The sequence below is a fragment of the Lithobates pipiens genome, unplaced genomic scaffold (genome assembly GCF_037356315.1).
Source record: "Lithobates pipiens isolate NorthernLeopardFrog02 unplaced genomic scaffold, aLitPip1_a1.2 Scaffold_8, whole genome shotgun sequence".
In the NCBI taxonomy this organism is placed as follows: Eukaryota; Metazoa; Chordata; class Amphibia; order Anura; family Ranidae; genus Lithobates; species Lithobates pipiens.
In genome coordinates this window covers 634364457-634435782 of record NW_027507903.1, presented here as the reverse complement: position 1 = coordinate 634435782, position 71326 = coordinate 634364457, and the positions used below count along the sequence as shown (strand labels likewise).

Below are 71326 nucleotides of genomic sequence, written 5' to 3'. Positions count from 1 at the left end.
ATCGATGAGAACCCCCTTTCTCCAAAACTAGAGGAAGTGTCTGAAACATTCCCCAGGGAAACAAGAGTAAGGCATCAAGGTTCCACCTGTCAGTACTGAACAAGGGTTTAAAGTGACAAGTGGGCAGTTACACCTGCCCTGGAGCCTGCTATTGCGGTTTTGGCAATTTGCCAGACCTTGGGGATGTGGTCCAAATAACCCAAAAGCATTCTTGCTGGTTAAGCCTGCTGCATTGTACTATTGTTGACGGGTTGTCTGAAGTTGAAATAAAAAAATGTTTAGCTAGGATCCCAATCTCTAACTGTTAAATCACAAATCCTGGACTTTCAAGTCCAGACCTCCATAAAAATCCTCATGGTGAAAGGATGTCCCCACTTTCCAAAGTTGGGGTACTTCTATTAGCCTTTGAGAATGCCTGTGCCAACATCTCTGATGCATGGTTCAATGACAGTGTCTAAGGGCTTGGCTCTGCATGATTAGGCTATTACCCGAAACGCGTAGAATCCCACCGCTATGTAGCCAATAAAGCCTTGAATAAGGATGTTCGAGTTGCTGACTCTTATACTTTCTTACAGTTGTCTACTTTCCACCTTATTCAGGAAATTGTTATTCAGTCTCGCTGTCTATCCTAAGGAGCTCTCCCTCTATTGCTCAGAAGTGTTTAGAGTTGTTTGGGTCTACCTATCTACTACGTCTTTTCTATCAGACAGACTCATTCCTTGTCATTCCAGAAGGTCACCATATGGGGCAACCTGCATTGCATTCCACTATTTCTCATTGCCTCAGACAGGTCATTTTTTTAAAATAAATAGAAAGTTCAATCAGCGTAAAAAAAATAAATAATAAACCCCCCAAAATGCAAGCTGAACACTAAAAGAATTTCACAAAAATCAGTAACAAATGATAAAAATATGTAAGAAGTGCAGCGCAATAAAAAAAAAATATATATATTAAAACACATTCCAATATGCTGGTGAACATCAAGTCCCAGGGAGATGAAAAGATGTCTCCACTGGTGAAGATCAGCAATATCAATGAATGGTGACAGACCCATACCTCCAGACTTTTTGTGAAATGGGAATTGAGGGAGACCTATCGGCAAAAGCATGCAGGCATAGGACACACCCCCTGCCATGCTCCCTTTAGGGAGAATTGTACAAAAAAAACAAGATTGGTTAAACCCACAAGTGCTTTTTTTTTTTACTACTATTCCTTTATATTGGCTTTTGGGATTTACAAATGCAGCAATTTAGAAATCAGATGAAAGGTTTAGCGCTGGAAAACACTTTTTGATAGCTAAAAAGTGCATTTTATATACATCTATATAGATCAGACCAAAATGAGGGAGGAAAGAGGGACAGGGAATTGGGGACAGTCCCTCAAAATCGGGGAGCTATGCAGACCCTCCACTTTCAATCTAAGTTCTATGCTGACCTCAGAGCATGGACTTCTGAGCTAACAGGTAGTCATGCAAGCAGGTCCCACACAAAAGGTAGGTAGCAAAAACAGATCAATTTGAACTTCTCCAGATTGATAATCTTAGTGGGGGCATCAAACCGTATACATAAATAATATAAAGAAAGGTCATTTTTTAAGCCTACTGGCTGAAGAATAAGGTTCCGTCCATTATGCTCAAAGCACACTTCACAGGATCATTAGGTGCCTCTTATGCCGCGTACACACGACCGGATTTTCCGGCAGAAAAGGTCTGACGGTCTTCCCGATGGACTTCCGAACGAACGGATTTGCCCACACACAAACTGACTAAGTCCGTTCATTTTGAATGGGATGATGTAGGACGGGACTAAAAAAAAAGGAAGTTCAGTAGCCAATAGCTTCTCTTGCATCGTATTTGGTCTGTCAGGCCAGTATACAGGCGAACGGTTTTCCCCGATAGCAATTGAGTCCATCGGGCAGATTTGAAACCGGTTCTATTTCTAGGTCCGTCTGATTTTTTTTTTAATGAAAAACGATCGGATTAGGCCACACATGATCAGAATGTCCGACGGACTGATTCCGTCGGACCTAGTCTGCCGTAAAGTTCGGTCGTGTGTGCGCGGCATTAGGCTTTTAGGCATCAAGCATGTTTCCCAGGATTTTGCAAGGCAACCACCTGGTCTTCTATTCACAGGTTCTCCAAGATTCACCAGGTGGATGCTCGGGTATCTGCAAATGCAAGCCCTCCCCTCAGTTGAACTGCTCAGAGACATGCCAATGTTCCCAAATTCTGCTGGTCCTGTGTGCCTTGGTGAACGATTAAGAAAACAGGATTTCTGTAAAATCCTTGTCTTGGAGTTTAAGGGACATACCCATAGGTACCATCCCTCGGTTTATGATCTACTGCTAATACTGCTTTTCCAAACTGAAGGGTAATACTATAGGGAGTCAGTAGAGTGACAGCTGAGTCTGCAGCCATCGTAGCCAAGATGGTGGAGCCCAGCAGCAGTCTTAGAGCTTTTGGAAGTCTACAGAAGGGTTTTTTTTTTTTGTTTTTTTTTTACACGTAAATAACATGCATACTATATGTTAAATTCACATCTGTTATGGGAAGATTGTTGTTGAAATGAATGCTCTGGCCACGGAGTTGGCTTTAGGATCAAGTTATAGGACACTGAACTTCAGAGTCCCAGAGCACATATCTAAAGCATCCTCAAAAAAGTGTCTGTGAAAGGTGATGCACACGGCTACAGCGCAGCTCTCTCGTTCCAGGACCACGCCCCCTGGGATGCGCATCTGGTGTGCTATGTGATCACAGTAAAGGGTCAATGACAGTGGCCCTTTACCATGTGATCAGCTGTGTCCAATCGCAAACAAACTTGGTGATTATTGACATTCATTTCCTCATGCACTGTTACAGTGTGAGGAGAGGGGAGCCAGTGTTCTGCCAAAAACTGTCCCCCCATTGGATAGTGTCTGCCCTGTACTGCGCAGGCGGAGTATTTGCGCAATATGGGGGACAAGGAGACTCTGAAAATCTCCGAAGATGAATGGCGCCTGTGCACTGAGTCCAGGTTCAAGCCCCACCATCCAAGTGGATATACGGTAGCACTTAGTAACAGGGCCCCTCGCGGGCTTTCTTGGCTTGCCACGCTTCGGACACGGCCTTGCTTCGCTCTGCAATTTTTTTTTCTAACTATCTCCACTTGGATGGTGGGGCTTGAACCTGGACTCAGTGCGCAGGCGCTGTTCATCTTCGGGAGACTTTCGGAGTCTCCTTGTCCTCCGTACTGCACAAGCGCACTACAGGGCGGACACTATATGATGGGGAACAGTATTCGACACAACACCGGTAACCAGCAAGTGTGCTGGGGGACATTTACACAGACAATCCGGGCACTGATCACCAGTGCCCATAAGAGCACATCAGCGAAGAAGAATAATTGACTTGCTAAATTGTATAACAAAAACGAAGAAAAACTTTTTTTTTTTTTAAATTTTCCTTTAATTTTTAGTTTGCAAAGATAATTAAAAACCCAGTGGGGAATAAATACCACCAAAAAAAAAGCCTGTCTCAAAAAAAAATTTAATTTGAGTACAGTGTTCCACGACCGTGCAATTGTCATTCAATACATGACAGTGCTGAAAGCTGAAAATGGAACGGGGTGAAAGTGCCCAGTGTTGAAGTGGTTAAGGCTAGGTTTCAACTAGTGTGACTTTTCATGCGATTTGGGACTGAAAAATCGCATGACAAGTTGTATCACATGATTTCCAATGAGTACCGTTCATATCTATGTGACTTCAAGACGCAGCGACTTCAAAGTAGTCCCTGCACTACTTTGGTCCCACTTTGATGCGACTTGAGGTCCATAGACCTCAAGAATACACTGGCATTGCTTCAAGTCTCGGCAAAATCAGTAGTGGAAACATAGCCTTAAAGGACCATTTGTTTGGTTTTGAGGTTATGTTCAGAGTTATAAATTGACTCCGTCTCCATGTTATAACAATGGGACTCCATGCTACCTTCCTTGGAGTTTTCCCCAAGTGGCTTGTTCTTTTGACTCCAATACACTTTTTTTTTTTTTTTTTTGACTCCAATACACTTTAACCTTCAGTTTCTTCTCGGTATGTCTCCAGCCTCTATTTTTTTTTTTTAAAGGGAAATCTTCACTGGCACGCCATAGCCTTCGGTCAGATTGGAGCGAGCTGCTACCCATGACTTGATTATTCATGACTATCTGGGTTATACGCTACCTTTAGGTGATTGGACACTGGCAACCAATAGCAAGAAGTTTCCTCCCTTATAACCCCTCTCATACGGGAATTACCTCAGTTTTTTCGCCAGTGTCTTCAAGGGTGATGGTCATGAACGTTGAAGCTCTTCGATTTTCTTCAATAGACGTCCCAGTGAGGACGTTGTAATTGGATCCATTCGGATGGCACAAAGCTAAAGGGGATGGTACCCGAGCCTTGGTGCAAGAACGAGGTTTTGCTTGTAATGTGTCATTTATGGCACTGGACCCTTGGATAGTGGTATTCTGGTCAATTTTTGCCCAAGATAAACCAAAAGGGTGCTGTACAGGTCCAAGGGTGTGGATCCCAAGATGGGGGACCCGGTCCTTGAAGGTCCAGAGGCACTACCCGCCGTGATGGGGCAAGATTGGGCCTGTTATTTCAGGTCCTGCAGCGTGGAGTGGTGAGTACTCCCTCTGAGATTTCTGTATTTCCCTCTGTTACTGTGTCCTCCTTTAAATGTTACAGATTGTCTCCATGCTGTTTGTTTTAACCGCGGTGCGCTGTTGCCATGGAAGCGTGCGCCTTCTAGTACGGTGCGTCTTCCGGTATGGTGCGTCGTTGCCGTGGGTGCGTGGGCCTGCGCAGCTGATGTATGACGCAATAGATGCACCTCGTGGTATTGGCGGTCTTCAGGCGCGCATGCGCCGTATTTCGGCGCCATGCAGCGGCGTGAGTACGCTGAAGTTTGCGCATGCGGCGTATGCACGGTGGGTTTGGCACCACGCTGGTACTCAAGACGCCTTGTAGAGCCTTATAAAGCTGGAGTTCGCCTGGCATGCACTGTGGAGGCACAGAGCTTGTTTGGGCACGTGCGTCTGCAGGTTTTGGACATAGTTGAAACAGGTTAACGGGAAGTATTTTTAGGCTGTAATAGCTGCTGTGTGCTGGATTACAGCTAGTGGCTTGGAGGGAGTAATGTCTTCCTATACTTGTAAGCAATGTCTTTCAGGAAAATAGGAACTGGGAGCAAGGCAAATGCAGGGGTAAGAATACCTCCTTTAAAGCCAGGAGACCAAACTCTTGAGGATATTGTCCCAGTCTCCCCTGAAGGACCTGTGGCTTCTGGCCTGACTGAGCCATTGCATCTGTCAGGCATTGTGGCCACTACTAGTGTCCCTGCTTCAGCTTATGTTACCAAAGATGATTTGGCGTCTGCCTTAGCTGGCCTTGAGGGTAAAATAGCAGGTATGATTGCCTCAGTAGCACAAGCAGGGAGAAAACGTAATAGATCCCCCTCTCCTGAGCCTGGCCCTAATGGTGAATCATCTGAGCATCAGGACTCTAATAACAAGGCAGGTCCAGGTGACCCAGAGCCAGAATGGAAAGAGGAAGTGGTCACAAAGGATCGGGAAGAGGGAGAAGCTGAGGACTCCTCAACAGGGGAGTCTAGTTCAGAAGAACCATTCTCAGCCTCCCATTCCCAAACATTGTTTGTCCAATCTTTGACAGAGATGGTTCGAGCTGGGTTTAAATTACCCCCAGTTCAGGAGACTGGACCCTCCTGTTCTACGTTGGGTTGCCTGCGACCTCAGCAGGGTTCCCAAGCATTTCCTGTGCATCCATTGTTTAAAACAGGTGATTTACGTGGATTGGGATCATCCTGACAGGATATATTTACCTTCAAAAAGGTTTCCCCTTTTATATCCTATGGAGGAGAAATTCAAGAAGTGGGGTACACCTCTAGTGGATGCCACCATTTCTTCAGTGAATAAAAATTTAACCTGCCCGGTGGATAACGCCCAAGTATTTAAGGATCCAGCCGATAAAAAGTTAGAATCCTTGTTAAAAGCCTCCTTTGCAGTAGCCAGCTCAGCAGTTCAGCCAGCGGTAGCAGCTATTGGCATCTGCCAGTCCCTAAAGGACCGTTTTAAAAGGTTGGTTAGGAACCTACCTTGTCAAGAGGAAACTACCGAGGAATTATCGGAGCTTCCTCGCGCCTTGTGCTTTGCAGTAGACGAATTAAAAGACTTGATTCAGCAGATGTCTCGCTGTGCACTTCTGTTTGTACATATGCGCAGAGTCTTGCGGCTAAAGAACTGGTCGGCTGAAACGCCGTCCAAAAAACTTCTTGCAGCCTTTCCATTTCATGGAGAACGCCTGTTTGGCGAAGATCTGGATAAGTATATCCCAAAGATCTCTGGTGGAAAGAGTGCCCTGCTTCCTGTTAACAGGAATAATAAACGGCCTTCTTTTAAGATTCCCCGTGCTCCAGGACCTAGTTCTTCTTCTCCCAATCAGTATCGATGGCCTCAGCAGTCTGGTTTTAAAAAAACGCAGGGTCAGAAAAAACCCTGGATTTAAAGGTCAGCCAAGCCCAACTCCAAGTCTACCCTGTGAAGGGGCGCCCCCACTCTTACGGGTGGGGGGGAAGACTTCGGCTGTTTTTGGATGCTTGGGAGAGACTGGTTCAGGACAGGTGGGTCATTTTCGTCATAACGTCAGGTTACAAGATAGAGTTTCGGGAGTTCCCTCCAACTCGGTTTATGAGCTCAAGGGTTCCGGCGGCACCAGAGAAAAGGAATTGTCTGCTCCTAGCCTTGGAGCATCTACAAAGGCAGGGAGTAATCATCGAGGTCCCGCACGAGGAAAAGTTCAAAGGGTTTTACTCAAACATTTTCACTGTGCCGAAACCAAATGGGGAGGTAAGGCCCATTTTGGACCTCAAGTCTCAATTTTTTCCTAAACGTCCGGACCTTCCGTATGGAATCAGCTCTTTCAGTGATAACATCCCCAAGAAAAGGGGATTACTTGGCGTCCATAGACATCAAGGACGCGTACCTTCACGTGCCTATCTGCCTGCCGCATAAATGGTTTCTGTGTTTCGCGGTAGAAGGGCACCATTTTCAGCTCGTGGCATTGCCATTAGGTTTAGCCATGGCCCCTCGGGTCTTCACAAAAATACTGGCTCCTATGTTGGTAGCCCTAAGATCCCAGGGAATTGCTGTGGTGAGGTATCTGGACGATCTTCTCCTGAAGGATCAATCTTATCCCATCCTGGTCCAAAACTTTTTAAAAATGGTTCAGGTTTTACAATGCCTAGGCTGGATTCTGTATATAGACAAGTGAACCCTTCATCCAACTCAAGTATTGATGTATTTGGGCCTAAACTTGGACACCGCAGAGAAAAGGTATTTCTTTATCGTACATCATAGGACACAAAGTCTCAAGTAATTACTTGGTGGGTTATAGGCCTACCTTCAGGTGTTGACACTGGTATAACCAATACAGGAAGTTGACTCCCCTATATAACCCCTCCTCCTTCCAGGAGCACTCAGTTTTTTCGCCAGTGTCTAAGGTGTTGGTCACGAGTGAAGATGTGCTCTAAAGGAGCTCCAGGAGGGATCCATGCTGGATTTAAAGAAACCTCCACAATCAGATCCATCCTCGCCACTGAGGCCATAGGATGGTACCTGGACCTCGATGCAAGAACGAGGTTTTGCCTGTAATGCTTCTCTTTGAGAGCTGGACCCTAGGAACCAGGACGCTTTTTGGTATTGTTACATTTCCTAAAGTTGTCCTGAGGGGTGGTATACAAGGCCCAAAGGAGCGGAACCCCTTTTAAAAGTGCCCCATTCTTTGAGCGTGTTTAAACGCAGCCCGCCGTGATGGGTGAAAGTTGGATCTGTCTGTTAAATCAGCAATATCCTGCAGCGAGGACAAGGTAAGGGAAGAAGCTTTGCTTTTTCCTTCAATATACCTTATATGCCAATCAGGTTCCACCTGAGGCTTTATATCACACACTCTCATTTCAGAAAGACTTTTTAACTGAAGAGAGGCAGTCTGTCACACTAATGCCGCGTACACACGATCAAACTGTCCGGCGTACTTAGTCCGCCGAAACGCATTTCACCGGACAAATCGATCGCGTGTGGGCTTCATCGGACTTTCTCAGCGTAAAGTCCGGCGGACTTAGAAACTTGGGTTTCAGCGGACAATACGTTCATCAGTATGCTAGTCCGGCGGACTCAGAAGCAAGTATGAAAAGGAAGCTACTGGCTATTGAACTTCCTTTTTCTAGTCCCGTCGTACGTGCTGTACGTCATCGCGCTAGCAAACGCCAGACTTTCTGTGTCCATGTGTGGCCAAGTCCGTTCGGTAGAAAGTCCACTGGGCTATCCGCCGGATTGTTTGCCGGACTAAGTACGCTGGACAATTCGATCGTGTGTACGCGGCATAAGAGACACCAGAGTGCTGGACACGTAAAAGTGTAAACAGGCATTTCCAGACAGATTGTAACTTAGTAGCAAAAAAACAGTTATTTTGTGTGTACCTCTGCTTGTGCTTTGCACTATGTCTTCCAGACCTACCGTAAAGGTACCTAAGGTGTCACCCCAGATGCCTCCATACTGTCTTCCTCTTCAGAGAGATCAGACATGGCAAGCCAGGGTGAGTTATTGGAAGCTAGCGGTGGTGCAACTGCTTCACACACTTCAGCCCCTGTAGAGGTGACTGAAGATGCATTTTCCTCTGCCTTGCAAGGCTTATAAGGAAGATTCGTGGCTTTAATCGCATCCTCCATCCAGGGTATAGGAAGCGTCCTAGATCCCCCTCCCCCACCTTAGACTCTTTACAGTGAGTGGAGGGTCCAAGAGAATTATGGGGACAGGATGGGGTATTGCCCTCAGATGATCGGGAGGAAAGACATGCGATTATTTCTCTGCAGAGGAAACAATACTTGAAGTTCCCAAGGATCCCTACTTCACAATCTGAAGTACAGAGGCTTGCAAAGATGGTTCGCTCTACTTGCATGCTACCCCTAACAGAGTTAGCTGAAGGGCCAGTCTCTTCCTTGGGTTCTTTGAAGCCTTTACAGCCTTTGCATGCGTTTCCCGTCCACGCATTACTAAAAAAAGCTTATTTATACCGAATGGGATCATCTGGATAAGCATTTTTTCCCTTCCAAAGAGACTCACAAAGCTCTATCCTATGGAAGAAAGATTCACTAAAAAAGGGAAAGTTTCAGCAGTTGACGCTGTGATTTCCAATGTGAAAAACCCAGTGGACAATGCGCTTATGCTTAAAGATCCAACAGATAAGAAGATGGAAGGTCTGTTAAAATCCTTTTTTTCTTAGGAGGTACTGTTGCTCAGCCTGCAATTGCAGCTATAGGCATCTGTCAGTCCTTAAAGGACCAGTTCACAGATGCTCTCAGATGAGCTCCCTGCACAACAAGCACAGGAACTGGCTGAGCTACCTAAAGCATTATGCTTTGCTGTAGACGCTATGAAGGATTCTATTCACCAGGCATCACGCCTTGCTTTTTGTACTTGTACATATGCAAAGGACCCTTTGGTTAAAGGGTTGGTCAGCTGAGATGCCTTGTAAGAACCTTCTAACTAGTTTCCCCTTTAAGGGAGAACGATTATTTGACAATAGTTTGGATAAATACATTCAAACAATTTCCAGCGGAAATAGTACTCTTTTGCCAGCCAAAAGAAAATATAAGCGTCTTTCATTTAAACTGTTCGGCCTCTGCCATCAGACCAGGCATAAAGGAAGACCTGGGGCTACAAGTCTGCAAAGCAGAATACAAGACCTCCTTATGAAGAGGCATCTCCCCTCACCAAGGTGGGGGGGGAAGACTTCTGATGTACTCAGAAGTCTGGCAAAGGGAGATTCAGGACAAATGGACTCTCTCCACAGTGTCTCTAGGATACAAGGTAGAGCTTCGAGAGTTTCCACCGTCTTGTTTTCTGAGATCAAACGTTCCCAAGGATCCAGGGAAAAGGCAATCCCTGTTGCAAGCATTAGACCAATTATTGGCTCAAGGGGTGATCAGACAGATTCTCAAACAAGATCAAAGTTTGAGGTTTTACTCAAACCTAATTACGGTGCCAAAGCCAAATGGGGATATCAGACCAAGTCTAGATCTACGTAATCTAAATCGGTTCCTGAAAATCCGCTCCATTTGCATGGAGTCAATCAAGTCAGTAGTTTCCATCCTGCAAGAAGAAAAACTTCTGGCATCCATCGACATCAGAGATGCATAGCTGCTTGTCCATATTTCCTCCTCACCAGAGGTTTCTTTCTAGAACGTTCTAAGTAGAACAGAACCATTTTCAGTTAATAGCCTTGCCCTTTGGGCTTGCTACGACATCTCGTGTATTCACTAAGGTATTATCCTTACCTCTAGTCAGGTTAAGTGCACAGGGCATAACTGTCTTGGCTTACTTAGATGATCTATTGTTAATAGACCAGTCAGTGGCTTGCTTGAAGCAAGGTGTAGCCATCACAAGCAGTTACCTGGAAGGTTTGGGTTGGATTCTCAACCTAAAGAAATCCTCCTTTAAGCCACTAAGAAGGCTGGAGTATCTGGGCCTGATCATAGACACAGCCCAGAAAAGGGGTGTTCTTGCCTCCCGCAAGGATCAGCTCCATATAGGAGCTGGTGAGGATGATCAGGTCGAAGAGAAATCCTTCAATTCGCCTTTGCGTGAGGTGATGAGGGAAGATGGTAGCTTCATTCGAAGCAGTTCCCTATGCTCAATTCCATTCGAAACTGAAAGCAGTATTCTGTCTGCTTGGAACAAAACGATTCAAGCTATGGACTTGCCAATGTGGCTGTCCCCATGAGTGCCCCAAAGCCTCAGTTGGTGGTTACTATCTTGGAACCTGCTGAAGGGAAAGTCCTTCAGATCAATTATCTGGAAGGTAGTAACAACACATGTCAGCCTTTCAGGCTGGGGAGTAGGAGCCTTGCCCATCGACATCCTAGAGATTCCGGCAGTGTATCTGGCTCTAGAAACCTGGACCTCCAGGTTAAAGAATTGTCCTGCCAGGATCCAGTCCGACAATGCCACGGCTGTGGCATATATCAATCACAAGGGCTCACCAAGAGTCTCTCAGCTCAGAGAGAGGTGAACCAGATTCTAACTTGGACAGAAGAGAATGTCCCATGCCTATCGGCAGTTTTTATTCCGGGAGTAGAGAATTGGCAGGTGGACTATGTCGCCGGCAGTTATTCCCAAGAGAATGGTCTCTTCACCCCAATGTGTTTCAGGCTGTTTGCCAAAGATGGGGGACTCCGGACGTAGACGTTCTAGCATCCAGATTCAACACTAAGCTAGTCAACTTTGCATCCAGTACAGGGGACCCACCCGCATACGGAACAGATGCGTTGGCGACCCCGTGGGATCAGTTTTTACTGATCTATGCACTTTTCCCCGATTCAGTTGCTACCTCAAGCTCTTTGTAGGATCAAGCTAAAAGAAAATAAGTAATACTGGTAGCACCAGCATGGCCCTGAAGGTCATGGTACGCAGAGATCGTAAGGATGGCAGTGGAGGGTCCAGGGCTCTTCCCACTAACGCCAGACCTGCTATCTCAGGGGCCGATATTCCATCCTACTTTACGAATGCTAAATTTAACGGCTTGGCTATTGAGACACATTCTGAATAAACGTGGCTTTCCAGGTCACTTATCTCTACTTTGATTAATGCTAGGAATCCAGCTTCTAGAGCTATATATTATAGAGCCTGGAAAGCTTATGTTTTCTGGTGTGAGTCCAAGGGTTGGTACCCTCGGAGATATATCATAGGCAGAATTCTTACCTTTCTACAATTAAGCGTAAAGATGAAGTTGGCCCTGAGTACTATTAAGGGCCAAGTCTCAGCCTTATCAATTTTTTATTTCAAAGACTGCTTGCTATGCATTCTTTAGTCCAGGGTTTCATGCAATGAATGCTGCGGATTAATCCGCCAGTTAAATCACTCTTAAGCCCTTGGGACTTGAATTTAGTTTTGTCGGTGTTACAAAAACAGCCGTTCGAACCGTTGCAGCATGTTCCCTTAGTCCTTCTGACTAGGAAGCTGATATTTTCGTTTGCTATATCCTCAGCAAGGAGGATTTCAGAATTGGCTGCTCTTTCTTGTAAGGAGTCATATTTGATTATTCATGAGGACAGAGTGGTGTTTCGCCCTTGTCCAGGTTTTTTGCCAAAAGTGGTTTCAGGCTTTCATCTGAATGAAGATATTGTCCTGCCAGGGTTTTTTCCCAAGACCTTGTTCCAGGAAAGAAAGGTCACTACATTGTCTTGATGTAGTGAGAGCAGTGAAAATGTATTTAAGAAAACTGCTCCGATTCGTAAGACTGATGTCTTATTTCTTCTGCCAGAGGGTCCTAAGTAGGGACAGGCAGCGTCAAAATCCACTGTCGCTAAGTGCATTTGGCAAGTTATAATTCAAACTTATGATTTAAAGGGAAAGATTCCCCCTTTTCAAGTTAAGGCGCACTCTACCAGAGCGGTTGGTGCTTCTTGGGCAGTGCGTCACCAGGCCTCCAGATCTCAAATCTGCAAGGCCGCGACTTGGCCTTCAGTACATACATTTGCAAAATGTTATCAAGTGCCTGTAAGATGGAATGAGGATATTGCCTTCGGGCGCAGTGTGCTGCAGGCAGCAGTATAAGTCCTCGGGTCTGGGGGTTACCCTACGGGTTGTGTCTCCCTCCCCTCAAGTAGCATTGCTATGGGACATCCCACCAAGTAATTACTTGAAACTCTGTGTCCTATGATGTACGATAAAGAAAATAGGATTTTAAAACAGCTTACCTGTAAAATCCTTTTCTTGGAGTACATCATAGGACACAGGGCTCCTGCCCCTCTGTTTTATGGGGTAAGAGTATATTACTTATATTGCTTGGCTACAAAAACTGAGTGCTCCTGGAAGGAGGCGGGGTTATATAGGGGAATCGACTTCCTGTATTGGTTATACCAGTGTCAACACCTGAAGGTAGGCCTATAACCCACCAAGTAATTACTTGAGACTCTGTGTCCTATGATGTACTCCAAGAAAAGGATTTTACAGGTAAGCTGTTTTAAAAATCCTATTTTTTACCCCCCGTAAGGATCGACTCCATAGTAGAGCTCATCCGGAGGGTGAAAAAAAAGAAGAGAAGCTGTCTGTTCGGCTTTGTATGAGGTTACTGAGCAAGATGGTGTCATCTTTCAATGCAGTCCCTTATGCTCAATTCCACTCCAGGTTGTTCCAGAACAACATTTTGAAAGCCTGGAACAAGACTACTCGGACTTTTGATCATCCTACGATTCTGTCCCTGCAGACTCTACGGAGCCTATTTTGGTGGGCAAAAACAAGCAACTTAAAGGTGGGAAAATCTTTTCCACCAGTGGCTTGGAAAGTGGTGACTACAGACGCCAGTCGTCTGGGCTGGGGAGCAGTTCTGGAGGAAGCATTAGTGGTCTCAGAAAAGATCTTGCCCATCAATCTTTTGGAAATTCGGGCAGCCCGGCTAGCGCTGCGTTTCTGGACATCCAGGCTGCAGGGTCTTCCGGTCCAAGTTCGAACCGACAATTCCACGGTGGTCGCATATATCAACCACCAAGGGGGCACCAAGAGCCCAATGGCTCAGAAAAAGGTGGATCACATATTGACATGGGCAGAAAGGCATGTGCCGTTTCTCTCGGCAGTATTCATACCGGGGGTGGACAATTGGCAGGCAGACTAAGTCGCCAAAAGTTGTTGACAGGGAAATGGTCCCTTCATCCCAAGGTTTTCCTCCAAATTTGTCAACATTGGGGGACCCCGGATGTGGATCTCCTAGCATCCAGGTTCAATGACAAGCTGGACAAATTTGTGTCCAGAACCAACGATCCTCTTGCAGTTGGGACAGAAGCATTGGTGGTTCCTTGGCACCACTACTCCCTGCTGTATGCCTTCCCTCAAATTCAAATTCTGACGGATCTGCTGAGCAGGATACAGGAAGAACAAAGACTGCTGATCCTGGTGGCCCCAGCCTGGCCCAGGAGGTCCAGGTACACGGAAATTGTGAAGTTGGCAGTAGGGGACCCGTTGCTCCTTCTGTTCCGTCCGGATCTGTTGTCCCAAGGACCCATATTCCATCCTGCTTTACGGTCGCTGAATTTGATGGCCTGGCTATTGAGGCCAGGGTATTAAAAGACTGTGGGGTCAGGGATTCAGTCTTGTCCACTTTGATAAATGCTAGGAAGCCGGTCTCTAGGGACATTTACTACAGGGTCTGGAAATCATACATTTCCTGGTGCAAAGGGAAAGGATGGAACCCTCGTAAATATACAGTTGTTAAAATCCTTGCCTTTCTTCAGGCAGGAGTGCACTTAAAGTTGGCCTTAGCCACAATTTAGAGTCAAATTTTGTCCTTATTGTTTTTTTCCCAGAGACCAATTGCAGCCCATTCTTTGGTGCGTACCTTTGTTAAGGGAGTAACGTGCCTAAGGCCGCCGGTTAAACCACCGTTATGCCCCTGGGACTTGAATTTGGTACTATCAGCCCTTCAGAGGCTACCCTTTGAACCTATTAAGCGTATTCCTTTAGTCCTATTGACAAGAAAATTAGTCTTCTTGGTGGCCATAACTTCGGCCAGAAGAGTGTCGGAGTTGGCTGCCCTTTCATGCAGAGAGCCTTACTTGGTTCTGCATCAGGACAGGGCAGTCTTGTGCCCTCGTCAGGAATTCTTCCCAAAACTAGTTTCCAATTTTCATTTAAATCGGGACATCATTCTACCCTCCCTTTTTTTTTTTTTCCCAAATCCCAAGTCTAGGGAAGAAAGGTTACTTAATTCGCTTGATGTAGTGAGGGCTATCAGGGTCTACTTAAGTATGTCAGCCCCATTCAGAAAGACTGACTCTCTTTATTCTGCCAGAGGCTCCAAAAAAAGGACAGGCAGCTACAAGTTCAACTATCTCGAGGTGGATTCGCCAGGCTATCTTCCAGGCGTATGAGTTGAGGCACAGGATTCCACCTAGAGACCTAAAAGCACATTCCACTAGAGGGGTTAGTGCTTCATGGGCAGTGCATCGACAGGTTTCTATGGCTCGGGTCTGCAGGGCAGCCGCTTGGTCTTCAGTTCACACGTTCACCAGGTGCATTGCTTTAGGACATCCCAGATAGTCATGAATAAATGCTCTGTGTCCCGTGATGTACGATAAAGAAAAGTGGATTTTTGATACAGCTTACCTGTAAAATCATTTTCTTTGAGTACATCATGGGACACAGGGACCCCTCTTTTCTGGGACTTTCAAAACTGAGGTAATTCCTGTATGGGAGGGGTTATATGGGAGGAACCTTCTTGCTATTGGTTGCCAGTGTCCAAACACCTAAAGGTAGCGTATAACCCAGATAGTCATGAAAAAATGCTCTGTGTCCCGTGATGTACTCAAAGAAAAGAATTTTACAGGTAAGCTGTCTCAAAAATCCATTTTTTGTTTGCTAGAAAATTGCTTAGAACCCCCAAACATTATACGTTTTTTTTTATAACACCCTAGAGAATAAAATGGTGGTCATTGCAATACTTTCCGTCACACCATATTCGCGCAGCAGTATTACAGGGTACTACAATTGTTCTGGAACAATTAAAAAATAAGACTACAGTAAAGTTAGACCAATTTTTTTTTATCTTGTGAAAGATAATGTTACGCCGAGTAAATTGATACCCAACATGTCACGCTTCAAAATTACGCCCACTCGTGGAATGGCGACAAACTTTTACCTTTAAAAATCTCCATGGGCGACGTTTAAAAAAATTCTACAGGTTGCATGTTTTGTGTTACAAAGGAGGTCTAGGGCTAGAATTATTGCTCTCTACCAGCCACGGCGATATCTTACATGTGTGGTTTGAACACCGTTTTCATATGTGCGTGCTACTCACGTATGCGTTTGCTTCTACGCGCGAGCTCGTCGGTACGGGGCGCGTTTAAAAAAATAAAAAAAATGTTTTATTCTTATTTTATTTATTTTTTACACTCTTTAAAAAAAAACTGTCACTTTTATTCCTATTACAAGGAATGTAAACATCCTTTGTAATAGAAAAAAAAAGCATGACAGGTCCTCTTAAATATGAGATTTGGGGTCAAAAGACCTCTTTACACTAAAATGCAATTAAAAAAAAAAGTAATTTGAAAAAAAAAGGCCCTTTAAGAGCTATGGGCAGAAGTGACGTTTTGATGTTGTTTCTGCCCTGCAATGATATGGAGAAGGGTGGGGGCCATCTTCCCCTCACTCATCTCCATTTCAGGCCACAGGAAGGAGCCAATCGCCTCCGCCGCTGCCGACGGCTCTGGTAAGCGGTGGAGGGCACCAGATCGTGGTGGGAGGGGGAGGCCCCTCTCCCGCCACCGATAAAAGTGATCTTGCGGTGAATCCGCTGCAGAGACCACTTTTATCTTAAACCGGACCGCCCGCTGAACAAGAGGATACTGGGGGGGGGGGGGGGGGGTTATGGTAGCTAGCTGCTGCCATAACAACATTATCCTCCTTCAAAGTACCGATGTATAAGGATGGAGAGCGGCCTGGAAGTGGTTAAGCCTTAATCTCAAACCACTATGAAAGACCAGTTCCAGGCACAACAATTATCTATGACTATGTTAGGTCTCTGTTAAAAGGGACAACTCTGAATGGACCCTTATGAAATTTTGAAAGTTTATGCATCTCTACAACAGCAGCCCCATTGGTAATTTCCAAGCTACATGTTGTGTTGACAATGATGGCCTACAAGCAGAAGCCACCACTGGAGATGGCCTGGCCTAGGCTAGCCTGGCTCTAAGAAAGCAGTTTTTGGAGGGAGTGATCTAAGGTAGTGATTCCAAATCAGTTCAACCTTAGTCCTCAATTACCCCACCAACGGGTCATGTTTTCTGGATCTCCCTCACCTTGCTTTACATCGGTGGCTAGCAATGTTCACTGTGAAGTCAGATTTTGTTTTAGTCATACTCTTTTGGCTAAAATGCCGTTTTAGTTTGTCGTGTTTTAGTCATCTGAATTGTTTTAGTTGACTAAAATAGTGTTAATTTTTGAAGACACTGGTGGCTAGATATTTATGGTAGACAGCCATTTTATCTAACAGAAATTCCCAAAACACGGCCTGTTAGGGGAGGTACATGAGAGTAGATGCTGGGAAACACTGGTCCAAGGCCTACATTTGGACACACTACCTCTCTCTGTATCAAACCACTACCAGAAGAAAAATGGAAAGTATCTCCTGGTGATGCAGATGTAACTGAAACTGAAGCGCCACACCACTGCTAAGAGGCCCAGATACAACTTTGTTCTGGTAAAAGTCAGGGGGACGATCCACAAAGTAGCCAACGCTTTTCAGATTGGCTGCCAAACCAGCTGCTGACCAGGGCGGTGCGTGCGATCACACTGGAAAAAATACGATTAAAGATCCAGTTGACTTTGTGTCTATTCACATTGTGGTTAATCATGCCCTGGTGAAGGGGGTGCTCTTGGACTCCTTAAACACATTGGCTACTTTTTGGATTGTCCCCCTGACTTTTATCAGAATAAAGTTATATATGTGGGCCTCTTGGCATTGGTGTGGCACTGAGGTCCCTCCCCTCTCCGCGTCCTCTCTGTGTGGTACAGTCCCCCTGTCCTCTCTGTGTGATACAGTCCCCCCCACCCGTGTCCTCTCTGTGTGGTACAGTCCCCCCCGTGTCCTCTCTGGGTGGTACAGTCCCCCCCTCCTCTCTGTGTGTTACAGTTCCCCCCCATGTCCTCTCTGTGTGGTACAGTCCCCCCGTCCTCTCTGTGTCGTACAGTCCCCCCCCATGTCCTCTCTGTGTGGTACAGTCCCCCCCGTGTCCTCTCGGTGTGGTACAGTCCCCCCCGTGTCCTCTCCGTGTGGTACAGTCCCCCCCGTGTCCTTGCGGTGTGTGGTACAGTCCCCTCCCCGTGTCCTCTCGGTGTGTGGTACAGTCCCCTCCCCGTGTCCTCTCAGTGTGTGGTACAGTCCCCCCCATGTCCTCTTGGTGTGTGGTACAGTCCCCTCCCCGTGTCCTCTCAGTGTGTGGTACAGTCCCCCCCCGTGTCCTCTCTGTGTGGTACAGTCCCCCCCGTGTCCTCTCTGTGTGGTACAGTCATCGTCGTCCCCGTGTCTTCTCTGTGTGGTACAGTCCCCCCGTGTCTTCTCTGTGTGGTACAGTCGTCCCCCGTCCTCTCTTTGGGGTAGTCGTCCCCCCCTCCTCTCTTTGTGGTATAGCCATAGACTGAGTATAGCCTCAAATACAAAATATACGTAATACATATAACAGTACCATCATCCTAATTGATAATTGTCAAGAATTGGGAATTCTAAGGATATCGGGGCAGTTGCTGAGGCTGCTCCCTTGATATCCACACCCAAAAATGTTTGTTGAGGGGACTATTGCGGTACTAAATAAATAATTCATAGAAGACTTTGTTATAAAAAATTACAAGTAATTTAATAAAGGCAAAAAAATGAAATCCATCAAAACTTTCATATTGTTAAAATCATATACACCACAATTTAATAAACTACCGACGGGTAACCCCGTAAGGTTTCTATTGAAGAGGGGTATAGAAACATTTCCTCTACCGGTTTTCGCGGCAAACCGCTTCTTCAGGAGGATAGTCTACAGAGTAAATAAAAATATTTGCAAATAATCAAATAGCAGTGAATCATATAATGACATAACAAGATTTACAGTAATTTAAATAGTGAGGGGATCAGCTCACCCACAGAGGAGGAAGCAGTAGATCACAGGACCCATCGGTTTTCTCCCACGGCAGATGCGGGGGATTGTAAAGGACTCTTCAAATTTAAACAGATATATATGATATGAGAGTTAAAGTGAGATGAGACATTAACCTATACACACCTAAAGAGCGATATATAGGTGAAAAGGGATGGAAAATAGACACTGTGCATAGGAGCTGTAAAAAGAGCCTATAAAAAGGAAGTGCTTAATTGTGCATCCTAAGGTGTCCTAAACATCCAAAAAATGACTAAAGAAATTGACCAAATTGGGAAGAAAAGGAAAAAGAAATAAAGAGCCTGTGGAAAAGGGAAACCACCACAAAGAATAGGGTGAAAAGGATATAAGTGAAACAAGTGTGAAAGTAAAGGCCAAACATACCGTCTGGACTGTATTATCCAGTGCACACCACCCATGTTCATAGAAGACACTATACATTTATATTCTTTGGCTACTATGGTGTTGCCCTGTTCGATCTCCCTCTATGAACATGGGTGGTGTGCACTGGATAATACAGTCCAGACGGTATGTTTGGCCTTTACTTTCACACTTGTTTCACTTATATTCTTTTTACCCTATTCTGTGTGGTGGTTTCCCTTTTCCACAGACTCTTTATTTCTTTTTCCTTTTATTCCCAATTTGGTCAATTTCTTTAGTAATTTTTTGCTTGCTTAGGACACCTTAGGATGCACAATTAAGCACTTTCTTTTTATAGGCTCTTTTTACAGCCAATATGCACACAGTCTATTTTCCATCCCTTTCCACCTATATATCGCTCTTTAGGTGTGTATAGGTTAATGTCTCATCTCACTTGAACTCTCATATCATATATATCTGTTTAAATTTGAAGAGTCCTTTACAATCCCCTTCATCTGCCGTGGGAGAAAACCGATGGGTCCTGTGATCTACTGCCTCCTCCTCTGTGGGTGAGCTGATCCCCTCACTATTTAAATTACTGTAAATCTTGTTATGTCATTATATGATTCACTGCTATTTGATTATTTGCAAATATTTTTATTTATTCTGTAGACTATCCTCCTGAAGAAGCAGTTCGCCGCAAAACCGGTAGAGGAAACGTTTCTATACCCCTCTTCAATAGAAACCTTACGGGGCCACCCGTCGGTAGTTTATTAAATTGTGGTGTATATGATTTTAGCAATATGAAAGTTTTGATGGATTTCATTTTTTTGCCTTTATTAAATTACTTGTAAATTTTTATAACAAAGTCTTCTATGAATTATTTATTTAGTACAGCAATAGTCCCCTCAACAAACATTTTTGGGTGTGGATATCTAGGGAGCAGCCTCAGCAACTGCCCAGATATCCTTAGAATTCCCAATTCTTGACAACTCTCTGTGTGGTAGTCGTCCCGCCCCCGTGTCCTCCCTGTGTGGTACAGTCCCCCTCCCCGTGTCCTCTCGGTGTGTGGTACAGTCCCCCCCCGTGTCCTCTCGGTGTGTGGTACAGTCCCCCCCCCGTGTCCTCTCGGTGTGTGGTACAGTCCCCCCCCCGTGTCCTCTCGGTGTGTGGTACAGTCCCCCCCCGTGTCCTCTCGGTGTGTGGTACAGTCCCCCCCCGTGTCCTCTCGGTGTGTGGTACAGTCCCCCCCCGTGTCCTCTCGGTGTGTGGTACAGTCGTCCCCCCCGTGTCCTCTCGGTGTGTGGTACAGTCCCCCCGTGTCCTCTCGGTGTGTGGTACAGTCCTCCCCCCCGTGTCCTCTCGGTGTGTGGTACAGTCCCCCCCGTGTCCTCTCGGTGTGTGGTACAGTCCCCCCCGTGTCCTCTCGGTGTGTGGTACAGTCCTCCCCCCCGTGTCCTCTCGGTGTGTGGTACAGTCCTCCCCCCCGTGTCCTCTCGGTGTGTGGTACAGTCCTCCCCCCGTGTCCTCTCGGTGTGTGGTACAGTCCCCCCCGTGTCCTCTCGGTGTGTGGTACAGTCCCCCCCGTGTCCTCTCGGTGTGTGGTACAGTCCTCCCCCCCGTGTCCTCTCGGTGTGTGGTACAGTCCTCCCCCCCGTGTCCTCTCGGTGTGTGGTACAGTCCCCCCCGTGTCCTCTCGGTGTGTGGTACAGTCCCCCCCGTGTCCTCTCGGTGTGTGGTACAGTCCCCTCCCCATGTGGTACTCTGTCGTGAAATTTTAAAGTGTGACATGTTAGGTATCTGTTTACTTAGCGTAACATCTGTAATACAGCATAATACTGTTTTTTTTTTTTTTATTATTCCTGAACCTCCCCCCCCCCCCCCAAAAAAAAGCATTTGAAAAAGATGTGCTGTACAAATACCACCTGATGTAAAAAGTTGCAACGACCACCGTTTTATTCCCTGGAGTCTCTGCTTAAAATATATATATATATATATATATATATATATATATATATATATATATATATGTTTTGGGGGTCCTGAGTAATTCTCTAGCAAAAAAATAAATAAAATATGATTTTTACATGGAGGAGAGAAGTCTCAGAATTCAGGTGATTAAATAACAACAAAATAAACTTTATTTGCGTGTGTAAAATAATAAACATTACATGTGGGTCCAGTGTAACATGACTGAGTAGTTGTCGTTCAAAGCGCGACAGCTGGCCTGGGCCACGAAAGGGGGTAAAAGTTCCCAGTACTGAAGGGGTTAAACATGTATTACAATGTAAATACTCTTATTGCGGTTTGTTATGACGGGTTTAGCGGTGTACAGATGGTCGTCACCCTGTGTGTTTCCTTCTGTACAGTGTGGTGGCCCCACTTTGTATTGCCCCTGTAAGGCCCCCCCATCCCCCGTCCCACCACAGCTGTTGGCGCTTTAAGGCTCGCGCGCTCCTATATAAGGCGGGCGCGCGGCCACTTCTAGCATCCAAGATGGCGGACCTGCTAAGTTCTATTCTCAGCTCCATGGAGCGGCCGCCTCAGGTCGGGGACCAGGAGAGTCGGCGGAAGGCCCGAGGTGAGCCCGGTGACATGATAGGGGTTGGAGGCGTTCGGCTGGCCCCGGTTATTCGGGTCACTGAGCCCGCAGGGTGGCGCTACACGCTGTTTTTTATATTTTTTTTATTTATTTCTCTCGCCGAACCGGCGCCAGAGCCTCTCTCCATTGGCCGGGCTGCTTGTCCGTCATATTATTCGACCAACCAGAGGGGGGTTTGTTACCTTTCCATAGGTTGGTTGGTCGCTAGGAGGGATTTACTCTGGCTGTTACTATAGGACGATAGCCCGGCCAATCCAGAAGAGACGCTTCTTCCTGTTCATGGCTGATTGGCTAGCTATCTGCCCGAAGCGTGGCGCACTTTGATTGTGATTGGTTGACGCATTGCCGTGTCCTTCAGTGGGATTGGAGGAGGTGTTCTATCAGATAACTACAAGCCAGCATGAAGGGAATCCTTTAGTGACGTTTGGTCGCGGCCATCTTGGCACACCCGATCTTGGCCACGCTAAGCCTATAGTCTGAAGGCGGCAAGCGGACATCTTTTTACACCTACCGGAGTCTTGCGTTTCACAATTTTTTTTTTTTTTTTTTTTAACCAGTATACTCGGCTTATATAATTTAATACAGTATTAAGAAATCTGTGACAAATACATTTTATTTATGTTGAATTTTTAAAAAGCAGCGGTGTGGGAATGGAGGAGAGAGGGCGGAAGTAGGCCAATGTCACCGCCTCATAAGAAAGCGAGCTGCTTCCATATTGGTTGCTGGAACTGCCAGTCCTATATAGTTTAAGGGCCAGTGAGGGAGTTTTAATGGTGGTCATGCAGACAGAGAAGACCACATGGAGTCGAGGACAATCTTATTCAATTTTTATTTAAATTCAAATGAGGATTTTCAGCCTCAAATTAAATTCTGGAGTTGTGCAGCGCCCTGGCTGCGTCCCTTGGACTGCGTGTCCTTCCTGTGTACCAGCAACCACGTGGTGTGGGAGGAGCCCCAACCTTTATTGTGATATCATAATTTTTTTAAATTATTATAAAAAAATATTTATAATGTTTATGTATGTGTGTGTGTGTGTGTGTGTTCGTGTTCATTCTCGCTCTACTGGATGATCCTCTCTGGGCACCAATGCGGGAGCACCCCTGGCTTGCCCTTGACCCACCACCATACCACCCTGGGGCCTTACACCAATAACAGCCTGACCCAGCACCTGTTCATTTCCAGAGGACGCCCCCATCTGGAGGTTAGGAGAAGGAAGAGTCTCTGGCTTGCAAATTTTTTTTTTTTTTTTTTTTCACCCTTCAGGGCAAGGTGTTTAGAATGGCGCGTGGGTGTGTGGTGTGTTTTTTTTTTTTTTTTTTTTTTTTTTTCCTTCCTCGTGACACACCGGTGCTGACAGTTCAAGGTCACATACTGATGATCGGGAGACGGTAGGATGGGTTCCTAATGATCTCAGTACAATGTAGGGTTGCAACTAACCGTTATTTTCATAATCGACTAGTTGGCCAAATATTGTCTTTATTATGTCTTTATCGTATAAAATTAAAAAAAGTAATATGCAATTTCTTTCGTTTTAAAGTAATGAACATTATGGGGCATTATTCCTTCCGGGAACACCGATGATGATGGGGGGGGGGAGAGAGAGACTATGTTCTGGTGATCAGGAGCCAGTAGGATGGGTTCTTGATGACCTCACTTGGCGTTTAATTTTGTTAAGAACCCGTCCTATTGGCTCCTAATCATCAGAATGTGACTTAAATGGCCTCTGATGCCCAAGGCCAGTAGGATGGATTCCAGATCTCTGTACTGTGATTGGTTTCCTAGTATTGGAGTCATTAGGAACCCCTCCTATTGACTCCTGATCATCAATGTGTGACCTAAATGGGCTCTGGTGCCCAAGGCCAGTAGGAGGGGATTCCAGACCTCTCTACTATGAAACCAATCATATAGTACAGACAGACCGATCTGGAGTCCCACCTACTCCTTGGGCACCAGAGCCCATTTAGGTCACATATTGATGATCAGGAGCCAATAGGATGGGTACCTGATGACCTCACTTGGAGTTAATTGTGTTAACTCTGTCTTGCTTGGTCTGCTGGGTTGAGTTGAAATGACATACTTCTCTGACCAATGATTCTGGCACTGTCCTGCCACATCCTCTTGCATGTCCACCCCCCATCTTCCATGGTGAGAAGATCAGAAGGACATCTATCTCTTCCACTTCCTGGCATCCGGCCTCTGACTTCCACTGCACGTGTCCAGCATGCTCAACTTATCCCTGAAGCTTACTGAGATGCATGATGTAGGTATCCCCGGAAACACAGGGTGGGGGAGACTCAGCTGCCCTTGGGGGCAGAGAATGGACACGGGGCAATAAACCTATTCAATGTCATGCAATAACAGTGGGGGAGGGGCGCAGTTCCGCATTCTTGCCCTGGGCGCTAGATGAACCTGTCCTGGTATTGGCTACATTGTCTAGGTGAGAAATCAGAAAAGGGTGTGTTCTCCCTCTCTCTGTGTTGAGGAGCCTGTACCTTTTTTAGGGCATTTGCCAGCAGTCCCAAAAGGCCTACACAGCTTTTATTTCAGTCTTCTCTCCAAGGGGGAGCTTCCAGAGCTGGAGCCTCAAGGCTTACCTTTTTTTGCTGTGGCCTGGTCCTTGCAAAACGTCCCATGGCTACCAACATCGAACTCCCACCAGATTTTTTTTTTTTTTTTTCAGACCCCTGTTCCCAAAATGCCCTGCAGGGGCAAGGCTGGCACTACCTTGCCTTCTATGGTAGGGTTTCTCAACCAGGCTGGCACTAGAGGTCGACCGATATATCGGCCGATATTTGCCGTTTTTTAAATGGTCGTCATCGGCCGATTGTGCTGATAAAAAGCCGATTTAGAACTACAGCGGACTTTGAAATGACTTCTGTAATAGAAGTCAGTGTAAGTTGCCATAGAAACGTCTTCCTCCTCTCTGGGCAGGCTGCCAAGAAAAGAACAGAAAGATGCAATGTTTACACTTCAATGAAATCATCTCTGTGTGTAGAAGTTCTCAGTTTAACCATTTAAAGACTAAATCTTTTCTGACACTTGTTGCTTACAAGTAAAAATCCTGTATTTTCTGCCAGAAAAATCACTTAGACCCCCCAAAAATTATATATTTTTTTAGCAGAGATCCTAGGGAATAAAATAGCGGTTGTTGCAATATTTTATGTCACACGGCATTTGCACAGAGGTCTTTCAAATGCATTTTTTTGGGGAAAAAAATACACTATTTAAAAAATAAAATAAAAACAGTAAAGTTAGCCCTTTTTTTTTTTTTTTTTTAATCTAAATCATACATACAAGTAAATTGGAGGTTTGTTTTGTTTAATAAATGTAAGAAATTTTCTGTATCACTTATGAAGGCCGCTTTCACACTGGAGCGGGCAGGCGTTGATGGTAAAACGCAAGTTTTAGCGGCTCTTTACCATCATTTTAGCGGTGCTATTTGGCTGCTAGTGGGGCACATATAACCCAGCTAGCGGCCAAGGAAGAGGTTAAATGCGCCCATGAAGCACTGCTGCCAAATCGCATTGCATGCGCTTCGGCAGTGGTGCCCATTCATATCAATGGGCAGGAGTGGTGGAGGAGCGGTATACACCACTCCAAACGTGCTGCTTGCAAAACTTTTTTTTTTTTTTTTTTTTTAAGATCCTGCCAGCGCATTGCCTCAGTGTGAAAGCACTCTGTCTTTCACACAGACTGCAGGGGAGCCATTTTGCAGGCACTTTACAGGCGCTATTTTTAGCCCAAAAGCGCCTGAAAAACGCCCCAGTGGGAAAGGTGTGTTGGATCAAGGGGGATTAAAAAAAAAAAAAAAATAAATAAAATCGGCCTAAAAAATCGGCATCATATATCGGCATCGGCCAGAGAAAAACCCATATCGGTCGACCTCTAGCTGGCACTACCTTGCCTTCTATGGTAGGGTTTCTCAACCAGGGTTCCTCCAGAGGTTGCATGGGGGCAGGGTTCCTTGAGCAATATCTACCTCTCCGATAATTTCCCACTGACAGCATTCTGTGTGTGGGGTGTATTTTTTTTTTTTTTGTTCGTTCTGCTATCTGTAAGGGCCGGTTCACACAGCGGGCGATGCGAGGCGACACGACTCGCCTCGCTCTCGCAAGTCGCCCCCGTTCTGTACAATGGAACCGTTCTGAGAGGAGCGACTCGAGTCGCTCCGACTCAGAAAAAAGGTTCCTGTACTACTTTTGGGCGACCTCGGGGCGACTTGCATTGACTTCTATACAGAAGTCATTTGCAAGTCGCCGCTGAGGCCGCGGCAGGTCGCGGCGAGGCAAGTCGGAGTCGCCTCGCCTCGCCTGCAGTGTGAACCGGCCCTAAGAGGATAAGTCTTATCAATGTCCACAAGTGTCAGGAGCAATCGTCCCACTGACCATCACACTAATGTATCATGAGTTGTAGATCTAGTAACTTTTTTTAGCAAGGGGGATCCCTCAGACTAGAAAGTTTATTTCAAGGGTTCCTAAAGGGTTGAGACAGGCAACACCTTACTTGTAACGCATTACTCCCTACTCTGGGGACCTCTAGCAGCTACCTAGGCAACTACATATCTATTCTCACTGCAAGGGATCCTGACCTTGACTGTGGTGGCACCTAGTGGCTAATTTGGGGCTCTACACTGGGCATTCTGGTACGCTTTCCCTAAAGTAGGGGTCTCCAAACTTTTTTTTTTTTTTTTTTGTGCCATTTTGTTGCTCCTTTAGAGTGTCCTGGCATCAGTGGGAGTATAATAAAGGGGGGGAAATGAAATGTTGCCCTGCCCTTGGCGCTGGTGGGAGGGTTGCCCCCGCCCTTGGCGGGGAATTGCCTTATATCTTTTATATTTCACAGAGAACTTGGCGGGGGATTGCCATGTATCTTTTTATATTTCGAAATGGGAAATCAGACTTCTTGTATTCTGTGTACTGAATGTTGTCTTCTTGCAATTTACCACCATGTTTGTCTACAGAGCAAGCTGCTCGCCTCAAGAAGATGCAGGAACATGAAAAGAGACAGAAGTTGGAGTTCAGGAAACGGGTGAGTGACCTACAACATCAACCTACCCTCCTCATGCAGGGTGACACATATATAGGAGACATGAGTTTGACGTCCTGGTGACACGGGCATTTTATTTCTATTCTAGATGGAGAAGGTGGTGTCGGAGTTCATACAGGACAGCACACAGACCAAGAAGAAGCTTCAGCCAATGGGGAAGATTGAGCGCAGCATACTGTTAGTATAGCCCTTTATCTCCCGCTCACTCGCTCCCTTTCTTTCTCGCTCGCTCATGAGTTTTGTTCTCCCTGTACAGACATGACGTGGTGGAGGTGGCCGGTCTGACTTCATTTTCCTTTGGAGAGGATGAGGAGAGCAGATACGTGATGATCTTTAAGAAGGTGAGTGTTTTTTGGTTTAGCTGCTTCTGGTAATGACTGTGTGTTCTCTCCGACCTCTCATGAAGATTTCCACTTTCTAGGAGTTTGCTCCGTGTGACGAGGAGCTGGAAGCGTACCGGAAGGGGGAGGAGTGGGACCCAGCAAAGGCGGAGGAGAAGAAGAAATTAAAGGTATGGTGGAGTCTCCCACAGCTCTCTATAGAAATCAATTGGCTTCCAGGTTTTATTTGTCAAAGTTTTTTTTTTTTTTTTTTTTTTTTTTTTTTTTTGAGCAGCACCTGATTTTGCACTTTCCAAACTTAAGCCCCCCCGAGTGTTTACAAGGAAACTGTTACCAACAGTCACACTTTCTGGTCCAGGTCCTATAGCACTCAAGGCGAAATGATCAAAGTGCCCCCAGCCCCATTACATACTATCCCACCACTTGTCCATCAGACTTGTGACAGTATGGAGGAGCATGTGGCTGCCTCCCCTCTTTCAGGATCGTGGGGGGTGGGTAGTAGAGGAGGAGAGAAGCCAGCAGCACTGAGAGGCAGGGGGAGCCTAGGCAGTAGGGGGAATTGGCACCACACATGGTGATTAGGGTGTGCCCATGCGCACGGGTATGCTCAGAATGCAATTTTGTTTCAGTGGACAATACTCTGGTACAAACAGTCTTATGCAAGAAAGGTGAAACAGACCTAAGGGGGGGGGGGGGGGTCCCATCTTCCCAAGAATGGGGTGCTTGGCTGCTCTCTGGTTTTTAGAATACTTGCTCCCCCTCCTTCTCCACATATAACTGATGGTCCCTGGTGATGCTGATCTTGGTTTTTGGCAGGAACAAGCCCAGAAGGAGGCAGAAGCTGATGCTCTGAGAGGTCCATCCTGCGTCAACCCCAACACTGACTACAAGGACAAATACAGTCACCTGATCGGGAAGATAGCAGCCAAGGATGCTGCCCACACCCTGGAAGCCAACAAGGCCTATGGCTGTGGTAAGGACTGGGGGGAGGGATATGACAACAAGCGTGACTTTTCCAAAATGATCAACTTGTGCGTTTTTTCAGCTAAATTTTAATGAATGAACCAAGGTGCCCTGTGCCGAGCAAAACTTGGGGCTGCCATTGGTCTCTAATCCTCTGAGCTGGTGAAGCGGAACACGAAGTTCTGCTTTCCTGTATATGTAACTTTCAGGTCAGAGTGTTGTAGCTGAAGGGCCAGTTAACATAGGGGTGTGGACAATAAAGATTGGTGAGGACCATATTGATCAGGGGTGATCATGTCATACATGTGGGGTGGGCGGGCGGGTGTGACCATTGTTGATTAGGGAGGGGACATGGTATACAGGGGTGAGGATGGTATCGATCCAAGAAGGCCTGTCCTACAGTTGGGATGACCGGTATTGATCAGAGGGCTGTGGTATAGCAGTATTTATCAGAAAGAGCCATGTCCTACAGGTGTGAGGACAGTATAGACTGGAAAGGGCCACGTCCTACAGTTGGGATGACTAGTATTGATCAGAGAGGGCCCTATCATACAGGTGTGAGAAGAGCTTTGATCAGGGACAGGCATGGCATACAGGGGTGAGGATGGTATTGATCAGAGGGCCATGTCATACATCTGGGGTGACTAGTATTGATCAGAGGTCCCTTTTATTTAAAAAAAAATAAATAAAAATAAAAATACAGTTGAGGTGGCCAGTATGGATCAGAGAGGGCCATGTCATACAGGCGTTAAGCCATTATGGTTATACAGCTATGAGAAGCGTATCGGAGGCCCATGGCATACAGGTTTGAGAACAGTATTGATCAGGAAGGGTCATGTCTTAAAGGTGTGAGAAGAGCATTGAACAGGGACCGGTGTTACATTCAGGGGGTGAGGATGGTATTGATCAGAGGTCCTCGTCACAGTTGGAGTGACCAGTATTGATCAGAGAGGGTCATGGTATACAAGCATAAGGACTGTATTGATCAGGAAGGACAATGTCATACCAGTGTGGTGACCTATTGATCAGGGAGGGCATGGCATACAAGTGATGACAGTATTGGGGAGGAACATGGTATGCAGTTGTGTTTATTGATCAGGGAGGGCATGGCATTCAAGCGTGATGACATGTCACTCCCAGAGGCCCATGTCTATATATATATATATATAATTATATTATGCTGCATGTGTGAGGACACTATTCATCAAGAAGGGCCATGTAACTCAGGCCTTCCTGAATACGTGGAATAAACGGAGCGTCTTCACCCCATCATTGTTTAACTGCAATTCTGTCTTCTCCTCCCTCAGTTCCCGTTGCGAACAAGCGAGACACTCGATCCATTGAGGAAGCTATGAATGAAATACGCGCTAAGAAGCGTTTGAAACACGACGATCGAGAGTCTGCATCCAGCACCTCCTAAACCGGCTCTGAGGATTACCGAGACTGAGATATGAACGTTTTTACCAGCTAGCGGTTTTAATACTCGTGGATTATTTTATTTTTATTTTTTCTTCTAAGACGCTTGGAAGCCTCCATAAGGGAAGAATTCTTTACAGAACGGCCCTTGCCGCTATCCCTCAAAGGCACCTGATGTATTCATCTGTCAGTAAAACAAGAACCCCTCCTGAAATATGAAAAACAATTTTAAGAATTATTTTATCTGCTTATTTTTAAAATGTATATTAAGCTTCTTCAAATATGGTTTTTAATATGGCGAAGGAAGGACGGACAACGCTGGATAGCGCTTTTGGGAGGCGTCGTGCTTATTTTTATTGGTTGGCACCTGTGGTGTTCATCTTGGGTAACAAGTCAGTTTTTAAAGGATCAGAGTGCACTGTCGGGTTACTTTTTTTTTTTTTTTTTTTTTGTCTGGTTTCAACGTCTTCCTGTCAAGTTTTTATTGCTGGACTTTTCTGAATGTTTGTTCCTTGAGAGGCGTGTGTATGAGCACCGCTGATAGGACGTTGACTAAGTAGTTCCCACCACATCCTACTTTTGGGGTCACTACATACTGTATGTGCTGGGGGCCTGTTGTGACCGTATTTTTTTTTTTTTTTTTTTTTTTTTTTTTCTTTGGTCTGCTGTTTATCTTCCATTAAAGTGATCAAAACTTTCATTTTAAACTGTGTGGGTTTTTTTTTTTTTTTTTTTTTTCATGAATGTGTGCTTTTCAAACTGCAAAAGACTAGATGACAGAGCTGGAGAGATGGTGTCACCCATGTGCTAGGAGATGTAAGAAAGACACCTGCTTTCCTCTAAGAATCATGGAATGCCATCAACAATGGCCCCTGCAGAGTGAACCAATCTTAATAGAATATGAAGTACTATTCATGTCTGCCGGGGGCCTGTACTGATGGATGAGGAGCACCATTGTGTGTTCTTTTAATGTATGGTGGACAACAATAGCCAACATTTAACAATAACAAAAAAAAAAAAATGTGTGTATATTTATTATTTTTTTAAGTGCCCCCCCCTCCATGTTTGTATAATACTGGGTATTATATTCATACATATTTATGTCACACATGACATGGTGGGTTTTCTTTGTTTGAATGGTTGTTGATTGTCTGTATTGGATTGTCAGCTCCACCCCCTCTTAGCCCACTATTCTACTAACACTGGTCATTTGAGAACCTGTTTTCCACCTGGGGCATCGATCCCATGGCCAGCAAAGATTTGAGGGGCTGCTTGCCTCTAGATTGCATTATTCTACTGATGCCAATGATGAGGTAGGCTATTCTTCGGAGGGGCCACCAATGCCTTTGCTTTAAGCATCTATTCTCCTTTTTGGGGCCTCTAAACCACTGATATTATTATTATTATTATATTTTTATTTATTTTTTTGGTGCTATTCTACTTTTGGGGTCATGATCCTACTGACATCAATGATTGTGTAGCTATTCTTATCAAGAGCAACGATGCCACTGATGCTGCTGTTTTCTTGGGACCTACTTTCCCATGATCCCACTGACAGCAATGGTGTGTGTGTGTGTGTGGGTTTTTTTTTTTTTTTTTTTCTTTTCCCTTCTATCTTTCCCAGTGGGGCCATCATCCCCATGACTCCAATAATGTGAGAAGCTATTAGTCCCTGAGATCACTATCCAACTGAACACCAGTGATTTGAGGCTCTATTCTCTCCTTTTGAGGCCACAATCCCACTGCCAGCAATGATATTGGGGCTATTCTTCCCAAGAGCAACAATCCCACTGACACCAATATTCTCCTCTTGGGACTGCTATGCCACTGACCTCATCAAGTTTGAGACCTATTCTTCCCTGGAGCCATGATCCTGCTGTCTCCAATTATTTGAGGGACCTGTTCTCCCCTGGGGACCACTATACAACTTGAAGCAACGATTTGATGGGCTATTCTACACTGGGGGGGACTACTGTTGGTGACACCACTGAGCTGAAAGGCTATTCTTTCTTGGGGGCCACTCTCATCATGACTCCAATAATGTGAGAAGTTATTCATACCTGAGATGAGGATCCAACTGACAACCAGTGATTTGAGGATCTATTCCCCTTTTTGATGCCACAATCCCACTGACACCAATATTCTCCTCTTGGGACTACTATGCCACTGACCATCAATTTGGAGACCTATTCGCTGGGGCCATGATCCTGTTGTTTCCAATTATTTGATGGACCTTTTCTCTCCTTTGGTACCACTGACGGCAATGATTTGAGGGGCCATTTCTACCCTTGGGATCACTGTTGCTGACACCACTGATTTGAGGGGCTATTCTCCTCTGGGGGCCACTGACACTAATGATTTGAGAGGCAATTCTCTCCTAGCACATCCTATTCCTCTGACTCCAATGATTTGAGGGACTGTTCTGTCCTGGGAGGGCACACTTTCACTGACACCGATTATTTGAGGATGACTATTCCGCTGACATCCATGATCTGAAGGGCTGTTCTCCCCTAGGGGCCGCTATCTCACTGACAGCAATGATTGAAGGAGCTATTTATCCCTGGGGGGGCCACTATTCTACTGACACCAATAACGTGATGGGCTATTTTCCTTTTTCATCAATCATGGCTGGATGTGCATGGAAGGTTTCCATAGACTATTCTATTTTCTTGCCATCTTTCCATAACACACTGCTGTTGTGCACAGAAAATTATGTTGACAAGTGTTCTGGAAGAGATCAGAGCACTATTGTAGGTGACTTTGGAATTAGATAACTCACACACTCTTCTATCTTAATTTTTTTTCATCTTTATTTCAATTGAATTTGGAAACTCACCGCTACGTCTCAAAATGCATTGGGGGCCCGCGGAAGACTGAAGACTGGTGCTTCATTCAAAGGAAAGCACGCTGGTCCATAGCGTGAAGATATATTTACAATCGGAGAAGACAGGGCCAAGTGCAATGGGCAAGGTCCAGCCAGGAAATTTTCAGGTCAAGTCATATTTCAGTATTGGATGGGCACTGGTGACTACAATCACTGGATGGCTTCTTCTAGTTCTGGAACCCTGCAGTAGGGAGCATGGTGCAGTAGGTTTTGTCTCCTGCATCTTCCACAGTGATTACATTTTACCGCAGTTCTTTGTGCCTCTGTCCTTTCCATAAGGCTATGAAAAAAAGTGTCACTCTTAATGGACTCCCCTATTTTTGTTTCCTGGGCATTATGGAGAACCCTGCAGGAGAGGTTGACACCAGAGGGAGTTGGGCCAAACTGGCAAATCTCACACTCGGAGAGATTTAAGAAGCCGCCAAGTGATTTGGGTCACCAAACTGAAATATCAGAATTCCGCTGGCTCCATATGTATTTGGGTCGCCACTGAGGGATTCCATTTTATGGCACAGCGGTGGACGGGGGGCTTGAGGAGAACCCCTGGGGAGGTCTGTATTGAGAGGATTCTGGGACGGTGGCATGGTGTTGTGATGGATTCAGGGGGAAGTTCTCAGTTTACTTTCCTCTGGGGTTCCTGAAGTTCTTTCCAGCAAACTTGGCTTTGTCTCCCAACTCCTCCTCAATCCTGCGGAGGAAACCAAAGTATGAGCAAATGAACACTGCCGCTTGTCTGTCATCTACGATATCTCACAACAAGTTGTATTGTTGGGATTACCCTATATTTAGATCACTTACCTCATCAATTGGTTGTATTTGGCCAATCTCTCAGACCTGCAGGGGGCGCCAGTTTTGATCTGAGATAGACAAAAAAAAAAAGAAGTGTTTCTAATTTATTACCCATGTATTACATTGATGAATTTTCGCTGAGCACCAGAGGAGCTTGCATTCTAATTAGCCAACACAGTCTGTATTACTATACAAACACAGTCCCCTCCCTCTTTCACCTGTCCTGTACAAGGTCCTGTATACGGTCCCCACCCTCTCTGTCCTGTACGTAGTCCACTCCCTCTTTCACTTGTCTTGTACGCAGTCCCCTCCCTCTTTCACTTGTCTTGTACGCAGTCCCCTCCCTCTTTCACCTGTCCTGTACGCGGTCCCCTCCCTCTTTCACCTGTCCTGTACGCGGTCCCCTCCCTCTTTCACCTGTCCTGTACGCGGTCCCCTCCCTCTTTCACCTGTCCTGTACGCGGTCCCCTCCCTCTTTCACCTGTCCTGTACGCGGTCCCCTTCCTCTTTCACCTGTCCTGTACGCGGTCCCCTCCCTCTCTCACCTGTCCTGTACACGGTCCCCTCCCTCTCTCACCTGTCCTGTACGCGGTCCCCTCCCTCTCTCACCTGTCCTGTACGCGGTCCCCTCCCTCTCTCACCTGTCCTGTACGCGGTCCCCTTCCTCTTTCACCTGTCCTGTACGCGGTCCCCTTCCTCTTTCACCTGTCCTGTACGCGGTCCCCTTCCTCTTTCACCTGTCCTGTACGCGGTCCCCTCCCTCTCTCACCTGTCCTGTACACGGTCCCCTCCCTCTCTCACCTGTCCTGTACGCGGTCCCCTCCCTCTCTCACCTGTCCTGTACGCGGTCCCCTCCCTCTCTCACCTGTCCTGTACGCGGTCCCCTTCCTCTTTCACCTGTCCTGTACGCGGTCCCCTTCCTCTTTCACCTGTCCTGTACGCGGTCCCCTCCCTCTCTCACCTGTCCTGTACGCGGTCCCCTCCCTCTCTCACCTGTCCTGTACGCGGTCCCCTCCCTCTCTCACCTGTCCTGTACGCGGTCCCCTCCCTCTCTCACCTGTCCTGTACGCGGTCCCCTCCCTCTCTTCCCTGTCCTGTACGCGGTCCCCTCCTCTCTCCTGTCCAGTATGCGATTTCCGCCCTCTCTCACCTGTCCTGTACCCGCCCCCACTTGTCTTGTACGCAGTCCCCTCTCTCTCCTGTATGCGTTCCCCTCCCTCTCTCACCTGTCCTGTCCCCTCCTGTCTTGTACGCAGTCCCCTCCCTCTCCCACCTGACCTGTATATGGCCCCTTCCCTCAGTCACCTGTCCTGTACGCGTTCCTTTCACACCTGTCTTGTATGCATTCTCCTCCCTCTCTGTCCTGTAGGCAGTCCCCTCCATCTCTCACCTGTCCTATATGAGGTCCCCTCCCTCTCTCACCTGTCCTGTACGCGGTCTCCTCCCTCTATCACCTGTCCTGTACATGCCCCCCTCCTGTCTTCTACGCAGTCCCCTCCCTCTCCCACGTGTGTCTTGTACGCGGCCCCTTCCCTCAGTCACCTGTCATGTACGCATTCCTTTCCCACATGTCTTGTATGCAGTCTCCTCCCTCTCTGTCTTGTAGGCGGTCCTCTCCCTCTCTCACTAGTCCTATACGTGGTCCCCTCCCTCTTTCTCCTGTCTTGTACACGGTCTCCTCCCTCTTTGTCCTGTCCTGTACGCGGTCTCCTCCCTCTCTCCTCTGTCCACGCCCCACTTGTCTTGTATGCAATCCCCTCCCTCTCTCACCTGTCCTGTACGCAGTCTCCTCCCTCTCTCACCTGTCCTGTACGCAGTCTCCTCCCTCCCTCACCTGTCCTGTACGCGGCCCCTTCCCTCCCTCAACTGTCCTGTACGCGGCCCCTTCCCTCAGTCACCTCTCCTGTACGCAGTCTCCTCCCTCCCTCACTTGTCCTGTACACGGCCCCTTCCCTCAGTCACCTGTCCTGTACGCAGTCTCCTCCCTCAGTCACCTGTCCTGTACGCAGTCTCCTCCCTCCCTCACTTGTCCTGTACACGGCCCCTTCCCTCAGTCACCTGTCCTGTACGCAGTCTCCTCCCTCAGTCACCTGTCCTGTACGCAGTCTCCTCCCTCCCTCACTTGTCCTGTACACGGCCCCTTCCCTCAGTCACCTGTCCTGTACGCAGTCTCCTCCCTCAGTCACCTGTCCTGTACGCAGTCTCCTCCCTCAGTCACCTGTCCTGTACGCAGTCTCCTCCCTCAGTCACATGTCCTGTACGCAGTCTCCTCCCTCTCTCACCTGTCCTGTACGCAGTCTCCTCCCTCTCTCACCTTTCCTGTACGCAGTCTCCTCCCTCTCTCACATGTCCTGTACGCAGTCTCCTCCCTCTCTCACCTGTCCTGTACGCAGTCTCCTCCCTCCCTCACCTGTCCTGTACGCGGCCCCTTCCCTCCCTCAACTGTCCTGTACACGGCCCCTTCCCTCCCTCACCTGTCCTGTACACGGCCCCTTCCTTCCCTCCCTCACCTGTCCTGTACACGGCCCCGTCCCTCGGTCACCTGTCCTGTACACGGCCCCTTCCCTCAGTCACCTCTCCTGTACGCAGTCTCCTCCCTCCCTCACTTGTCCTGTACACGGCCCCTTCCCTCAGTCACCTCTCCTGTACGCAGTCTCCTCCCTCCCTCACTTGTCCTGTACACGGCCCCTTCCCTCAGTCACCTGTCCTGTACGCAGTCTCCTCCCTCTCTCACCTGTCCTGTACGCAGTCTCCTCCCTCTCTCACCTGTCCTGTACGCAGTCTCCTCCCTCTCTCACCTGTCCTGTACGCAGTCTCCTCCCTCTCTCACCTGTCCTGTACGCAGTCTCCTCCCTCTCTCACCTGTCCTGTACGCAGTCTCCTCCCTCTCTCACCTGTCCTGTACGCAGTCTCCTCCCTCTCTCACCTGTCCTGTACGCGGTCTCCTCCCTCTCTCACCTGTCCTGTATGCGGTCCTTTCCCTCTCTCACGTGTCTTGTTCGTGGTGCTTTCCCTCTCTCACCTGTCCTGTATGCAGTCCCTTCCCACCTGTCTTATACACAGTCCCTTCCCTTTCTCACCTGTCCTGTACACGGCCCCTCTCTCTCTTCCATGCCCTGTACACATTAGTCACCTTATTTCCCTATCCTGTACAAAGTCCTTTTCCTATCTCACCTGTCCTGTGCACAGTCCTCTCCTTTTCTCCCCTATCATATATTCAGTTCTCTCCCTCTCCCCTATCTTGTACACAGTCCCCTTGTCTTCACTCACCTGTCCTGTACACAGTCCGACCACCAGGTCAGCAATGAAAGTATCTTCTGTCTCTCCGGAACGATGGCTGACCATCACACCCCAGCCATTGGATTGGGCCAGCTTACACCTGCACAGACCAGATACACATTAATCCTACAACAATGATAGAAGAATCCTTTTTCTTCAAAATTTAAATATCTGCAAAATGTACCTGGCTGATATGGACACCTTTTCACCTTGTACTAAAGACTTTGAAGCCATCCACACACACACAACACACTGGAAATTATTATTTATTATTATTATCAATCGGATGGTGATGGTATAAAGCATATTATAAAGCTTCTCTCTGCACACAAAGGTTCTGACTGTCCTCCATGGAGAACAATATCTATTGTACAGTTGGCCCACAAATGCTACAGTTTCTATAGAGTTTGTGAAAATTCTTCAAGATATGCAATATTTCATCCATAGAACTTGATGCAGTTTTTAGAATGGGATTGGACCTTGTGTGCATTTGGGTTAATAATGCAGTGACTGGTGGACACTCACGCCTGGATGGACTCTGAGACTGATCCGATCTGGTTGACTTTCAGAAGAAGACAGTTGCAGGCCTTCACCTCCACCGCCTTCTGGATTCTCTTTGGGTTGGTCACAGTCAAATCATCCCCAACTATCTGGATATCAACAGTGGAGAGGAAGCTCTTCCAGTTATCCCAGTCATCTTGGTCAAAGGGATCCTCAATGGAGACCACTGTAGAGAGAGAGGACAGTGTGTTACCGTGCAAGTGAAGGGACAGATTGGTAGCCTCTCTACTGCTCTGGGCCTCCTGATGGTTGCTCTGACTCACCTGGGTAATTCTTGATGAAAGTTTTGTAGAGGTCACCAAGCTGTTGTCCAGTGATGTAGCGGTTTGGGTCGTCTGGGGACTTGAAGTCCAGGTCGTATTTCCCTTTACGGAAGAATTCTGATGCAGCCACGTCCATTCCAATGACGATCTTATCAGGGTATCCAGCCTTTTCAATGGCAGCCTTTAGGAGCTCCAAGGCTGTGGGGATGCACAAGGGTTTCACATTTTTACATAATTTTAATAATTCAGTCCTGTATGTAAGCAGGTACAGATTATTTTATTCACTGTAGGTGGCGCTCGACCGCAGCAGCATCGCAGTTGGAGAAGTCAAGAGGAACATGGTTCCTCTATGGTCTCCTGGGTCACTGGGGAAGCTATCTGATTGGAGGCTGCCACCCCATGTGACTCTGGCAGCCATATTGGGTCAGACAGAGCCTATTTAAGGCCCTGGCTCCCAGGCTTTGTGCGCATTTCACATGTGGATAGTGTAGGGACTGTTTACTCATCTGGTAAGGACAGTGATTAGTGGCCAGGAGAGGTTCCAGAAGAGTAAGGAAAGGATAGAGACATGCCATTCTTCCTGGATAACCCCATTTGGGTATGGGCCAGCCAGGCCACATTCCGCACCTTAGGACGGATGTTGCCTGCACAATTTGAGAGTTAAGAAAAAAAGGGGGAAACAAACTGCGCTAAGGTGAAAAAAATAAATGTATGAATATGTGAAATGTGTAAAATATATGTGAAATTCTTAAATAATGAAAGTATTCAGCTGCGGCTTCACTATGTCACATACATGCAGAATAGGTAAACGAAAAATCATAAGCCGCGCTTAAACAAATACAAAAACAAATACAACCAACTACTCGTGCAGTAATATTGAAAAAAATACTATACAGGGTATAGCAACCCTATATATATATATATATATATATATATATATATATATATATATATATATATATATATATATACGTGATACAGAACACATACGTGTTAATATTTCAAACCCAAAGTCTTACACATATAATAAGATTCCGTGACATAAACCTGTAAATGCAAAAATTATATGTAAAACATAAACACCCAGTGTATAAACAATAAGTCCGTGTATAAAACACCAAAAATAGTTGACGTGAGGCTGTAAATGAAAATCCTCTAAAAATAAACCACAATGTTCATAAGAATCCAAAAATGGGAAGAATCGTGTTCAGTCCACCACCAACATACGATGAGATTTACTGCTTACCAGATAGACATGACCCCCCACTACAGAGGGTCACACGGAACTTTATGAAAATGAGCGCCACTTCCAGCCGCGGGGGGAGGGGGTTCCTCGATGTCCTCCTGGCTTCGCTGCTTCAGAGAATCTTGGGAAGGAAACTCGCTCCCGAACACTTAACGCAAAGGACCAAAGGAAGGACTCAGAGGCAGGGGCATCAAAATCATAGAGGAAGATAAAACTCAAAATAGTGTAAAACCCTTTTTATTGTAAGGATAAAAATATAAAAATGCACTTACAAATGTATAAAAGAAAATGCGCCTTAAGTCCGTGGCACCGGCCGGACGCACACGGACAGACCCGTTCTCCTGGAACCCGTCACAAAACCGAGGTGATAAGTAGCGTACCGCTCAGCCCTACGCGTTTCGAAACAAAATTGCGTCATCCAGGGGCACCTTGTGACGGGTTCCAGGAGAACGGGTCTGTCCGTGTGTGTCCGGCCGGTGCCACGGACTTAAGGCTCATTTTCTTTTATACATTTGTAAGTGCATTTTTATATTTTTATCCTTACAATAAAAAGAGTTTTACACTATTTTGAGTTTTATCTTCCTCTATGATTTTGATGCCCCTGCCTCTGGACCTTTGCGTTAAGTGTTCGGGAGCGAGTTTCCTTCCCAAGATTCTCTGAAGCAGCGAAGCCAGGAGGACTTCGAGGAACCCCCTACCCCCGCGGCTGGAAGTGGCGTTCATTTTCATAAAGTTCCGTGTGACCCTCTGTAGTGGGGGGTCATGTCTATCTGGTAAGCAGTAAATCTCATCGTATGTTGGTGGTGGACTGAACACGATTCTTCCCATTTTTGGATTCTTATGAACATTGTGGTTTATTTTTAGAGGATTTTCATTTACAGCCTCACGTCAACTATTTTTGGTGTTTTATACACGGACTTATTGTTTATACACTGGGTGTTTATGTTTTACATATAATTTTTGCATTTACAGGTTTATGTCACGGAATCTTATTATATGTGTGAGACTTTGGGTTTGAAATATTAACACGTATGTGTTCTGTATCATGTATATATATATAGGGTTGCTATACCCTGTATAGTATTTATTACAATTTGAGAGTTGCTCTGCTACACATCACTGTTGTATTCTGTGAGTTTTCCCAGTTGGGTGCCTCCCCGCCGGGCTTGATGTGTATTGTTGATTTTTAACTTCATTACAAGTTCAGTCTCTGCAAGTGGACTCTGAGTTTTTTTTTACTGCTGCCACACCACTCTGCACCTCCCCACATGTATAGTATAGGGATAGCCCCTTAATGTACAAATACAGCAGGTACATAACGTCTGAAAGTGGATAGAAGGGTAACTGCAGCCTTCTACAATGAGCAACAGGACTGCTGGAGAGGCTCAAAAGTTCAAACTCAAGTTGATGTGTCCCTGACAGGGGCATAAAACATAAGGAATAGGAGGTGGCTCAGATACATAATAGTTAATAACATGGGAACCTCTATCCTGCAGGATGTGGCATCTTTTTAAGGGGTTTTAGAGGACAAAGTAAATTTACAGATAAGCAGAAACCTTCTGCTCCCACCCTGGCATATAATTGGCGGGAGACCTTGTGTCTCTGTGTAGCCTCTGACTCATCTCACCTTCGTTGTTCTCCAGGATATTTGGAGCAAAGCCACCCTCATCACCAACATTGGTGGCATCCTTGCCATACTTGGCCTTGATGACGGCTTTCAGGTTGTGGTAGACCTCTGCACCGATCCTCATGGCCTCCCTGAAGGTGGAGGCTCCGATCGGCAGGATCATGAATTCCTGCATGGCCAACTTGTTCCCAGCATGAGAGCCTCCATTTATCACATTAAATGCCTGAGGGAAGACAGAAATCGGTGTAATATCCCACAGAGGGCAAGAGGGGAGAGAAGAAAGAGGAGGGATGAAAAGGGCATATGTAGATAACTGCAGAGAGGCAACTGTACCAAGGATTTGCCCTCTTGGTCAAATGGGACAATTGTCATGTAGGACCTCTTACACATAAACGTTTTACATGCTTTGCACAAGCAGCACATCATTAATAACAAGGTACATTCATTTCTGTTATTTTGAAACACCTTATCAGCTTGACCTTGAACCAGACTCTGAAATATCTCATTGTAGTACATGGGGACTAACTGTATCTCCATATTGCACAAGACATTCCATTTAGATGGGAGAAGAACACTGTTTCAATGTTATTGCAAGCAAATGAGTTCTATAACGAACCTAACATTAGCACATACAAACGCACTTAATAATGTCCATTAGTCCCTACATTTTTTTGGAGTGTTTAAGATGAATGGACAGCCAAGGCATCTAAACATCCTTCAAATCAGACCTGTGATGGTGTTTTAAAGAACACTGCAACACATGTGCATTTCCTTAGTCTGTTGGGTTGCCATTCAAAATTAACTGCAATGCATGGTTTTTTTTTTGCGTTTTTTTGTGTGGTTGAAATGGATGTACTTGTCTTTTTTCAGCCTGACTAACTATGTTGTGGTAATGCGTGCGTTACTGCAATACAAACATGTAGATGGGCCCTTAATCATTAATAAAACACATAATAATTATTTTTCTTTATAAGATGTAAGGAAAGAAGGTAGGAAATAAGGTAGGTGAGGGGGAGGGAAGAGAAGTAAGAAAAAAGAAGGAAGGAAGAAAAAAAAAGGAAGGAAGAATAAAAGTCAGAAGAGGAAAAGGATGAAAATTGGGTAGGTGTAGGGAGTAAGGAAGGAAAAGGGCAAAAGAAAGAAAGAGGGAAAAAAAGAAGGCAGATAGGTTGAAAGGAGAAAAAGGGGAAAAGGACGGAAAAGGGAGGGAGGAAGGAAGGAAAAAAGGAAAGAGAAGAAGGAATGTTGGTAGGAAGGGAAAAGGAAGGAAGAAAAGGAAGAACAGAAGTAAGAGAAGAGGAAAGGAAGGTAGGTAGGTTGGAATGGAAAAGTAAAGAAGAGAAGAGGGAATGGAAAGAAAAGTAGACAGGGAGGAAGATAAAAGAGAAGAAGGAAAAAAGGGAAGAGAATAAGGAAGGAAACGAAAGAAAAGAGAAGGGAGGGAGGGGAAAAATGGGAAGAAAAGAGAGTTAAGAGGAGAAGAGGAAAGAAAGTTAGCTAGGGTTGAAAGGAGAGAAAAACAGAAAAAAGGAAAGCGAGGAAGGAAGGTAGATTGGAAGGAAGGAAAAAGAGGAGAAGGAAAAACAAGAGAAGAAGAAAGGGAAGAAGGAAGGAACAAGGGGAAGAGAAGAAGGAAAAGAAAAGAAGGAAGGAAGAGGGGAGGGAAAAGAATGGGAAGAGAAGGAAGAAAAGAAGGAAGAGAGGTAAGATAAGAGGAAAGGAAGGTAGGTTAGAAGGAGTGAAAAAGGGAAGAGGAAAAAAAAGAAGAGAAAAGCAAAGGGAGCAAGTAAGGGAAAGAAAGGGTAGATGAGGGGAAGGAAAAAGAGAAGAAAGGGAAGAAGGAAGGAAAAAAATTGAAGAGAAGAAGGAAGGTTGGTAAGAAGGGAAAGGAAAGAGAAGGAAGGAATAGGGGAGGGAAAAGAATGGGAACAAAAGAAAGAAGAGAGGTGAAGAGGAAAGGAAGGTACTGTAGGTAGGTTGAAAGGAGAGAAAAACGGAAAAGAGAAAGAAAGAAAAAAGGAAAGAAGAGAAGAGGAAAGGGAGGAAGGAAGGGAAAGATAGGAGGATTGGGAGGAAGGAAAAAGAAAAGAAGAAAGGAAAGAAGGAAGGAACAAAGGGAAGAGAAGAAGGAGGGTTGGTAGGAAAGGAAAGAGAAGGAAGGAAGAGGGGAGAGAAGAGAAGGAAGAAAAGAGGTAAGAGAAAAGAAGAATGTGTACTCACAGGGACGGGAAGAATGACATCAGGATTTCCAGCCAGGTCGGCGATGTGTCGGTAGAGTGGAACACCCTTCTCAGCAGCTCCAGCCTTGCACACAGCCAGTGACACCCCCAGGATGGCGTTAGCACCAAACTTTGCTGTTGAAGAAGAAAATGTTAGTAGGAAAGAGACTCGCTGGAGCCCTGACACAGACATAATTGTACAGCTGCCATCATTACTGCCATAAAAAGCAGTCTTTTTTTTTGCCTGCAATGGAGCATAACTGTATGAGAAGCCTTCAATAGAAACTGCCAGACTCTGACGGGATAGATAGGGCAAGGCAAGTTTAGTGGAGAGTGAAGATGCACTATGCAGCCCCCCAAGTCACAGTATGGCAGCTTCTATCTGAAGCTTCTCTTTGCTCTGTTGCACTTCCCAAGCACTCACATTTGTTCTCGGTCCCATCGAGTTCCAGCATCAGTTTGTCGATCTTTTCTTGATCCACCACACTCAATTTCTGGGAGAGAAAGCAGAGAGCTGTATTACTAAAGGGGTACAGAAAGGCAACTTGTCCCAGGTCCAGACATGGGCCCACCAGAAGTTCAAAAGTACCAGGGGTTGGATTGTGATGCATGTCAAGACAAGACAATTTTACATCATTATAGGAAGGGGTTCTCTATTGAAAAGGCAGTCAAGCATGAGGTAGTAATGGCAAGAACAATAATAGGATTTTACAAAGGATGGGGTGTTTTTCTTACAATTATGTTTGCCTTTAATTATTACAGAAAAATGTATTTTGTAAAAAAAAAATCTGATCCAGGCAATTCTTCAAATTGCCCTTGAGTGTTGAGAGAGTCATTTTTCCCAAGAGGAGTTGGGTGTGAACTGAACTCAGAACTTGGGTGTGAACCCTGAAGTCCAAACTCAGCAGTCTAATGTCTCTTACCAATCAAATTGCCTATATACTGTAGCTATGCAAGAAAAAGTAGACCATTCTAAGCAGACCATTCTAAATATTCCCTCCATCAGTGATCTCCTACTACTCTGGCCCTGAAAAGTGTATTCAATGGCCATATGTCCACTGGAAGGAACTGGTAAAGGGATACACAGGACCCTCATTGAAGAGCCCACACTCTATTCCAGAATGCAGGTCTTCCATCCCTTGTCCCTTGAGATGGTTTGGTCCATGGCTGGAACTGGTCATCAAGGTCTTTTGTAAAACCAAAATATAGCACATCACTGAGAACATTGCCAAGTGGAAATAAATGGGTCTTAAAATGCTTTCACCTCATGTACAACATGGTCCAAAAACATTTTAAACTTTTTCTTTGTACACACATTGCAGTTATCAGCCACTATGGCACCCTCTGTCCTTCCATATCACCCTACCTTCTCCAGCAGAGCCGGCACGATGGTCTTGTTGATATGGTCCACAGCCTTCTGGACACCTGGAAAAGGAAGGAGGAGGAATGGTGATTGTAGTGGAATACTGCTCTTTGTTTCTATGAAGCTAACCAGAGAAGCACGGATTAAGGAATGAAAGGACATAAGGAGTGCTGGGCATGACAGTGTGACTGAGGGACTCACAGGGTTAAGTTGGATAGGTGGAGCCGAGGAAAGTTTGTAGGAAGCAGGCTTAGCGAAGGGGAGGAGCCATATAAAAGGGAGGGGTGGAGCTTAAGGGATCATTCGGATCCCAGCGTGACACAGAGGAGGCAGTTTTTCCCGCCCTCCCGCCCTAATGTTATGTGTTGATCTTGGTATGCCGTTTTGTTGCTGGTCTTTTCTTCTTTTGCAGGTTTCGTCGGTTGTCACGACAGCTGAAGGTTTTTCCTGGTGGGCGGTGTGTTTCTGGTGGTTTCTGGTGGTTTCTGACGGTAGACAGTTACTCAGAAGGGATCTGAGGGTGTGGGGGGCTCATCAAACGATCGGCCCCTCTGGGTATTCCTGAACGTTGGATGGAATACGGTTATGTTCACTGGTGGAAGTTGTCTCCGACCGGTCACAGGTGGAGGCCTTTGGGAAAGTTGGTCAGGTGTACCGCAGTGAGTTGGTATTGGCTTAAGTGGGGTCACCGTCGGAGATCACCAGAATGGGCATTTAATGTTATTTAAGGTTGTTTAATGTTAATAAAGTTATTTATATTTATATATTTATATAGATTTATATATTTATATATTTTCATATTTACAAGTGATTGGAGTAAGTTTTGAGTTATGTTTAATAAAGGCTGTTGTGGCCAGTTTACTCCAACCTATGGTGTGGTCTCGTTTCTAATAGGGGAAGGTATTGGTGAAAGGATAATAGAAGGGGAACATTCAGACTACACTAGTCATGGATTGGATGGTTATCTGTTGCCAATGTTGATATTTGAAATGCTCTGAATTATGGCAATTGAGGTTCTTGGTACACTTTTTCCAGCAGCCTCCTACAGGTGATATAGCTGAAGTTGCTTAAGTGTTATAGCACCAAGATGGAGAAGACCCCTCATGCCTTTTGGGCAGCACAGTGGCTTCGTTGTTAGCACTTCTGCCTTGCAGTACAAGGGTCTCTGCTGCGAAATCTGGTCAAGACACTATCTGCATATAGTCTACATGTTCTCTAAGTTCTTGTGTGGGTTTCCTCCCACATTCCGATGATATGCTGGTGGGTTACACGGATCTTGTCTAAAATTGGCCTTAGTATGTGTATGCATGTGAGGGAGGGACCCTAAATTGTAAGCTCCTTGAGGGCAGGGACTGATGTAAATGTACGGTGTGTAAAGTGCTGCATACATTGTTGGAGCCATACAAATATCTGCAAAGGACAAGCTTTCTGCACCTGGTGGAAGAAGTTTAACCTCTGCATGCCGACAGGGATCTTCACTGTAAAAGCTGTGAGACTTCCCTCTCCATTAAGGATAAATGTGTTTCTAAATACTCAATGATTGCTAATATTCATAAGAAATAACATTGTAGATGATCCGATGATTATCTGATTGCATATGAAGTTCAGGAAGGATCTTCCTGTGAATGGAGATTCCTGTTTCCATTTTCAGGAGACTTCCTAGGATAGGCATCTTTGGGCGGAGTCAATGAGTTCTCTGGTCAACCAATGATTGCTACGTTAATGCACCTAAATTTCAACATGGCGGATGGCAGGGTCATGCAGCCAGTAGAAGGAATGGACCTCACTCCATTGCTCACCTTTGCCCAGGTATCTAGACTTGTCCCCATCCCTCAGTTCAAGGGCCTCATAGATTCCTGTGGAGGCTCCACTGGGTACGGCTGCCCGGAAGAGACCTGGATTAAATACAAGATTGAATGACTTGGGTGACTTGAGGCATGGAAACAATATTATAATAATATATTATTCATATGTATTAAAATTGTATAATATCTATGAATATTTTTTCTGTACAGCTTACCCTCCTGGCCATAAAACGTTGCTTCCTATATCAATAAGCAGGAGGATCATTTAGACAGCGCCGAACTGTACTTCTCCCACAAAGCACAGCATGTAAAATCAAAATGTATCCAATCCAAGATCAAAAAGTTTTTACCAGTCCTTGGATGGGCGACTGCCCTTGTTTTCATTTTTCCAGTAATGGTTAAACCCCTGTCAGGCTCTATGCTACCATTTGTGTCCCCCTGGGGAGAATAACTCACTTCCTGTCCCATTGGACACACCAGGAATTGAAAAAAAAAAAAATCTCTCCAGAGTAAAGTCCTTAGACAGTTGTCCCCAGACCAGATGCCTCTATTAGAAGTAGACATGTGCGCTTAATTTCACTACAAACTTAAACGGACAAAATTTCCGTTATTCTGAGATTTGGATGTATCCAAATTTCCGAATCACAATCGTAACAAATCCTACATAAATTACAAAAGAAAAAAAAAAAGAATTATCCTGATTTGATTTCAAATTCGAAATGGAAACATATTGCAATAAATACAGTAAGGTATAAAGGTGAAATAAGATGCTAATTCCTACTGCTTAATAGAATAGTATAAAACAAAATATAATAGACTTGAATAAAACAAAATATAATAGAATATAAAATAATAGAATAGAATAAAACAGAAAATAATAGCATAGAAAATAAAGGAATAGCATAGAACAGAATAGTATAGAAAATAACAGAATATACTAGAAAATAAAAAAGAAACAGAAAATAATAAAATAGAAACTATAGGAACATAATAGAATATAAAAGAATGAAATAGAATGAATATAGCTGCCTCCTGAAAGTCAAATCTTGAATAAATTAGAATATAGGAAATCAATCTGAATATTCAAAATAAGTTTTGAAAACGAATAATTTTAACATAACGAAAATGACAAAAAACAAAATGATTAACTTAACTAAACAAATTTTTCCGTCGTGCACATCTTTAATTCCTCTATTCTTTGGCAACTCAACCATTTGTATTTTCTCTTATGTGACAATGGTTGGCAGGATAAATCGGGAGAGGGATTCTCCCCAGCAGGGACACAAAGTAAAGGGACATCCCCTTTAAGCAGCTGTCGCCAGAAGATTCCCCTAACTTCAAGCTCTGGTATGAATTTCTCATGACTTTCTATCTTGTTGACCATGGTCATGAGAACTAATCCAGAGGACAAATCTCTACCTTCTCCACTATCATTCTTGGTGACATTAACAAGCCTGTCAATGTTAATAGCTCAGCTGTTCAACATCTCAACTTCTCATCCTAACCCCATCTTTTGACCTAACACAATGAACACACATACTCCTACTCACCCATTCCCCCCTCCCCCAACTTTCCCATCAAGATCAATAACACAACTATTACTCCCTTCCCTCAAACCTTCTGCTCTCAAGCTTTCTCATCACCATCTCCTATACTTGCCTCCAGAACTTCTCCAGACCCTCTCGCATCCTCTGGAACTTCCTATTCCAGCCCTGTCCAGCTATCTGTTACTCTGTCTACGTTTATGCCCCGTACACACGATCTGAAAATCAGATGACAGATTTTCCGTTTTTTTTTTTGTTTTTTTTTGCATTCCAGACATATATCGAACCTGAAGAGTTTACTAAAGTTCCGAAAATTCTCATATGACAGAATTAAAAAAATCGCAAGTGATGTCATGTTTTGTATTGTATTTTCGGACGACAACTGTACTGATATTAAACGAAAATCCGTACGATCTGGTATCGTCTGAGTAAAATTTTCGTGCATGTCCGATAAAATAATATTGGATGATCTGTCGTGATCGGCTCTCAAAGCTTTGTACTAATGATCCGATTATCTGTCAGGGCTGAGCTCAGCCCTTCCTTCACAAAGCTGGCCGCTCAGCTGTCGGCTAATTGCCAGCTCCTATATCTCCACAGGTAGCCAGCTGTTGATGATATCCTGCTCGTCAGTCCTGCCTACTTAAGCCGTCCAGTCCAGAGGTTCTCTGCCTTCGCCTTGGTCAAACATCACAGAAACTATCTCCTGTGATCCTGTTCAAGACTTGCTTTGCTGACCCTTCTGGCTCCATATCTTGCTTGCTGTTCCACTACATTACGTAGTTACATAGTAGGTGAGGTTGAAAAAAGACACTAGTCCATCAAGTCCAATCCATGTGTGTGATTATATGTCAGTATTACATTGTATATCCCGGTATGTTGCGGTCGTTCAGATGCTTATCTAATAGTTTCTTGAAACTATCAATGCCCCCCGCTGAGACCACTGCCTGTGGAGAGGAATTCCACCTCTTGCTGCTCTTACAGTAAAGAACCCTCTACGTAGTTTAAGGTTAAGCCTCTTTGCTTTTCATTTTAATGAGTGGCCATGAGTCTTGTTAAACTCCCTTTTGCGAAAAAGTTTTATCCCTATTGTGGGGTCACCAGTACGGTATTTTTATATTGAAATCATATCCCCTCTCTAGCGTCTCTTCTCCAGAGAGAATAAGTTCAGTGCTCACAACCTTTCCTCATAACTAATATCCTCCAGACCCTTTATTAGCTTTGTTGCCCTTCTTTGTACTCGCTTCATTTCCAGTACATCCTTCCTGAGGACTGGCGCCCAAAACTGGACAGCATATTCCAGGTGAGGCCGGACCAGAGTCTTGTAGAGTGGGAGAATTATCGTTTTATCTCTGGAGTTGATCCCCTTTTTAATGCCAATATTCTGTTTGCTTTGTTAGCAGCAGCTTGGCATGCCATTGCTGAGCCTATCATCTACTAGGACCCCCAGGTCTTTTTCCATTGATCCCTGACTTCTGGCTTGGCTGGCTATCCGTACCCATTACTGAACTTTGTCTATGTTTTGACCACATTTGTTCTTTTTACTTTTATTATTAAACAAGTGTGATTTAACTGTACTTCTGTCTCAGCCTGATTTCATGGTTTCTGACATTATCGTACGATCGCGATGAAAGCGGTATTTTTGTTCCGATTTTCAGAGCGTGTGTACGGGCCATTAGGCTAGGTGTAATCCTGGACTCCGACCTCCCCCTTTCCAATCACTGCCCAAATCTTGCCACCTTCACCTCCATGACATTTCCAAAAAATGAACCCTTCTTAACCAATGACACCACCAAGATACTAATTTTCCCCCTGGGTATTTCATAACTTGATTATTGCAGCTCCCTCCTCGTTGGCCTCATCTACCTCACCAACCACTCAGTGCCCTCCACCCTTCTCTGTTAATCCCTCCACTGGCTTCTAATTGCCCAGTGAATAAAATTTACAACTTTTCCCAAGCTACATCACCAACCTCATCTCAAAATACCACCCAAACCGTCTTCTCCTCCCAAGACCTCCTGATCTCTAGCTCCCTTTGTCACCTCCTCCTATTCTCACCTCTCGGACTTCTCCAGAGCCTCTCCCATCCTCTGGAACTATCTTCTACTATGTCTACTTTTAAGTGATCCCTAAAAACTCATCTCTTAGGAAAACCCTATCCCGCCTCCACCCCAGTTATTACCTTTTCTATCACTTGCCAATCCCTATTAGATTGTAAGCTCTCATGAGCACGGCAGTTTTAATTTTTGGCAGAAAATTTCGATTTCGTTTTAGTCTTATGTCGTGTACACATGATCGGAATTTCCGACAACAAAAGTTCGATGTGAAATTCCGTGTGTAGGCTCTGTCGGACATTTGCTGTCGGAACTTTCTCAACAAATGTTTGAGAGCTGGATCTCAAATTTTCCGACAACAAAATTTGTTGTCGGAAATTCTGATTGTGTGTACACAATTCCGAGGCAAAAAAAATTCCACGCATGCTCGGAATCAAGCAGAAGGGCCGCACTGGCTATTGAACTTAATTTTTCTTGGCTCATCGTACGTGTTGTACCTCTGTGCGTTCTTGGCGATCAGAATTTCCGACAACATTAGTGTGACCGTGTGTATGCAAGACAAGTTTGAGCCAACATCCGTCGGAAAAAAAATCCACGGTTTTGTTGTCGGAGATTCCGATCGTCTGTACGCGGCATTAGTCTTAGGACTAAAATGCCATTTTAGTTTTATTCCCAGTTTAGTCTTCTGCAATTGTTTTAGTTTTAGTTGTATTTAGTCAACTAAATCTCTAGTACATTTTAGTCAACTAAAACTCATTTTAGTCGTCTAAAATCGAATGAGTGTAATTAATATGTAATGCATTCGTTAACACTTCTCTCCATTTTCCAAACTCATATACTGCTGGAGTGAAGAATCGAATATGTTATTATTTATGGTATTGAGGTATGAACGTGCACTACAGACCAGTGTTCGTTTGGAAGTGAAACTAAAATTTAGTTTTAGTCTTAGTCTTTTGACTAAAATGGCATTTCAGTTTTATTTGTGTTTTAGTCATCTCAATTGTTTTCGTTTTAGTTGTATTTTAGTCGACTAAAATAGTATTCATTTAGTCGACTAAAATGTCTTAGTCGCTTTAGTCGACTAAAGTAACACTGGAACATAGCCCCCCAACCCTCTTGTATTGAAGTGATTTGTAACAGTACTGTCTCCCTTTATATTAGAAAGGGTTACGCAAAAGGTTGGCGCTGTATAAATCCTGTATAATAATAATAATAATAATAATATTTATGAACTATCTTGGTCAAAGATCATGAAAAAATACAGAATGACATCATTATTTTATACATCACACAGAATCTTGCATATTCAGATTTTCATCCAATGCGTTTCTTGGAACAACATCCACTTTTTCAAGGATGCACATGCAGTTCACGTGATAAAGACGATCTCTTACCATGCATCAAACGTATTGTTGGTAAAATATAAACAACTGATGCATGAACAACCCTTTCTAAAGGGTGCTAGAGTTGGGGAAATCAATTCAGTGCAAGGGGAAGAAAAATAGATCCTCCAAATGGAGCGTCCCCTCCCCAGAGGAAAATGGCCCACCGGGCACCATTCTCTGACCACATGGAGGAAGAGTTTGGGCCGTTGTTTCTCAAACCTGTCCTACATTCGACCAGCAGCAGTAGTGTCGCTAGGGGGTGGCTTTTGGGGTTATAGCCCTGAATCTGGGGACCATAGCCTCGAGTATCTGCAGGGTTCCCCAAGGGGAGGGAAGGGTCTCTGGGGACCCAGATGTAAGTGGGGGGCTCGCTGGGGACCCTGATGCAAGGGGGAGGCTCTCTGGGGACCCTAATGTAAGGGGGCTCTCTGTGAGCCCTGATGTAAGTGGGGGCTCTCTGGGGACCCTTATGCAAGAGGGAGGCTCTCTGGGAACCCTGATGCAAGGGGGAGGCTCTCTGGGGACTCTGATGTAGGGGGGGCCCTCTGGAGACCCTGATGTAAGAGGTAGGCTCTCTGGGGATATACAGTATATACACACACATGTATATTACTGTATATACATGTGTATGCCTGCCCAAGCGTATGACTTTCTTTACTACGCTGCTATGGGCTCTAGCCACAGATCTTTTGTAGACCTAGCAATGCCCCTGACCAGCAGTGTATATTTTGCAGGAAGCATCACATACAGTATGTAGAGGTGGAATATTTGAACAATGCATGTTCCTTCCTACCCATGCCAATAACAAACAGGTCTTAAGCCGATCACTTTTGCTCATATATTTATAAGTACCCCCCCCCCCCCCCCCAAAAAAAATCCTTTAAGTTTGTGAAATTTTCCAACCTGGACCCATAGCTGTCCCTGCAGATCTGTGAGTGGAAGGTCACATCACTTACCTTTGCCGGTATAGAGGTCTACCTCCACGGTTGGATTCCCGCGGGAGTCAAGGATCTCCCGAGCATGAATCTTCTGAATGGACATGATGCCTAAAAAGTGAACCGACATATAGAGTCAGTGTCATATTGCCCTGTACAGAAACAAAAGTCCCATGAGGCATTGCAAGGCTGACAGTTAGAGGCATAACTCCCACAGGCAGAGACATGATGGGGCTTGTCGTTTCGTAACAGCTGGTGGGCCACCAGTTTGAGACCCCTGCCCTAAGGGGTGTATTAATAATAATAAAAAGTTCAGAGCTATTCATCCTGAGAAAACTGCATGTGCATTTACTTTATGTGAACGCCAGCAAAATGGAATGTTACTAGGCTCTTTTCTCTCCCGGTTGGATGATCTTCATTTGTAATAGAGGGGATCAGGAAACTATTGCATTATGGCCACTAGATGGAGCTGATAGTCATGGTAAATATGTATTTATTTCCTATCAGCTCCACCAGGTGGACATAATGTGGTATTTTGCCTGATTCATGCTATTCTTATGAACGAAGAACATCCAACCTGGAAAGAAAATAGCCTAGTAACATTAGATTTTGCCAGGATTTGCACACAATGAATTGATGTAAAATTGCACAATGAAGAACTTTGTGAATTTTTTATGTAAATGCACCCTGGTGTACACTGGTTACATTGCACTGTATAATAATACCGAGTATACATGGGTAAGGATCACACTGTACTGTATAACAAGAATCACTCTGTACTGTAAGATAACACCGGCAGGGTGTGAAGTCTCTGCAGGGTCTGTGTGGTATTTAATTTGTGGTCTGGAACGATCTCAGGCGGCCTATTAATAGTCACTGTAAAGGTCGGAGAGGACGGGGAAAGGTCAGGACTGTTATAGCATCCGGGAAAGGTCAGCAGAGCTGTGACATTGGCAATGTCCGCCTCAGACCCTGGGAAGGGAACCTTAGGAGGAAACACAGCTAAACGGTATACAATCCATGATCTCCATACACTGCATGCTAACAGATATCGACCCAATCCATGATCTCCATACATTGCATGCTAACAGATATCGACCCAATCCATGATCTCCATACATTGCATGCTAACAGATATCGACCCAATCCATGATCTCCATACACTGCATACTAACAAATATCGACCCAATCCATGATCTCCATACACTGCATGCTAACAGATATCGACCCAATCCATGATCTCTATACACGGCATGCTAACAGATATCGACCCAACCCACAGATATTGAAGTGTACAGACCTATATAAAGTATGGGTCAGTCATTCTCAACCAGGGTTCCTTGTTTGGGGGTACCTTGAGCTGTTTTGATGGTGTCTGCATAGTTCCAGGGCCAACACACACTTGGCAAAACCAGAAGCACGACACCAAAGACCTTTTTGGCTGTCCTTAGTTAGGTGCATTTTGAGCAAATAAGGATTTTAGTCTTCCCACTAATCACCAATGTAAGGAGCATTCTTCCCATTGACCATCAAAGTAAATGGCTTGATTTTCCCACTGACTACCAATGTAAGGGGGGGGGGGGTATTCTGACCATTGTAGGGGGCATTTTTCCCATTAACCACCAATGTGGGGAGCACTTTGCCACTGACCACTAATGCATAGAGAATTCTAACCACTGATCACCAATGTAAGGACCATTCGTCCCACTGATCACCAATGTAAGGAGAATTCTTCCCATTACTGACCACCAATGTAAGGAGCATTCTTCTCACTGATCACCAATGTAAGGGGCATTCTTCTCACTGATCACCAATGTAAGGAGCATTCTAACCACCCACCACCAATAAAAAGGGGGTTGGGATGGGCATTCTTCCCATTGACCACTAATGTAGGGAGCATTTTCCTCTGACCACCAATGTATAGAGAATTCTATCCACAGATCACAAATGTAAGGACCATTTTATCTACTGATAACCAATGTATGGAGAATCCTACCCACTGACCGCCAATGTATCAAGCATTCTTCCCACTGCCCACCAATGTATAAGATATTCTTCCCACTGACCACCAATGTGAAGCACATTCTTCCCACTGACCACCAATGTAAAAAACATTCTTCCCACTGACCACCAATGTATGGAGATTTCCTGCTACTGACCACCAATGTAAGGGGCATTATTCTCACTGACCACCAATGTAAGGGGCATTATTCTCACTGACCACCAATGTAAAGGGCCTTCTTCCCATTGATCACCAATGTAAAGGGCCTTCTTCCCATTTATCACCAATGTAAAAGGGCCTTCTTCCTATTGATCACCAATGTAAAGGGCCTTCTTCCCATTTATCACCAATGTAAAAGGGCCTTCTTCCTATTGATCACCAATGTAAAGGGCCTTCTTCCCACTGATCACCAATGTAAAGGGCCTTCTTCCTATTGATCACCAATGTAAAGGGTCTTCTTCCCATTGATCACCAATGTAAAGGTCCTTCTTCCTATTGATCACCAATGTAAAGGTCCTTCTTCCCATTGATCACCAATGTAAAGGGCCTTCTTCCCACTGATCACCAATGTAAAGGGCCTTCTTCCTATTGATCACCAATGTAAAGGTCCTTCTTCCTATTGATCACCAATGTAAAGGGCCTTCTTCCCACTGATCACCAATGTAAAGGGCCTTCTTCCTATTGATCACCAATGTAAAGGGTCTTCTTCCTATTGATCACCAATGTAAAGGGCCTTCTTCCCACTGATCACCAATGTAAAGGGCCTTCTTCCTATTGATCACCAATGTAAAGGTCATTCTTCCTATTGATCACCAATGTAAAGGGCCTTCTTCCCACTGATCACCAATGTAAAGGGCCTTCTTCCTATTGATCACCAATGTAAAGGGTCTTCTTCCCATTGATCACCAATGTAAAGGTCCTTCTTCCTATTGATCACCAATGTAAAGGTCCTTCTTCCCATTGATCACCAATGTAAAGGGCCTTCTTTACATTGTTCACCAATGTAAAGGGCCTTCTTCCCATTGATCACCAATGTAAAGAGCCTTCTTCCCATTGATCACCAATGTAAAGGTCCTTCTTCCTATTGATCACCAATGTAAAGGCCCTTCTTCCCATTGATCACCAATGTAAAGAGCCTTCTTCCTATTGATCACCAATGTAAAGGGCCTTCTTCCCACTGATAACCAATGTAAAGGTCCCCCATTGACCACCAATGTAAAGAACATTTTTTTCCCACACAACCCTTATGAACTTGTTTTAGTAACCCTGTGACCTGAAAAAATTATTTTAGGAGTTCCTCTGGGGAAAAAAGTTTGAGAAAGGCTGCTGATATGGGGTATATACAGTATATATGGTGTATGGTGTTTAGGGGAAAGTACAGTACCTGGCTCCTCCTGGCTCCTGGCTGGACGATGGACAGTGCAGTGAAGTCTCAGCTGGGACTTTGCTTCTCTTTATATAGAACAAGGAGGGGACGATGCTGGAATGCATGGGGTTGGGAGGAGGGGGGGTGACACCAGCGTGACAGCTGAAGACACAGCAGCACGGACACAGGGTCTACACATGGACACAAGGCACAGGAATTGTGTTTTTTATTGTGGAAGCATGTTTAAAGAAAAGAAAAAAAATTATATATTGTAGCTCACCGAACCTTAGATGTGATGGCTGCATTCGTTTTCATTTTTCAGGCTAAGAACATTTTCTGTAAGTACTACAAAAAATTCCTGCTGATTCTGCCAGAAAAGCAGTGTCCTTGTCCATTCCTGCGCCCTTCAAATAGAGCCAAACTCTCAAATTTTATAAAAAGATCTTTGCTCTCTAACTCATTATATTTATTTCACATATTTTTATAGTGCCAATCATTTACATATTGCTCATTCATATCAGTTCCTGCCCTCAAGGAGCTTACAATTAGGGATGGGCCGAACACCCCCACCCTGGTTCGGTTCGCACCAGAACATGTGAACAGGCAAAAAGTTCGAGCAAACATGAGAACCCTATTAAAGTCTATGAGATACGAACATGAAAAATCAAAAGTGCTAATTTCATAGGCTTCTATGCAAGTTCTTGTCATAAAAAGTGTTTGGGGACCCGGGTCCTGCCCCAGGGGACGTGTATCAATGCAAAAGAACAGTTTTTAAAACTGATGTTTTTTTTAGGAGCAGTGATTTTAATAATGCTTAAAGTGAAACAATAAAAATGAAATATTCCTTTAACCACTTCAATACCGGGCACTTATACACCTTCCTGCCCAGACGAATTTAGAGCTTTCAGCTCTGTCGCACTTTGAATGACAATTGCGCGGTCATGCTACACTGTACCCAATCTACATTTTTATCGTTTTTTTCCCACAAATAGAGTTTTCTTTTGGTGGTATTTGATCACCTCTGGGATTTTTATTTTCTGCTAAACAAATAAAAATGTGTTTTTTTTGTTTCAGTTACAAAACTTTGTAAATAAGTTTTCTCCTTCACTGATGGGCACTGATAGGGCTGCAGTGACGGGCACTGATAAGGCGGCACTGATGGGCACCGATGATCTGGCACCAATGAAGTGCCACTGATATGTAGCACTGATAGGCGGCACTGATATGCGACACAGATAGGCACTGATAGGTGGCACGGATTGGCATGGATAGGCAGCACAGATTGGCATGGATGGGCACTGATAGGCGGCACAGTTGGGCACTGATAGGCGGCACGGTTGGGCACTGATAGGCAGCACGGATGGGCATTGATAGGCGGCACGGATGGGCACTGATAGGTGGCATTGTAGTGTACAGTATTGTACGGATGGATGCCAATCAGTGCCAAACATTAATGCATGTCAATCAGTGATGCCCATTGTGGGCACTGATTGGCATCCATTGTGGGCATTGATTGGCATCCATTGTGGGCACTGAATGGCATCCCTGGTGCTGGGCATCCCTGGTGGTCTGGTGGTGTCCCTGGTGGTCCAGTGTGGGCATCCTTGGGGGGGGGGGCTGCGCTGATAATCAATCAGCACAGACCCCCCCTGTCAGAGGAGCAGCTGATCAGCTTTCCTCTACTCGCATCTGACAGACGCAAGTGGGGAAAAGTCGATCACCGGCTCTTCCTATTTACACTGTGATCAGCCGTGATTGGACACAGCTGATCACATGGTAAAGAGTCTCCGTCAGAGACTCTTTACCGAGATCGTAGTTGCAGGGTGTCAGACTGACACACCGCAACAACGATCGCTGAGATGCGTGCCACCGGGGGCGCGCAGCGGCTTAATATCCTGATCACGTCATATGAAGATCAAGCGCCCCCCCCTCCTGAACCATACCAGGCCACAAGCCCTCAACATGGGTAGGGTGCTGATGGGGACAAGGGCATGTTGATGGGGACAAGGGCCTCTTCCCGACAACCCTGGCCATTGGTTGTTGTGATCAACGGGTGGGGGGCTTATCGGAATATGAAAGCCCTCTTTAAAAAGGGGGCCCCCAGATCCCGCCCCCCCCATGTGAATGGGTATAGGGTACATTGTACCCTATACACAGAAGTGCTTGCCACTAAGCTATTGGTCTACTTACCCCCATGCATGCCCCCCCCCCCAAAAAAAATTCTGTTTATGTGCACCTGCACTCCAGACACACAGGTACACAATTACATTGGCGTGAGAACTACATTTCCCTGCATGCATTGCACCATGAGCCCTTGCGATGGATTGCACTTGTCAGGAAGCAGCAACACATCAACTTCTTCAGTAGGTGGGCATGAGCTGAAAGGCAACAGTATTTTATTGTGTCCCCCTGTGCACATCTAAGCAGTATGTGCCAGTGTGGCATGTGTGGACCAGGATTGTATTACTCTGAATGACCCCCCTGGGTGAAACCTCTAGTCCTGCTACTGGACTGTTGTCAGCAGGCCTACCAGAACTAGGCTGTCCCCAGGACTTAATAATGTCAAATGATGGCTGTAGTGCAAGAAGCTCCAAGGTAGCAAAGGTAAGACGTACCGTAAAGTGATGGAGGAAACAAGCTGGAGGACACTCCGGTGGATTAAGGAGCAGTTTGAAGACAGCAGGAGTTGGCCAAGGTCCAAAGTGGTGGCAGACGGTGATCCGAGATCTGTGAACGTAGAAGCTCGGGGCAGGTTGCAGAGTCAGACAGTAATGTTATCTGCAAACAAAAAGGCCAAGGCAGGCAGCAGACAGTAGACAAATCTGTGAACATAGCATAAGCAAGTCAGGCAGGGGACAGTGGAGGTTTCCGTGAACATAGCAAAGGTCAGGTCAGGCAAGGGACAGAGTTGGTTTCTGTGAACATAGCAAAGGTCAGGCAGGGGACAGAGTTGGTTTCTGTGAACATAGCAAAGGTCAAAACTGGTGGCAGAGAGTAGAGCAATCCAAGAATATAGCTAAGGTCAGGGCAGGCGGCAGATTGTAGAGATATCCATTAACACAGTAAAGAGCAGGCGAACGTAGAAGCTTGGGGCAGGTTGCAGACAGTAATGTTATCTACAAACATAGCAAAGGTCAAGGCAGGCAGCAGACAGTAGAAGAATCTGGGAACATAGCATAGGTCAATTCAGGCAGGGGACAGTGGAGGTTTCCGTGAACATAGAAAAGGTCAAGGCAGGCAGCAGATAGTTGAATAATCTGTGAACATAGCAAAGGTCAGGCAGGGGACAGTGGAGGTTTCTGTGAACATAGCAAAGGTCAAGGCTGGTGGCAGAGAGTAGAGCAATCCAAGAATATAGCTAAGGTCAGGGCAGGCGGCAGATTGTAGAGATATCCATTAACACAGTAAAGAGCAGGCAAACATAGAAGCTTGGGGCAGGTTGCAGACAGTAATGTTATCTACAAACATAGCAAAGGTCAAGGCAGGCAGCAGACAGTAGAAGAATCTGGGAACATAGCATAGGTCAATTCAGGCAGGGGACAGTGGAGGTTTCCGTGAACATAGAAAAGGTCAAGGCAGGCAGCAGATAGTTGAATAATCTGTGAACATAGCAAAGGTCAGGCAGGGGACAGTGGAGGTTTCTGTGAACATAGCAAAGGTCAAGGCTGGTGGCAGAGAGTAGAGCAATCCAAGAATATAGCTAAGGTCAGGGCAGGCGGCAGATTGTAGAGATATCCATTAACATAGCAAAGAGCAGGCCAGGCAGCAGACAGTAGAGGTATGCGTAAACATGGGAAAGGGCAGGCGGCAATCAGTAGAGGTATTTGCCAACATTGCCAAGGTCAAGGCAAGTGGCAGACAGTAGATGTGTCCGTAAACGCAGCAAAGGTCAGGTTAGACAGCAGACAGTAGAGGCATCCTTTAATGCAGCAAATGTCAGGGCAAACGGCAGACAGTAAAGGTATCTATCAGTACAGCCATGGTCAAGGCAGACAGTAGAAGTGTTTATGAATGTAGCAAAGTCAGGGCAGATGAAAGACAGTGGAGTTATCCGATAACATAGCAAAGGTCAGGGCAGGCGGCAGACAGTAGAGGTATCCCTTAATGTAACAAAAGTCAGGGGAGGTGGCAGGCAGTAGAGGTATCCAAGAATAGAGCTAAGGTCAAGGCAGGCGGCAGACTGTACAGTCAAAAAGTCCATGGACTTAGCAGAGGTCAGGGCAGGTGGCAAATAATAGAGGAACTTGTGAATTCAGCAGAAGTCAGGACAGGCAGCAGGCAGTAGCAGTATCCGTGAACATAGCAAAGGTTGGCAACAGGAACAAATTGCAAAAGCCTAGTTGAACTGAGCAGTGTCCAAGTCTACATGACATTAGGAGGAATCCCAGCACCCTTCTAACCCACCTATTTAAATGGACCCTTAAAGCCCAGAGGTCCCTTGTTCAGTTGTACGGTATGCATTACTGTTGGATGATGGATGATATATCCATCCCTGGCTATCTCCAGCTTTTAAGTCAATAACCTGGAGCAAATATACAGATCAGATGTTCCATTGTCATTGTCTGCATGCATGTTCTGGGGGGGTGACGTAAAAAAGTATAGCAGTCAGGTAATAAGAATGACTAAATCATAAGGTGAGAGACTGCAGACATCAGGATTTCTATGATTGTGTCATCTCTGAGCCAGTATATCAGTCTTCGAGGTAAGTGGTGACCCTGGATGCATGAACAAAGATGGCTATGTCCTTCTGGAGAGAAAAACAGATGAAGGCATTGATGGGGGTGTACTGCGATCTCTGTAAAAGGTAACACAGTAAAACCTCGGATTGCGAGAAATGCAGTTTACAAGCGTTTTTCAATACAAGCTATTTTTTTTTTTAAATCCTGACTCAGTTTGCGAGCGTTGTCTCGCAAGATGAGCAGGATTCATGCCTCTGGGGCTTGCAGTACCACATTTGGCCAGAGGTGAGGGGGCACGGAGCCGCTCTGAGACACTCGGAAACACTTTGTTCCCGAGTGTCTCTGAGTGGTTTCCGAGCTTCTCCGAGTGTTTTCCGAGTTTCTCTGGCGCCCCCCCCCCCACAACTGGCCACATGCGGTACTGCCGTTTCCATTGATTCCTATGGGAAGACTCGCTTAAATATACCAGTGCTTTGGATTGCAAACATTCTTCTGGAAGGGATTATGCGCGTAATCCAAGGTATCACTGTACATATCTGGATGGGTTACACTGACGTGTTATTGAGCATGCAATAAATAGAATACAGTATGTCATGACATATCCACCTTAAACAAGCAATCAAGTGTAAAAGTGATTCTTCCTGTTGTAAGTTACAGAATTTTGTGGATGATGCCCATTGTATGTGTGTAGATGCAGGAAAGAGTTTGCATGGGAAGTGTTAAATCTTTATCAAAAATTTTGGAGCTAAAATTTGTGCCCCTTTCCCATCTCAAACAGCCGGGCTTGTTCAGCTCCAGCAGATAACATTCAGTATATGGGGCGAAAGTATGAAGAACCCCCCCCCCCCCCCCCCTTTCCAAAGGGTTCAGGTTTTACCAATTTCACACAGCACTTTACATTCACATCAACTCCCCCCTCCCCCAAGGAGAGTACAATCTAAGGTCCCCATCTTGCATGCCTACATACACATACTAGGGTGACTTTATCTACCACCAGCATGCCTTTGGAATGTAATAAGAAACCCATACAAACACAAGGAGAACATGCAAACTCCATGCGGGGGGTATCCTGGTCAAGATTTAAGCAGAAGACTACAGTGAGTGCTGACCCTTAAGCCGCTGTGCACTTCCAACCTTGTGGCAACACTTTGGTGAAGGCCCCTTTCTGTTCCAGCATGTCTACCCCTGTGTACAAAGCAAGCTCTATGAAGACATGGTTTGACCAGTGTAGTGCTAACCCCACAGGGGCCACTTGGTATGATGGGCCCTCAGTTCTCTGCCACCACTCTATAACCCACTCGGTCCCCACCAACACACTTCGTTATAGGTTACCCACACCTGTGCAGCTTAAGCATTAATATTCTACTGCTCTATGACAGTGCACAGGTTAGCCTCACCTACGGCCGTTAACTTACACTGCAATAAGGCACTAATCCACACTGTAGCCATAATATAGCACCAACTGTGAAAGCATGAATGGTATAAAAGAAACCTCACTGTATTTCTTTGCAATAGATATTCAACCAATGTTCCTGAGTACGCTTTATACATACAGACCCAATAGCGGGTGGGTGGATGCGTTACTGGCAAAAGGGTACCCCCGGAGATGACTGTTAAGTAGTAATTGTCAATGTCGGCCGGCTTTCGTTGGGGCCCTTCTGATGATGATGCATATGTAGCTGTCTCTTTAAGACTTTACACAAAAGATAGCCAATGGGCTGTTAAATAGAGGCAATCTAAGTAAGCATTAACTGTGGGCAACAAGGGGTTAAGCTCGATAGTTCCGCTCACCACTCCCAGTATGCAACAGATCAGATCCAGTCCGTTTAGCAAACAGTTGTCACAGAAGTCTCAGTCCACACAATTGGCCCCTCACGGTGAGATCCTCCTCTTTGAGGTAGTGGCACACAACAATGGCTCGGGTCTCAAGGTACAGCAGCTCTCAGCCACTCTTTCTAGTCTTTGCAGGCTCTGGCCAGGCACAGACTCCAGCACAGGTCTGCCTCTGTTCACTCTTCATGCTCTTCTTCCTCAGCTCAGCTAATTTTACCCGGAGGGAGAACAGTGTATCTCTCCTACTCTGTGTGCAGGGACTTGTGTGCCTGTAGTTGTGCAGCCATTAGTCTGCATTCATTTATATTGATCAGTGCACCTTTAAGGACAACATATCCCATAATCCGTTGCTGCAGAGTAAATCCTCTCTCTGATACTCCCATTTTCTCAAGCTCCCTCCTGCTCTCTGATTAGCTCAAGTTCACTGCCTGGAGGAGTGTGGGGAATTTCAGACACAGCCTGTTCTTCTCACATAGCAGGTAAGCTAAGGTTGAGAGGCAGCAGTTGCAGCACAATGACATGAGGAGAGGGAAATAAAAGGAGAGAGGCACATGCAGTCAGCAGTACAACCAGATACACTCTCCCCCCACCAAAGAAACTTTGGTCTCCCAAAGAAGGGACTGCGTCCAACAACAAACAGGAGGCAAACACTGCTTAGTAAATAAACAAATAATATTATGTTTTAAAAAGAAACCTGGCAAGGGAACCTCCCACCATTTGTCCATTGCCAGAAAGGGGGTGGGGGGACTTTCACACAGAGCCCGCTCTGCTCACACAGCAGGGAAGCTAATGCCGCGTACACACGATCAAACAATCCGGTGGAAAAGTCCGGCAAACTCAAGTCCGCCAAACAATCCCCCCGTGTGTGCATACTTTTTTGACCCGACAGTACGGCGGACTTAGAATTTCGGTTTGCACAAAAATTTGCACGCCGTACTCGCATTTCGGCGGACAATCCGGCCGTGTGTATGCCAGTCCGCCGTACTTTTGAAATGAGCGGACTTTTCCCGCCCGGAGAAAAGTCCGCTTATTTCGAGCGGGTCTCCAGGTAGGCGGGGCCCGCGAAGGAGACGTCGCTGGCCCCGCCGCCTGGTATGGACTTAAAGGGGAACCCCAACGCCGAAAAAAATCGGCGTGGGGGTCCCCCCCAAGTCCACAACAGACCCTTGTCCGAGCACGCTACCCGGCCGGCCAGGAAAGGGGGGCGAGCGAGCGCCCCCCCCCTCCTTAGCGTTACCAGGCCGCGTGCCCTCAACATGGGGGGTGCCTTGGGGAAGGGGGGGCCCCCCCACCCCAAAGCACCTTGTCCCCATGTTGATGAGGACAAGGGCCTCTTCCCGACAACCCTGGCCGTTGGTTGTCGGGGTCTGCCGGTGGGGGCTTATCCAGGGGCAGACTGACCATTCAGCAACTCGGGCACTGCCCGAGGGCCCCGGGCCACTAGGGGGCCCCATCAGGGTTGCCAACCTCAGTAAAACCAGGGACAGTATGTAAAAATCCTCTCCAGTACCTTCTCAGCCAATAGAAACATGTCTGTGTATACTGTGTGATTGCATACTGTGTGTGTGTGCTTTTGTATACTGTGTGTCCCCATAATCTTTTATTGCCTGGGGGCCCCATAATCCCCTATTGCCCGGGGCCCCATGAGTTGTCAGTCCACCCCTGGGCTTATCGGAATCCGGGAGCCCCCTTTAATAAGGGGGCCCCCGGATACCGGTCCCCCACCCTATGTGAATGAGTATGGGGTACAATGTACCCCTACCCAGTCGCCTGTAAAAAAAAAGTACAAAAAAAACACAACACACGAGATAAAATACTTTATTGCACAGCTCCGGGGGTCTTCCATCTTCGGGGGTCTTCTCGCCGGACTCCTCCGCTATCTTCTTGTAGCTCTTTTGCTAGCGGAGGAGTCCGGCTTTCTTCCTCGCCGCTGGCCTCTTCTCCCGACTTCGGCGCTCTTGTCCCCCTCTTCGGTTCTTCTGCCGGGCCACCGCGCCTTCTTATAGCTCTTTTACAGGCGGTGGCCCGGTCTTCTGTCGCCGCTGCCGCCGCCGCCTTCCGCTCCTCTTCTTCTTCTTCTTCTTCTTCTTCTTCTCCTTCTTCTCCTGGAGATGTTGACTCGATGCTCTCTCCGGCCACAATGCCAGGGACGCGCTGCGCGGCCACTTATATAGGGACAAGGGGCGGTGTCACATGGCTTTATGTCACATGGGTTGGTGTCACATGGTGACCCCGCCCCCCTTATGATGTCACAGTCCCCATGTGACATCAACCCATGTGACCAACCCATGTGACATAAAGCAATGTGACACCGCCCCTTGTCCCTATATAAGTGGCCACGCAGTGCGTCCCTGGCATTGTGGCCGGAGAGAGCGTCGAGTCAACATCTCCAGGAGAAGAAGGAGAAGAAGAAGAAGAAGAAGAAGAAGAACGGAAGGCGGCAGCGGCGACAGAAGACCGGGCCACCGCCTGTAAAAGAGCTATAAGAAGGCGCGGTGGCCCGGCAGAAGAACCGAAGAGGGGGACAAGACCCCCGAAGTCGGGAGAAGAGGCGAGGAAGAAAGCCGGACTCCTCCGCTAGCAAAAGAGCTACAAGAAGATAGCGGAGGAGTCCGGCGAGAAGACCCCCGAAGACGGAAGACCCCCCGGAGCTGTGCAATAAAGTATTTTATCTCGTGTGTTGTGTTTTTTTTTTGTACTTTTTTTTTACAGGTGAATGCGTAGGGGTACATTGTACCCCATACTCATTCACATAGGGTGGGGGGCCGGTATCCGGGGGCCCCCTTATTAAAGGGGTCTCCCGGATTCCGATAAGCCCCCCACCCGCAGACCCCGACAACCAACGGCCAGGGTTGTCGGGAAGAGGCCCTTGTCCTCATCAACATGGGGACAAGGTGCTTTGGGGTGGGGGGGCCGCGCGGCCCCCCCTTCCCAAGGCACCCCCCATGTTGAGGGCACGCGGCCTGGTACGGCTCAGGAGGGGGGGGCGCTCGCCCCCCTTTCCTGGCCGGCCGGGTAGCGTGCTCGGACAAGGGTCTGTTGTGGACTTGGGGGGGACCCCCACGCCGATTTTTTTCGGCGTTGGGGCTTCCCCTTTAAGTCCATACCAGGCAGCAGGGCCAGCAACGTCTCCTTCGCGGGCCCCGCCTACCTGGAGACCCGCTCGAAATGAGCGGACTTTCCTCCGCGTGTGTGGGCGAGTCCGTTCATTTCGAAAGTACGGCAGACTTAGTACAGCGGACTTAGTACGCCGTATTAGTCCGCTGAAAAAGTGCCGTGTGTGGGCAAGTAGCCCGTTCGAAAATTCCGACGGACAGTTTGGTGGACGTCCGCCAGACTAAGTACGTCGGACAGACGGCTACGTGTGTACGCGGCTTAAGGGTGAAAGGCAGCTGTTGCAGCACAATGATGACGGGGTGAGGGAAATGAAAAGAGATAGGCACATGCAGTCAACAGTACACCCAGCAGCACCAGTTTGGTGTGAAGGAACTTATGTAGCCTGCACAGAGCCCTGATGCCAACCCCACTGAATATCTTTGGGATGGTTTAGAACCTCAATCTGGAGCCAGTTCTTCTCATCCAACATCAGTATCTGACCTCACAAATGGGCACAAATTCACACAGACACCCCAAAAGTTAGTGTGAAGCGTTCACACAAGAGTGGAGATAGCTCAACAAAGACATGGTCTGATAGATTTGGTGTGGAGGAACTGGAGTGGCCCTGATCTCAACCCTGCTGAACACCTTTGGGATGAATTGGAACCCCAATGGTTGGCCAGGTCTTCTCATCCAACATCAGTACCTGATCTCACAAATGGGCACAAATTCCCACAGACACTCCAAAATCTTGTGTGAAGCTTTCTGAGAAGATTGATTGTATGTTCCTAGTTCCCGTACCAAAAGTGATTCAATACATTTTGATATGGTCCATCTCAGTAACCCATTCAAGGAGGGTAGAAACCTGTGCGGACCACCAATTGCGCAAATCCTTGTGCATTCATATTAAATTTAACCAGGCTACTGAATTTAATGTAATAGATGTGAGCCTGTACAAATCGCCCCACACCCTAGGCTGACTAGGGTGTGGGGTACACTAACACACATTGGCAAATCATAAACACGGTGACCCTTTGTGGGTGATGTACAACCACACATCATGTGACAGAAGAACCCCTTGAGGATTTTTCATCTGCAAACAGTCAACTTATTTGACAATTAGGTGTATGGGGGTTTGTTCGCCTTTAAAGAGAACCCCTCAGGAATGGACTTCAGACTTTCCATCCTTAGATTTTTTTTAACAGGGCAGCCTCCCCTCTCCGTGATGGCTGTGTGTGCTGTTATTCACTTATATTCTCCCCCTGTCAGAGCAGACATGTCAGCCCCGGATGAGGATGTAAGGCCCCGTGAAGGCTGTTGTGTCTTCTGTGTGAGATCAGGCTCGTAATCAACACTCCAGACTTATGGAGAAGGGTAGAATGGACATTGAACAAAGCCTTTACGTTTCTTTCAAGTAATCTGAAGCACCTATATTTATAAGTGTCTGTTATCAGCACTGAGGTCAGGCCAGAGAAGGCTAACACTACTCTTACAAGAAGAGAAAATAGATACATCTCTAAAATCAAGTTTTCTCCCCCTAGGTAATTCTGAGCTATTATAATAATTCCAGAGAGAATTCTCAAATTACAGATTCCTGTGCAACAGCAGTACAGGTGTGAGCAATGCATGGACAATACAGAGGAGCTCTGTTTACATTGATGATTGTTCAGTGAGATGTATTATATGTTTAGATCAGTCTTTATCAACCAGAGTTCTATAGAGATCTAGGTACCCTAGAGATACCTCCGGAGGTTGGCACTACTGAAAACAATGCTCTTTACAGCTGTCTCTAGGGAGTATTCTTCCCACTGACCTTCAATATATAGAGAGTTCATCCCTCTGACCACCAATGTAAGGGGCATTCTTTCCCATTGATAAGCAATGCAAAGGGACATTCTTCCCACTGACCACCAATGTAAGGAGCATTCTTCCCACTGACCACCAATGTAAGGAGCATTCTTCCCAATGAAAACCAATGTAAGGGACATTCTTCCCACTGATCACCAATGTAAAGGAGCATTCTTCCCAATGAAAACCAATGTAAGGGACATTCTTCCCACCGATCACCAATGTAAGGAGCATTCTTCCCAATGAAAACCAATGTAAGGGACATTCTTCCCACCGATCACCAATGTAAGGAGCATTCTTCCCAATGAAAACCAATGTAAGGAGCATTCTTCCCAATGAAAACCAATGTAAGGGACATTCTTCCCACCGATCACCAATGTAAGGAACGTTCTTCCCAATGAAAACCAATGTAAGGGACATTCTTCCCACTGATCACCAATGTATGGGACATTCTTCCCACTGAACACCAATGTACAGTCATGTACTGGCCACTGGTATTACCGGGAGTTCCCAGTGGGCCGGTCAGAGTTCCATGGAGATCTAGGTACCCTAGAGGTACCTCCAGAGGTTGGCACTACTGAAAACAATGATCTTTTCAGCTGTCTCTAGGGAGCATTCCTCCCACTGACCACCAATATATAGAGAGTTCATCCCTCTGTCCACCAATGTAAGGGGAATTCTTCCCCATTGATAAGCAATGCAAAGGGACTTCTTCCCACTGACCACCAATGTAAGGAGCATTCTTCCCACTGACCACCAATGTACAGGCATGTACTGGCCATTGAGACTACCGGGAGTTTCCCGGTGGGCGGATGGCTCAGTGGGCCAGTTTCAGTAACAGCGAATGGAGAGCAGGCGGGGGACTGTCCACCAATAAGTTCATCTCCCACTGTGCAGCCGTTTAGAAAGAAAAGACTTCTCCGGGCCCCCTGTGTTCAGTGGGCTCACAATTGACCTTCCAGTTCTTATCAAAGGTGTTTGTTAGGGTTGAGGTCAGGGTTCTTTCTTCCCAATGTAAGGAACATTGTTCCCAATGAACACCAATGTAAGGAGCATTCTTCCCACTGATCACCAATGTAAGGAACATTCTTCCCACTGATCACCAATGTAAGGAACATTCTTCCCACTGAACACCAATGTAAGGAACATTCTTCCTACTGAACACCAATGTAAGGAACATTCTTCCCAATGAACATCAATGTACAGGCATGTACTGGCCATTGGGACTACTGGGAGTTTCCCGCTGGGCCGATGGCTCAGTGGGCCTGTTTCAGTGACAGAGAAGGGAGAGCCAGTGGGGGGCTCCCAAACCCTGTCCACCAATAAATGTCTCCGGGCCCTCTGTGTTCAGTGGGCTAACAACTGACCTTCCTTAAAGTCAGGGCTCTGTGCAGCACACTCAAGTTCCTCCATCCCAAACTGGCCATACTGTGTCTCTATGGAGCTGGATTTTTACACAGGGGCACAGTCATGCTGAAACCAAACTGTTACCACAAGGAAGAGCACAACTGTCTACAATGTTTTTTTTTAATGATGATGTAATAACAGTACTCTTCACTGGAGAAATCTGAACTCGATTGAAGGGGGTACTCATAGTTTTGACCATATAGGTAGATCTGATGGTCAGGCCATATGGTGTTTGTTTCTACTCATCTGAAAATACAGTATATCTGCTTGTACATGGTTCCTGTCTATGGAGGCACTCCGGTTGCATGCTGTTCCCACTTTGGCCACCCCAGGAAGCTTGTCCCATGCTCAGTTAACCTCCCTTGTTATTACAGGTCAACTTCTGACAACATCACATCCAGTACCCACAAGCATCGTTGGAGTGCCTGTCTTCCTACTGCCAGAACTAACATGGTCAACACACACACCATTTCCCTGCATCACGAACACACGGCTGTTGACCATGAACTGGAAGGATTTTTCTGGCCAAAGATGGATCTATTTTTTTTTATTTATTTTTTTTATCACTCAGCCAGTAGGCTGATCAAAAAAACGCAAGTGAGGTGGATGAAGAAATCCTCCCTGCCATGCTATGGTATTCGGACACCTTCACTCTCAGGACCTACTGATCAACCTGATTGAATGAATACTTTCCAACATGCTTGTTCGAGACAAGCCGATTATTTTATTATTTTTTTGTAGAAAAGAGATTAGCCGATTATTAGATTTACTTCTCTCAAGCAGGAACGGCCATGGATGGATTGAAATTTTGACTGATCCTTTCTGAACCAGCCGATTTTCTGTCAAATAACATTTTATTTGTATAATATCAAGCAGTACATGTCATACACTTCAATGCAACAATGGTGAAGCCAGAAACAGAAAGTTAACAAACAATAAGTGCACACCGGCCTGTGGGGTATAGCCACTTGGAGTAGGTATGAACTAGGCCAGGTAGTGCTGTCCGCAGGCATTAGGATCATTCTCAAACGTGAATAAAAAGTTAAAGGTCTATCAACACGAGACTAATCCTCAAATCTCTTTGTCTAGTGAAGAATAACTTGCGGAGACAGCAGGTGCCGTCTTAAAGTGCTGTATACTAGTATATAACATTATTAAACCTATGTTCCTGGGAGAGTTCGGAAAAAAAGAGAGAAGTGAGAGAGGAGCCAGAAGCTGGGAAAAGAGAGGGGTACTAAAAGAGTGTTAAAGAAAAGAGAAGAGGGGAAAGAGAGAGGTAGGGGAGGGTAGTCACCGTAAACGTTCCGTATGTCTGTCAGGTCCGGCCTTCCCTGAGGTTCCAGAGACTCCAAATCACATCATGCGCCTCCAACCGGTCCTGTATCCTGGCGGTCATCTTTTCCATTAGTTCCACGTCCCTGATTCTGGCATGTAGCGTGCCCAGGGTAGGGAGCTGTGTCTTTTTCCAGTGCAGGGCCACAAGACACCGTGCTGCCGTCAGGATGTGCCGAGTTAGTTTTTGCAGGGACTTTGACAGTTTGGGGACAGGGACACCAAGCAAAAAAGTTTTAGGAGTCAAGTCCAGCGGGCGGTCCAGAATACTGGTCAGGAGATGTAGGACCTCCGTCCAAAAAGGGACTATACGGGGGCACTGCCAATAAATGTGTAGGAGGGTGCCCTTGTGCTCCCGGCAGCGCCAGCACCTGTCTGTTGCTGAGGGGTATATGGCATGAAGAACGTCCGGGGTCATGTACCAGAAGATTAAAATTTTGTATGCGTTTTCCCGATAAAGTGTACACATGGAGCTTTTGGATGCTTGTGACCATATCGTCCGCCATTGCTCTTCCGTAAGCACTTCACCCAGTGCCCCCTCCCATTTAAGCATGTATGCATGTTTGCCTTTGGAGCCCATAGGAAATGCATTAGGTATTTTGTAGATGTCTGAGATCATCCCACTCTGGGCTGTGCCCGCTAGAATAACATTTTCAAATGAGGTAGGCGGAGAGAAGCGGAGGTCGGAGGATATGGTCTGTGCAAAGTGACGGATTTGCAGATAGCTATAGAACCCCTGGTGGGGGAGGCCGTATTTGGCTTGGAGGTCCTCATAGGACAGAAGTCTCCGCGACCTGGGGTCTACGAGGGCCCCCAGGTGGAAGAGGTTCCGGGAAGACCAGGGGTGTGACATCTGGTGGGATAGGCTATCTGGCACCTGGGGGTTGCCTAAAAAGGAAGTCAGGAGCGATTTGTCCGAGGCCAGGCCAAAGTCTTTAGAAAGCTTACGCCAGAGGCGTTGCAGATGGGACATAGATCCCAACAGTTAGGACTGGGGGACCGATGTCGCCGCACTCCAGAGCATGCTATTAGGGTGTGTCGGGGCCAACCATAGTTTTTCGACTTCCGACGAGCGGTTGTGAGGTCTTTGGGTATACCAGGAAGCGACCGCGCGGAGTTGGGCCGCCTGGTGGTATTTAACCAGGTCAGGGAACGCTAACCCCCCATCCGACCGGGAGGCAGTCATGACCGATCTAGGGACTCTGTGCCGCTTGTAATTCCACGTAAATTTGAGTAGAGCCGCGTACACACGTGGCGGACTGTCTGGCCAACTTAATCCGTCAGACAATCCGACGGACAGTCCGTCATACTTTCGAATGAACGGACTTGCCCACACACGGCACTTTTTGAGCGGACTAATACGGCGGACTAAGTCCGCCATACTATCCGCCCTGCTTTTGAAATGAACGGACTCGCCCACACACGCAGAGGCGTGGAGAAGGAGAAGGCGCGGTGGCCCGGCAGAAGAACCGAAGAGGGGGACAAGACCCCCGAAGTCGGGAGAAGAGGCCAGCGGTGAGGAAGAAAGCCGGACTCCTCCGCTAGCAAAAGAGCTACAAGAAGATAGCGGAGGAGTCCGGCGAGAAGACCCCTGAAGACGGAAGACCCCCGGAGCTGTGCAATAAAATATTTTAACCCTGTGTTGTGTTTTTTTTGTACTTTTTTTCACAGGTGAATGGGTAGGGGTACATTGTACCCCATACTCATTCACATAGGGTGGGGGGCCGGTATCCGGGGGCCCCCTTATTAAAGGGGGCTCCCGGATTCCGATAAGCCCCCCGCCCGCAGACCCCGACAACCAACGGCCAGGGTTGTCGGGAAGAGGCCCTTGTCCTCATCAACATGGGGACAAGGTGCTTTGGGGTGGGGGGGCCGCGCGGCCCCCCTTCCCCAAGGCACCCCCCATGTTGAGGGCACGTGGCCTGGTACGGCTCAGGAGGGGGGGGTGCTCGCTCGCCCCCCTTTCCTGGCCGGCCGGGTAGCGTGCTCGGACAAGGGTCTGTTGTGGACTTGGGGGGGACCCCCACGCCGTTTTTTTTCGGCGTTGGGGTTCCCCTTTAAGTCCATACCAGGTGGCGGGGCTAGCGACGTCTCCGTCGCGGGCCCCGCCTACCTGGATACCCGCTCGAAATGAGCGGACTTTTCTCCGGGCGGGAAAAGTCCGCTCATTTCAAAAGTACGGCGGACTGGCACACACACGGGCGGATTGTCCGCCGAAATGCGAGTCCAGCGGACAGTATTTCCAACATTCCGAAATACTTAGTCCGCCAGACTGCACGCTGAAAAAGTCCGCTGAAACCCACACACGAGCAGACTGTCCGCTGAAATGTGTTTAGGTGGACTAAGTAGGCCAGACAGTCCGCCCG

The 71326-nt window shown here is 46.2% G+C and overlaps 2 protein-coding genes across 3 annotated transcripts; one reads left to right on the top strand and one right to left on the bottom strand.

Annotated features, from left to right (window-relative positions):
- The first annotated feature begins 21538 nt into the window (after nt 1–21538).
- SPAG7 (sperm associated antigen 7) lies at nt 21539–30153 on the top strand. The gene is made up of 7 exons (XM_077470853.1): nt 21539–21659; nt 26641–26708; nt 26815–26903; nt 26983–27067; nt 27148–27237; nt 27884–28040; nt 29338–30153. Exons 1-7 carry the CDS (start codon nt 21575–21577, stop codon nt 29448–29450), a joined length of 687 nt encoding a protein of 228 aa, XP_077326979.1. The 5' UTR covers nt 21539–21574; the 3' UTR covers nt 29451–30153.
- Nucleotides 30154–32647: 2494 nt separating this feature from the next.
- ENO3 (enolase 3) lies at nt 32648–54921 on the bottom strand. Of its 2 annotated transcripts, XM_077470852.1 has the most exons (12): nt 54784–54921; nt 51419–51508; nt 45477–45572; nt 43681–43739; nt 42739–42808; nt 42316–42449; nt 40096–40318; nt 37223–37420; nt 36924–37125; nt 36390–36498; nt 33129–33187; nt 32648–33018 (listed from the first exon to the last, which is right to left on the bottom strand). In XM_077470852.1, the coding sequence occupies exons 2-12, from the start codon at nt 51501–51503 to the stop codon at nt 32949–32951; spliced, it is 1305 nt and encodes a 434-aa protein (XP_077326978.1). In that variant the 5' UTR covers nt 51504–51508; nt 54784–54921; the 3' UTR covers nt 32648–32948. The 2 variants fall into 2 exon arrangements, with proteins under 2 accessions (XP_077326978.1, XP_077326977.1); XM_077470851.1 differs by lacking the exon at nt 54784–54921 and having other exon boundaries at nt 51419–51527.
- Between the last annotated feature and the right edge of the window lie 16405 nt (nt 54922–71326).

Bases quoted from the DNA above. Each gene is read 5' to 3' on its own strand.
- ENO3 (XM_077470851.1), bottom strand. From the start codon at position 51,527: ATGTCGGTTCACTTTTTAGGCATCATGTCCATTCAGAAGATTCATGCT. The intron at 45,573-51,418 runs GTAAGTGATGTG...TATTTAATCCAG, and splicing joins AGACCTCTATACCGGCAAAG to GTCTCTTCCGGGCAGCCGTA. The intron at 33,188-36,389 runs GTGAGTGAAGAC...TGTCTATCTCAG, and splicing joins TCGGACTGTGTACAGGACAG to ATCAAAACTGGCGCCCCCTG.
- SPAG7 (XM_077470853.1), top strand. From the start codon at position 21,575: ATGGCGGACCTGCTAAGTTCTATTCTCAGCTCCATGGAGCGGCCGCCT. The intron at 21,660-26,640 runs GTGAGCCCGGTG...GTTTGTCTACAG, and splicing joins GAGTCGGCGGAAGGCCCGAG to AGCAAGCTGCTCGCCTCAAG. The intron at 27,238-27,883 runs GTATGGTGGAGT...GGTTTTTGGCAG, and splicing joins AGGAGAAGAAGAAATTAAAG to GAACAAGCCCAGAAGGAGGC.